Below are 72,089 nucleotides of genomic sequence, written 5' to 3'. Positions count from 1 at the left end.
ATGCAGTACATAGACGCACGTACGCAATAACGTTGTTACTGATGCTCCTCGACCAAAGGACAAGTAGCACAGAAGAGCGTTGATCAGGTAAAATGCTTCATTTTTTAGGTGTTGGGTTGAGGCCCCCCAAGCCCCCTTTTTTAAACCCATTTTTTTGGGGGGGTTTGGGAGGGTAGACCCCTCACCCCCCTTTTTTTTACCTTTAAGTCACATTCCTATACTACGTATCTCGTAGTAAAGGAATTCGTGGTAAAGGTCATACGTGGTAATCTTGCATGCGTTTTAAAGCATGTGTGGTTAGGAGTATGCGTGGAAATGGCTGCATTGTAGTGCCTGTTTCCCGTTTTAAAGCAGGTGGCTCTGTTCTGGATGAAAAGGAAGATGTATTGCAAGTGGGAATGTCGAAGGTAGGAGTTTTATTTAGAATGAGCAGGGCAGTTCTATTAGTGTAACAGTGTCCATTTGTTTTATCCTCAATTCCATAATGGTGGCAAAATGAATTTGTTTTTAAGCGATCTTAGTTAAAGCTGATCTTTTACCAAACAATTTGACATGTGAGCTTTCTGTTGGGCCAGTGAGGACTTGTATTCCGGAATGGTGTATGTCCAATACACCATCACTGTTGTTTTTTTCGGATTACAAAGCCATAAAACATTCAATAAAAACATAAAAAGTAACACTTTTCAAAAAGACAGATAAATATAGGAAATGCACATTCTGTCTGCTAGAGATAAATCAACTGTTGCCGGATGCTCATAATAACAATATAGATGTGATAGATTTTCCAGCATTCTATTTATTATAACAGAACAATAACATTTTTACTACCAAAAACTATTCTAATAGGGGCCTCTGCTACAAAGGGGAAGTCACAATAATGTTCAACTCATTCTCTCATCAATATCTTGATTGGCTGTAGAATTGTAGAACATAGGGAGAGCTATCCCATAAAATGATGGCACAGCCCACCGTCTCAAAGACCTATATCCTAGGCTTCAGGCAGTCGCACAATTAATTGTTCCTTCTAATCGCTTGGCAATTATCCAAGCCACCTATAGAAATTTTGCCATACCAACTACAATCACGTCTCTTATATCCAACTTGAGAACCCTAAGAATTATATCTAGGGTCGTAATACCAATAAGGTGGCACAATGGAAGAACCTGTTACTTGTGTGGTACTTGATAGGCAGTGCAAAAGAATACAAAATAAGAACTAGACTCAGAGGGATTGTTGCAGACAGGACACACTTTGGAAGTCCTGTCGGACGTCTCCCATTTAGAGGTTAATTGCGTTAATGGAAGCGTCCCATATCTGAACTTCAAATACAATTGTCTAGGCAAGGAACCTTGTATAATATCAAGCGCTGCTTCATACGATGGCATAATCTTGAAGTCAAGGAATTGGTGTGTTTATTTATTTTTGTTTATTTGGAGCATTTATTGAGTGCGCAGCTACCTCTATTGGAGGTTTCCCGGGGCTAAGGCTGCAGAAAGCGCATTGTTAGCCTACCTGATTATTTTTGGGGTGATAAGTTTTGATATTATCATCCCAAAAATAATCTCTACACTTATCTTTAATAAATTGTCATGGGTAGCAGAGGGCTTCTTCTCGGTTGTCCCAAAGATTTGCAAAAGATGGAGTGCAGAGCTTTTTTCTTTACATAAGACAGCCAAGGAATTCTTAAATGGCATGCTCTTTTTAAGAGCTCCTTCATTGCCTATGGCTCTAGTTCAGGGGTTGACCAGTGCCTATGCCAAAAGACTAACGGTCTTGACTTTATAGTAGAGGAAATCGAGTACAAACCCATATCCTGAAGCAAGGGGAGCGTGGACGTGCTCCGTGGGAGAATAGAAAGGTGTCTAAGAAATCAGTTCTCTACCATACACAACTCTACAATTTCTGCATGGCCCCAAAGCTCTGTGCCATAGAGAGCCGCGCTTTTTGCCTTCACTTTATATATTTCTAGAGGTGACATTAGATGGTTAGATTTTAATTTCTTTGTCATTTTGAATAACGCTCCTGTCTTCTGCTGCAGCTTGAGGGCACTGTTATTAATCTTGGCCTTCCAACTAAAGTTATGATTAAGCATAATTCCAAGATATATAACATCTTTGACAAATTCAAGCATTGTGGCAGAAACTTGCAGCTTAACTTTCAAGGACCTATAATGATTAAAAACCGTACACTTGGTTTTGCTGACATTCAGTTTTAACCCATGATCTGCACAGAACAATAAAAGCAATCTAAAAAACCCTGTAATCCCCAGGTGTTTTCGTAATAAGGAGGGTATCAACTGCAAAGAGTAATGTGGGTATTTTTTGGGGGCCAACTTTGTGGCATCATTGTTATTAAAATTTAGTACCTGTGCCAGATCAGAATTAAAAATAGAGAGGAGAGGGTCGGGGATAAAACACAGCCCAGCTGCACTCCCCTCTTTATCCAAAATAGATCTGTGTGCTCCCTATTTTTCCCATATCTGGCACTGGCATAGTTATCCTAATGGAGCCTTATGAGGGTGTCTAAAATATTTTCTGGAACTCCCATACTTCTCAAGACTTACAACCGCTTTCTCCGTGGTACCATGTTGAATGCAGATTTGAGATTTACGAAAGCAAAGCAGAGATGACCTTTCCCCGGAATTACTGTCTTCCAGTATGCTATATGTCCAATAAATAAGGATTTGATCTGCGCCCATTATCTTATGGGATGGCTACATAAAGAGATGAGTGAGCAAGAAATGCGATCTCAGTATTGTGTCCTCAATATTAATGCTGCTGCCTGCCATGTTCTGGAGATAGGTAGAAAACATTCCCACTTTGCTATTGGGTCTTGATTAATCTAGGTGTGATTATGCAAAGAAAGTAATTGATTTGACTCTTTTAGAAACTAGTAGTCATACAATCCCTAAAAACACAAGCACCCATAGCCTCCATTATTAGTTGCACAGTACTGGTGGGCTGCAAACTCTGTTCCCTTAATTACCAGTATCATGCAGAAACATCCCACCACAATCAGGGAATTATGAATTAAATTCTATAGAATGGAAAATAACTATGCAGAACTAGTTTTACCAAAAGTAAAACTGAACATAATTTCCATTTGTATGGGGTGGGGTTTAATGCAGGTGTTGTGTGTGCCTGATGGTGAAGGGAGGTAGGCTGGGACAATACTGGAGGGAAGGGGAAGAAGTTTTTAACGACATGGGAAGCATTGTATGCTCCTTTCACCTCACTTGCCAAAGAAAGAGGCCAAAGGGGCAAGGTGACGGGGCCTGGCTGCTATTGCAGCCAAAGCTTGAAGTGAATTACTGGTCGTTTTTTTAGCCATTTTAATCAATCTTTTACCCTGCACCTGGGAAATCCAGGTGAAAACAATTCTGGCCGTTCGAAATCAGGTGGAGCAAAAACCTTTGCAGGAGTTCTGATCAACGTGACTAATAATAAGAGGCTACATGGTAAACCAGTCTTTGCATTAGGAGTGTTTTTAGACATTGTTAATTCTGTACCACTAAGCAGAACCGGATAATGGCTCATTTTCAGGCATTAGCCCAGAGACTGTGGTCGTAGATGTTGAGCACTGTCCTGATTGCTTGTCCTTACAATAAGATTTCATCTTATTAGAGTTTCATTGTCAAATGTTCTCACACATCATGCACCAAATCTGGGCTGTACATCCTGCATAAAACGGATGTATGACGTTACAACGCAGGCTATTACAACGCCTGCCTTTACAACGCGGTTTTTACATCGCATACCTTTACAACGCATAGCTCTTAGAGGTGCTGGATAGTGAAAAGTTTAATTTTCTATTCCAACTCCAGTCCCCATGGACACTAGGGAAGGTGTTGGATAGAAAATTAAACTTATTCCCTATCCTAGAGGGCCCCCCAGCGCAATGCGTTGTAATGGTTTGCGTTGTAATGACCGCGTTGTAATGGTAGTGCGTTGTAAATGTTTTGTTGTAAAGGCTGTTTACCGCATAAAACACATTGGTTACATTTGCATTGGTAGCTTATTTCACATTAAATAAAATCCATATATCAAGGTCTATACTTAAATGTGATATTTTGCAAGATCTGTTGCTGTTTGTTAAAGGCTTCAGATGAACCTAAAATAAAAAGGTTAAGGAGAAAATGCTCTATAGAATCCCAATTACCATTTTCTTATGTAACAACTGTAAGGGGAGACCGTGTCAATATGATCAGACGTACATGGTCCAATGAATCTGGGAGCTCAGCTATAAATGCAAATTAGTTTGATTTTGGGTGCAGAATATAGTGGTTGATGTGTCAAATAAGGCGCTATGTCCAGAAATGAGAGAGCCCTTAACAACTACAGTTTCCTCCATGAATCTCAGCTGGTCAGTTGGCAAAATATTTTTCATTTGTGTACAACACAGTTGCACAATCAACGTACAGGGGATCTATTAATTTTAGTATGTGCTTTGGGACCTACAGTGACCCATGACTATGCGTAGAAACTACTTGAATTAGAATTGATTTCTGTCTTGAGGGTAGCTGGCTCTGCCGCTAAGACGATTTGGAAACTTATCAGATTAGTTAATACGAGGAAGATTATAGGACTTTGTTATGTATGTGTGTCCTTATGTTTATCTCTCCTTTATAGGCTGAAGAAAGAGAAGGTACAGATGATTAAGTTAACTAGACATGGGCGGTAAACCGCGCTTTGTTCACAGAGTTTTCTGCACTCTGCAGAGCATGTAGAATTCCAAAAAAGCTCTGTTCCGCAGAGCGGAGTTTTCTCCTTGCTCGCACTCGCCAACGTTAAGTTGGCAAGCATGACCAAGGAAATCCAACACTAGACCACCTGCCAGTGAGATTTCCCAATGCAGGTGATCGCGGATGGTTGCGACATCACGCATTAGGAAAACATCTATTCGCATTGAGGAAGCTGTCACTTGAGTAGAAAATCTACTTGTTGGCAGAAAGAAGCGGATGTATGACGGTACAACGCGTACCGTCACAACGCATCCCTTTACACCGCGTCCCTTACAACGCAAGTCGTTACCACGACTTGCGTTGGGGGCGCGGATTTCGAATAGTATAATTTACTATTCTAACACCAGTCCCCGTGGAGCCTAGGGAAGGTGTTGGGATAGTAAATTTACTATTTTTAATCCTTTAGCGCCCTCCAGCGCAAGTCGTGGTAACGACTTGCGTTGTAATGGACACGTTGTAAAGGCCACGCGTAGTAAAATCCGCGTGGTAAAGGATGTTTACCGAAAGGGGCAGGCCCTCTTGCTCTGCACATTGTACCATGCGGAACTCTGCAAACTCCGCCCAGTCCTACAGTTAACCTTTGATGCACCTGAAAAGGGCTAGATAATGACCGTGGCTTGGTAGAAGTGAGAAGTTGTGTGTGGGGCAAATAGTAGAATCATATTTTATATTTAACAGAATCTAGGACAGATTTGATTTTTTTTGTTGCTCTGAACGTTTTTTTAACCAATAGTGTAAAATGTTAAGTAAAAATGCAAAGGTTCCTCTTGTCGACTTGGAATTATTCCTATTAGCTCTGAGTTGGTTATTACTTTGCCTTTTCAATTAACATTTGGAATTTCTGTACGTTTTAACCTGGATGCAGGTTCCTACATTATCTTCAGATTAAAAAACAAGCATTTACAATGCAATAGGTCTCGCAGCATTAAAGTTTGAGTTTTTGGCATTGTATATAATAATTTCTTGCATAAATTTGTATTTTAAATGTCATATCCTACAAACGTAATTTCAAAGTAATATAGAAACTGCATTTACACTAAATAAGGTATTTTATTTTAGACAACAAAGCTTTCTTAATTTGCATATTATTTCAAACACACACATTTAATTGTAAACATCCATAAAAAAATACTATTTACTGTACAAGCTCTGTGCACGCAGTTGGCAACATGAAAAGCACTTGCATTATATTAACATCTGTGTAAACGTAGAACTGTTTTAAGTGAAATACATGAGATACATTGTCCTTTTGCAGAATTGAACAATGTATATAGTGTGCTGTAAGTGTAATTTAAATGATACATTACCCTCCATGCCTTTAAAAGGTAAGAGAGTTGCAACGCTGTTTTAGCAAGGGCTGTCATAGAGGAGTAAATGGTATGCTAACTGCTTCAAACTTGCTAGGCCAGTGACTAACAGTTGCATTAGCCTTTCTGCCTGCTATTACCCTCCATGCTTTTAAAAGGTAAGAGAGTTGCAACTCTGTTTTAGCAATGGCTGTCATAGTGGAGTAAAGGGAGCTTAATTTGTGCCGGTGCTTTCCGGTTCCAAGCACCGGCACTTATTTTTCAGGGCCGGGTCTACACTGGAAGACTGCTGTTGAGAGACTGGCCAAAGAATAGGAAACAAAAGAAAAACCCATGCGCTGTCTCAGGCTGTATGTAACCTGAAACTAAGCAGGAGAGATCGCGCTGTATAAAACTGAAAAAAAAAAAATGAAACGAAGCACTGAATAATTGATGAAGCAAGAGAGAGGCGACTTTTTTTTGTTGCAGATTTATATAGCGTGAAATCGACCCGAAGGTATTGAAGCGCTTTACACAAGCACCAGTTACAGTACACACACACGGACACATTCATTTTCCCCGGGGCCGTGCCTACCAATAAAGATGAATGATTTGGCCAGTTACAGGATGCTGAGCCGACGCCGAGGTGTGAACATGTTTTCCCAGCTCCAACGTCGGCAACTCTTGCCCTTAGGCCACATCCTCGCCCTGAGGGTGCGCCTCAACATTGGTAACCGAGACAAAGGAGCATGGCATAAATTGTATTTTTTCTGATTCTACCAGTAAAGCTGGAATTGCCCCCAGCCCCCTTGTAAATATGGCCAGGGGCGGATTGGCAAGGCGGGCATTCGGGAATGGGCCGAAGGGCCGGTGCCTCAGTGCCCTCTGTGGGCCGTTTTTTTTCTCCCCGCTCCCAGTCCACAGAGAGTGGACTAGGAAAGGGGAGAAAAAAACGGCCCACAGAGTGCACGGAGACAGAGACACAGAAAATGAAAGCAGCCTCGCAGTGCGGCCAGACAGCGATTGTCAGCTGTGGCCTCTCCTTCACCCCTGCCCTGCCAAGCAATCAAGCTGAGGCTGGGCAGGGGTGATTGTTTGCAATAATCGGCCTCCCTGGGGGCCAGGTGTTTCTCAGGCCTTTGAGCCATTTGCACCTCGGCCCCCTGGCGCCCATGCAGCCCAGAAACGGTGTTAGTTTTAACACCTCGCCCACAGCCCTTCACATTCAGGGCATAGTGGGCGAGGAAGAATGGGTCTTGCTGTGGGGGCCTGGTGATGTTTGGAATTTTTTTGTTTTATTTATTTATTTATGCGATTTTATATAGAGCGGACTTTACCCGAAGGTGTCAGAGCGCTTCACACTAGGAACAGCAATAATACATGAGGAGAAAATTATAAGTGGACAAATTACAAAAGCAAACGTTAAGTTACATGAATCAAAAGTGACAATAGTGAGCAACCAAAATACAAGAGGAGCAAACGATACATTACAGGAGGAAAAAGTGATATGTGTTCAGGTTACAAAAGCGTACAAAATACAAGTAGAGGTATAATACTGCAATTAATGGCAGACACTCCAGCACAAGAACAAACGTTACGTAGGCAATGGTGGCACTTGTGCAAGTATCTAAAGCAAACAAAAATGAGAGGTAGCATACAGTGTGTTACAAGAGAAAAGTGACGTGTGCAAGTTACAAAAGGGTACCATACACAGGTACAAGGTACTACTACAGTAAATGGTGAATATTCAAACTGCCAGAACACACTGGGAAGGCACTTCCCATGCACCAGCTTCACCTCAGCCTCCCCCCGGGCTACCTGGCTACCTTGGATGACCCAGAAAGCTGTGTTTTGTGCTCCCCTGCCAGGACATTTCCCCAAGGCCTGGAGGGTTGATTAATTTACTAATTGCAGGGGCCTTACCTCTGTTCACCTGCTCCTGAGCTGAAGGTCTGGGGAGGGCTAAGTAGGTTAGTAATAGCAGGGGCTTGCTGCTTTTCAGGTGCTCCTGTGCTGGAGGGCTGGAATAATTTTGTGACAAAAAGGGGCCTTGCTATTTTTTTTAGTTGCTCAGCATGTAGGCCATTGGCACCTTGGCCCTGTGTCCTGTGCAAGAACAGTATCCTCCCACTTTCATTCCTTGTCTGTGCAAATGGTGTTTCATGAAAGGGCACGCCCCTAGAATGTGGGCCACGCCCCTTAAATATGGGCCACGCCTCTTGAATGTGGGCCACTTTTTAGGTCTCGCCCTGGAATTCGCATCCGAAGGATGCGTCCAGGGTCGGAGACTTATAGCGAGCTGACACGGGGGAATGACGGACAAAAAACTGTCACGCGCTTCTCCCCGGCTGGATTCAGCTGCTTGCACGCGCACCAACATTCACGCATGCGCACAACTGCTACACGCATACACAGCACTCACGCATGCGCACATACACATCCATACACGGGCACACATACCCCCGTCGCCGCCGCACCTACACACAGAGACCCCCCATCTATGGCCCAGGAAGCGGCGAAGCGCCAGCGTGGCTCTCCCCGGAGCAGCGGGAGAGCCGCTCATTTAATATGCGGCGCAGCCCATAATGCCTTGCAGGCACAGGCATACACACAGACACACACACAGACAGACGCGCAGACAGACGCACGCACACACACACACAGTCACAAAGACACACACCGCGCCCCCCACTATGGCCCACTTACCGCATCAGCGGCCTCAGCTGCCACCGGTCCTCTGGCCATCCACTCCGTGGGCGCGGGCTTCTCGTAAAGACGGAAGTCCCGCCCCACGACAGCCGTGAGCGTGCACATCCCAAAACAGGAAGTTCGGGAGTGTGCACGCTCACGGCTTCTTGTTTCTTTTACTAGTGAGTCAGAGATACTACACCACGATAAACAGTATGAACCGTTTTACTCTTCATTCGTTGCCCTGTCCACGCATTACATCACTACAGTATGCGGCCAGAGTAAGTCCTGTTCTCTTAGCTTTGGGTTTATGTTCTTCAGTGGTGGGCTGGGGCACATCATGATTACCGTTTTGCGCTGCCATTTTAGATGTTTGCTTGTTGTAATTGCGTGCGCACGTCTCAGTGCCGCCGAGCGCGAGGAGTATGTTTTTCGAGCTGAAGGGAGCAGGCAATTTTGTGGGCACTCCAGGCGTAGCAGGCATATAATATTGGCCGGAGGGAGCTTTAATATAATCATGGCGCCATCAGCCGCGGGCTTTTTCCGACCCGGTCTGCCACGTGCTTCTTAGCTGTTATTGAGGAGAAAATTCAATATTTTTCTGCGGCCGACGGAAGGGAGTCGGTGACACAGGAGCCGCCAGGACAGACAGTCTGTTAGTGGGCGGCCCCGCCCGGAACTCTCTGGCCAGGCCAAAGCCCTTCGTGCCAGGATCGTCTCTCTGTCCCCGAGGAAACCCGCTCAGGCAAAACAGCAGTGCAGTAGGGGTCAATCCAACCCTCAATGCACTATTAGCAACAGGACGCTCAGCCTGTGTCTCGGCCCGCGCCCATGACTGTTCCCACCTTCAGCAGGGCCGACGCGTTCTCCGGGCCGTTCCTCCATCGCAGTCTGATCTGCACTGGTGATGCATTAGTGCAGTTTGGGCCTGTTCTCCTTCCCACCTCTCAGTGTCAACGGTGCCGTCCTCAGCTGCCGCCGTCTGTCCCCTCACCACTGCGAGGTCCTAGCCTGCCAGTCTGATCCTCCCCCTTTCAAGCAAGGTCTCAGAAAGGGGCTCTCCGGCTCACGAACTCTAGAAGTTGGTCCTCTCCTATTCCGTGCTCCCACCTCATCTCAGCCAGCTCTTCGGATCAGTGGCAGGTCTATCTTTCCCCCGAGTCTTCATCGCCTGCGGTTGCAGCCATCTAAATATGCGGCTGCACGCCTCCCTTGGAGTTGTAATATAAGCCTGTGGCCTCTGTTTTGAAAAAGTGTGGGCATCGTCTAAGTCCCTCACACAGTGGGGCTGCTTGCGAGTTAATCAGGGCCCCCAGAACTGTCTCATTTCTGCAGCATGGCACTGGGTGGGGATCGGCAAGAGTCAGTAACAGGACAGTGCCCAGGCCTGGGCGACCATCACTGGAGGAAGGCCGTGGGGGCAAACTCTAATTCCCACGGCCCCCGCCTGCCTGCAATTTGTGGAGCACCATAAAGTTCAAGGGCAGATTTGGTAAACAGTGTTATGAGAGCCCGACAACCAATCTGCTACCTCAAACTCTGAAGTTGTCCAGGGGGTCGTCTTCATGCACAGTGGGAGGACAGTGCCAAGGCCTGCGCGACTATCACTGGAGGAGGGCCGGGGGTCAAACTCTAATTGCTACGGCCTCCCGCGGTGGCTGGCGGCCCGAGCATGCCTGCAGTTTATGGAGCGCCAAAAAGTGCAAGGACAGATTTAGTTAACAATGTTATGAGAGCCCGACAACCAATCTGCTACCTCTGAAGTTGTCCAGGGGATCGTCATAATGCACTTGACGTATGCCTCACCTAGATGATGGTAAGACAATTTTTTAATAAGCAGTTGATATTGTGACGTGGATACTGTGATGATATTAATATGTTCCCCTCGTCTTCATTGCTTGATTTTGCTGATGAGAAAATGTCACTCATAGATGTTGAAATGTCACTCATAATTACACTGAAATTATGAAAATGTCACACATAGCAATCTCAAACTTTGGCAGCTATGGCTACTGTACACCTACCTGTTCACAAGCCACCATATTGCAGTGCTGATGTGTTTTAAAATGAAGTTAAAGTGCAATCTGGATTTGTAATGGAAGCATCTGATAACTTGCTTTGGGGGAATTAGTGGGAATTACTACGGTCAATGTTTCTGATTTTACTGCATAGGCTGCATACAGTACATGTATGTTCCCCCATCATTTTGCTTGCAGTAACATTTAAATTGCTCAATATTCGAAAGGAAAATGATGCCTTATTCTCACAGCAAACTGGATATTGTTGGATGTTTGTGTCCCTGGTGCGGATTTAAAAAGTGTAAATGTGTCAGATGCCAGAATCCTACCAACTCTGTTTTGAATCCAATGAGTGCACTTTACCTGTGGCCCTTCGTTTAAGTCTTTCCCCCATATGATGCTAGCACATAGTGGAAAAATCAGGCGGGCGTCTTCATGGGTCTTTTTAAAATAGTTTGCTTGGCAAAGTTCAAGGAAGAGGTTGTGAAAATGAATTTTGCATTTTTTTCCTTAAAATTTCCCTACTCATGTCATGCCAACCAGGACAGTTTGCCCATTACCAGACTTCCTCATGTCATGCCAACCAGGACAGTTTGCCCATTACCAGACTTATTGTGATATGCAGAGACAGTAGCGTAGGAAGGTGCAGGCTGCCCCCGGGGTCATCACTGTGTGTGAATAATTACAGATGTGAGGTTGTGCATGAGGTGCATCATCAGAGCTGTGTGAATAATAACAGCTGTGAGCCCCGTGCTGAGGTGCATCATCAGAGCTGTGTGAATAATAACTGTGTCAGCCTTGTGCGTGAGGTGCATCATCAGAGCTGTGTGAATAATAACAGCTTTAAGCCCATGCCAAGCATGCATCATCAGAGCTGTGTGAATAATAACAGCTGTGAGCCCGTGCCAGAGGTGCATCATCAGAGCTGTGTGAATAATAACAGCTGTGAGCCCGTGCCAGAGGTGCATCATCAGAGCTGTGTGAATAATAACAGCTGTGAGTCCGTGCCTGAGGCGCGTCGTTAGAGCTGTGTGAATAATAACTGTCAGCCCCGTGCGTGAGGTGCATCATCAGAGCTGTGTGAATAATAACAGCTTTGAACCCGTGCGTGAGGTGCATCATCAGAGCTGTGTGAATAATAACTGTCAGCCCCGTGCCTGAGGTGCATCATCAGAGCTGTTTTTATCACTGCCATTTCCACTTGGAAGTACAGAGGACTATCTATCTCTGTGCCATTTCAACTTGATGAGAAAATGACAACTGGATGAATGAAAATGCTTGAATTAACTGAATTACTGAAAACGACATTTTGGCACACTCAATACCATCCTTTTTAGGTCTCGCCTGGAAATTCGCATCCGAAGGATGCGTCCAGGCTGGAGACTTATAGCGAGCTGACACGGGGGAATGACGGACAAAAAACTGTCACGCGCTTCTCCCCGGCTGGATTCAGCTGCTTGCACGCGCACCAACATTCACGCATGCGCACATCACAGCCATACGCATACACAGCACTCACGCATGCGCACATACACACGCATACACAGGCACACCCCCCGTCGCCGCCGCCGCACCTACACGCTGGTCGCTGGTGGCTTTTAATCAGGATTACCTAGAAATAAAACTCACAACATAGGACGAGTTGCCATGCTACGCTTCTGTACTTCAAATGCTTCTCTTTCAGCCCGTGCCACCCTATTCCACCCTCCTCACCTCCTCTCCACCAGAATCGGACTCGGGCTCCTCGGGCACATCTTCCTCCTCTCCAATGGTTCCGATCAGATCCAGATCTGCGAGCCGCGGCATCCTGCAACCACAGTTTCCGCTCTCTTCACCTCTTGCCACTTCTCTAACCCTGGCTCTGTGCGACACGTGAGAATCTCAACAACGGAACTGGGTGTTACGTTGAAAGTGCTCCGACCGGAAGTAGTCGCCCTTGCGAGATAGGAAGTTTAATCCCTTTACACAACAGCCATGTTGGGTATGGCCTTGCGCATGCGCAACAGCATCTCGGCAGATTCAAGCCCCCACCGGCGTAAAATGTACTCGAGTTGTGTTATATGTGAAATGCTAACATTACTAAATACGTTAGCTTGCCTAGTAGTGAAGTACCTCTGGCCCTTTCCGTCCTTTATGCTAACTATTGTAATTTTATTTATATAGCTTTTACTACTCCTTATAACGATAGGCGCTAGTATGCAAAGATAACAGTGAATCGAGAACCCAAGTGTGTTTGTTTTCTCTGTTTGCAACCTGTCTCCCCTGCTCTCGCTAGCTGGCAGAGTTGTTGCTACTATTCTCAAATAAAAAATACCGGCCCTCTGTTCATATTTTAAAGAGTCTACAAAGACATTACGATTAAATTGAATTTATAGCAGAAAAAGTCTGTATTGATTTTTAACTTGACCTTTCTGTCTTTGTTTACTTGAATTATCAGTAAGGTATAACTTTGGGAATCACTGGGTGTTGAGCGTGGTTGCCAGACTTGAACCTCCTTCAGTTTTCAGACCCCCCCCCCACCCCATCCGTTTGCAAATAGAATGTACATATAAAAATTATTTAGGCACATCATTAAAATGTTTAACTTTTCTACAAGAAATATTGTATATGTACTTTTTTATGCAAAGAAAATGTAAATACTGCATAAATGACTTTTCTACAACACATATTTTATATGTACTTTTTTATGCAAAGAAAATTAAAATAGCGCATAAATAAAAATAAAAACATTGCCATTTACAGTACTATTGCTCAAACTTAAATAATGCGAGACCTATTGCATTGCAAATGCTTGTTTCATCAGTGCCCGGGCCGAATTGTGATCCCAATCCGACCCTGAATATGGCGTTGTGTGGGCCCAGATAGGTAAGGTTTCCTTTTCTCACCATCTCGCCTTCCTGTTTTAAGAGTATGCCTTCTGTAAAAAAAAAACACAGAAGGGAAACGATCTTTAGTAGCCTCGGCCTCAGTCCGGAGGAGACGAGAGGCAGGGTTGGTTTGCAGTAAACATGTTAATCCCTCCCCCACCCCATGCTGGCCTGGGATGCTTCAAAGAGCAGGGGCTGGAGGAGGGGCCCACAGTGTATTAGGCTGGCAGTTGGCGCCTTGCACGTGAGTGAAGTAACGGGCTGGAGGAGGGGCAGTCCAGATTATTTTGTTTGAATATCGGCATGGTGTGCATTGCTCTATCAATACTGTTGCCTCAAGTTACAGGATAGATTACACTACTGCTAGTGCTGCCAAATGCCCACTCCTTTGGAACTGAGGTGCGTCTTTGTTGATTAGAGCCAGGCTGCAGCCCCAGACAGCACGTCGACATTGACTGAATTGACTGTCTCATGGGAGACGGGTCATCTGCATTAGGTATGTGAAAATAGGTAGCAGCTAACACTTTACAGCATTAATGCTGTAAAGTGTAAAAAAACGTGTTGCCATTGTTAAGTTTGGTATGGAGATGTTTCCCAATTGCGTTTCCAGGTTTTGGACATGTAATATCTGCAACCCTTGGTTAGTGCATCTCATCAGCCGCCACGAGAGAGTGCAATCACATTCCTATTTACTAGCGCCTCACAGTAAGTAAAGAGCAATTAGTTTTGAGGTCTGCGCGCTGGTGCAGCTGGAGCGGTAGGCAACAAGAATGAGCTCAACATGTAGTAGAGTAAGGGTGGTAACTTCCAATGATGCAGCAGGTGTATTGGCACCAGGACCCAGGAGTATGAGGCACCTATGATCACAATTAAATAGCTGCTTTTACTACTTAACAGGGAGCTGTGGCAGGGGCAGGAAAGCGTTCTTGTTAGGCTACTGCATAGAGTACACAAAGGCAGATGCAACGCTTAGCAGTCACTTGTAACTGGGACCTTTTGGACACTTTTAAGATACTCTGTCCACTGGTGACCTTACTGTGCTCAATCTAAGGGATAAAACACTAGCCAACGATAGTTATCGTCACTTACTTCACTGAGGTATAAAAACTGTAAATCATGTGCGTTACCACGGCCGATGGTGCAAGGGCAGTATTTAATTTGAGCCAGTGGCTCCGTGTGGGGATTACCAGCCCTTTATTAGTGGGTAGCTGCTCTTATTTTTTTCCTATCAGGTTATTTACCGACCACAAGAGGGGAAAAAACACAGCTTTGAAAGACTAAGGAAGAGAAAGATGACGGAGGAAGAGAAAGACAGGAAAACATTCACAAACAGAGAAAGCAGGGGCCTTTAAGAATGAGATAAAGGGGCAGGGAGTGGCTGATAGTGAATTAAAAAGACATGAGGTGTATTAAAGACCACCAGCCTTGGAGTTTGGCGTGCCGACATTTAATTGCACCAGCCTCTGGAATCTGAACTGAGGTTTGAGCACCGGCACCTTTTTTTTTTAACAAATTAAGCACTGGGTATGCTCACTGCTTAAAACTTGCTAGGCCAGTGCCTAACAGTTGCATTAGCTTTTCTGCATGCTATTACCCTACATGCTTTTAAAAGGTAAGAGAGTTGCAACGATGTTTTAGCAAGGGCTGTCATACAGGGGGACAGAGTATGTGTATTGCTTCAAACTTGCTAGGCCAGTGCCTAACAGTTGCATTAGCCTTGCTGCCTGCTATTATGCTTAATGCTTTTAAAAGGTAAGAGAAATATGTGCATTTGCGTTTTAAATGTCCAATCCTATAGCAACACACTTTCAAAGCCAATAAAGTAACTGTATTCAAAGCCCCATTCTCCTTATTCTTTTTTGCAATCTTTTAGTTTGCTCTTCTGAAATGTTAACATGTATGCATTATAGGCTGTGCATGCTTTTAACACTAATTAAGGGCTAATACTGAAATATTAACTAAAATATTTTTATACTAGACATTGTATTAAATCACGACGAGAAATACTCCATGGGCCCCAAAGTGACGCTGAGTGAAATCTTGTAGATTTCACTTAGCCACTTTTAGGAGGCGTTCCTGCGCTGGAACGCCTCCTTCTGGCGCAGGGCTTTACAACGTGGCGCATCTCCCAGATGCGTCATGTTGTAAACACCCTGCAGCATGGCGCATCTTTTGCGTCGCCACTGCATCACGAAAGTGATGCAACGGTGGCATAAAAGAGGCGCAAGGGGCTTGTAAATCTGCCCCTAAGGATTTTGGGGCCAGCTGTACGACCATTTCATTTAGCGCCTTGCAATTGGCGACACATATCGAGTGGCAAGTTGCGAGTCGCTAAATGAAATGTACAACAGTGTGTTTAACACTGTTTCGGATTCCCAATGGGGTCGCAAATTGCCAGGTTTATTAATATTAATGAGCCTCTCGCAATTTGCGAGCCCATTGGGAATGCCAGCCCTCCTAGGTATGGTGCCTGCTGGGCTCTGCAGGCCACCATGTCTGGGACTGCTTTTAAATAAAGCAGTTTAAAAAAAATGCAGCCCATTTACCATGCATTTAAAAAAAAAAAAAAATGAAAGGTTTTCGTTTCATTTTCTAAGGGCAGGCAGAGGTCCCTGGGACCACTGCCTGCCCTTAAAAAATTAATTTGCATGCATTTGCAAAGGGGGAGGGGTCCCTTGTGGACCCCTTCCCGTTTGCAAATGCATTACCATCTACTTGAAGTAAGTGGTAATTGCGAGTGTTTTGGGACCGCAAAACATTTGTACATGGTTTTAAGACTCGCTATTTGGAAGGGAATGCCCCTTCCAAATAGCAAGTTGCAAAACCTATTTAGCGAGTCGCACACAAATTGCGACACGCGAAATAGGCAATGTACATGGCCCAATACATTTTTGCATGTGAAAGGGGGTTCACGAACCCGTTCACGCATATAAAAACGGATCGTACATCTGGCCCTTAATATTTTATATTGAAGTAATAGCCCCTCTGTCACATGTATTTCATTTGTTATATAGCATCTCTCATACCATTGTAGGATGTCAGAGCACTTTACATCACACACATAGAAACATTGAATCGTACATGTAAATCAGTGTGTATATAAAATGTTTAAAGAGTGCTTGGTCTGGAAAAGCACAAACTCAGCTGGCTAGCACTGACTTTAACATTAAAAATGTATTTCCACCCAAATAAATCTTTTTAGCAGCATCAGGATAATGAATAACTGGGAAAAAACAAAAGTTACTAACTGGTACCATGCAGTTTGCAAGCAGCTCTTTGATGACAGTTTATAGGTCCCTCTGCTACATTACGATTGTAACTTATGAAGTGCACAGTAACAAAAGAATCTGTGACAAAAGCAGTAACCACAAACCTATGCACATAAAATGATGCTTTTTAAAATGCATGTTACACGTTATTTGCAGTGGCACATTAACCCTCTGTACTACATTAGTTAAGTCAAAGCTGCCACTAAACAAAACTCTCCTCGTGCTCCAGCAGGTACATTGATCACTGGCTTTATCTTGACACTTTTATTGCTGCTGGAAAGCTGCTAACTATACAAGAAATTTTTCTGTGCTTTTAAAACGGTTGCCTGCGGACCCCCTGAGAAAGTGTCACGGACCCCTGGGGGTCCGCGGACCACAGTTTGGGTGGGAAACACTGCTCTAGACTAATGTGCGCTGTAGACTAGTGTGCACTGTAAATTAGTATGCGCTGTACACTGGTGCCCGCCACAGAGTGGTATGTGCTGTAAAGTGGTGTGCATTGCAGAGCAGTGGTATGCGTTGTATAATGTTTTGCGTCCCAGAGTAATGTGCATTGTACAGTGGTTTGTGCTGTAGAGTGATAGTATGTGTTGTAAAATGCTATACGCTATAGAGTAGAGGGTGCTGTAGAGTAGTCTGTGCTGTAGAGTGTTATAGAGTGGTGTGGGTTGTATAGTGGTGTACATTGGTAAGTGGTGGGCGTTGTAGATTGGTAGATGCTGTATAATAATGTTCGTTGTACACTGTTATGTGCTTAAAAATGTTGCATGCTGTAAATTGGTGTGCAAAGTAAAATAATATGTGCTGTACACTATTGTACCATGAGCTGTGGTGCATTGTACAGTAATATGTACTGTAAAGTACTGTATGTTATAGAGTGATGTGTATTATAGAGTGATGTATGCTGTACAGTAGAATGTGCTGTGGAGCGGTGTACGTTGTAGAGTAGTGCTTTGTAGATTGATATGTGCGTAAAATGTTGCACACTGTAGAATGTTTTGCACTGTAGTGTTGCATACTGTAGAGCAGTATGTGCTATTGAATTGTATGTACTGCATAGTAGTATGCACTGCAAAACAATGTGTGCTGTAGAAGGGCATGTTTTGTAAACGGGCATGTGCTGTAATTAGGCATGCGCTGTCAAGGGGCATGCACTGCAAAGAAGCATGCGTTGTAGAGGAGCGTGCGCTGTAAAACGACATGTTCTGTAGTACAACATGCATTGTACAATGGTATGCGCTGTAAAAGGCTATATGCTGTAGAAGTTTATGCACTATACAGGGATGTGCTCTGTACAGCATTGTGCGCTGTAAAGGGCTATGTGTTGTAGAGGACTGCATGTTGCAGAGCGATATGCGCTGTAAATTAATATGTGCTTTAGATTGGTATGCATTGTAAAGTGATATGTGCTGTAGATTAATGTGCGTGCTAGAGTGGTGTGCATTGTAAATAGGTGTGTGTTGTAGAGTAGTGTATGTTGTAGAGTAGTGCTCACTGTACAATTAGGTGCGTCGTAGAACAATGTGCGCTTTAAAGTGTGCATTGTAGAGTGCTGTGCGTTGTAGAGTGCTATGCATTCTACAGGTGCGCATTTTGTAGAGTGGTGCGCGTTCTAGAGTGGTGTCCATTGTAGAATGCTGTGCACTGTAGAAAATGTGCGATGTACAATACTATGCGTTGTAGAGTGGTGTGCACTGTACAATGGCGTGTGCTTTAGAGCAATGTACACTGTAAAGAGGCGCGCGCAGTATAGAGGCGCATGCAGTATAAAGATGCATGCAGTACCCAAGTGCACCCTGTAGAAGGGTGCATGCTGCAAAGAAATGCGCCCTGTAGAGACGTCTGTGCTATAGAGGGGTGCCCGCTGAAGTGTGCCATGCTGTACAGGAGTGTGCATTTTACAGTGGTGGTAGAGGCGTCTGTGCTGTAAAGGGCTGCGCGCTGTACAGTGATGCACGCTATAGTGTTACACGCTGTACAGGAATGTGCATTGTACCGGGATGTGCGCTGTAATGGGATGTATGGTGTAGAGAGATGCGCAATGTAGTAAGGTGCCTGCTGTAGAGGAGTAGGTGTTGCAGGCATTGTGCACTGTACAGTAGTACACGCTGTAAAACACCATGCGCTTCAAAAGGCATGCAGTGTAGAAGGGCATGCGCTGTAGAGTAGTGCATGCTGTAGAAGCGCCTAAGCTGTAGAGGTGCACACTGCAAAGGGGTACGTGCTATAATGTTGCGCACTGTACAAGGCTGTGCACTGTAACAGGATGTACGCTGTAGAGGAATAAGTCTTGTAGTAAGGTGCGCATTGTAGAGGGGTGGGCATTGTAGGAAATTTGCACTATAAAGTGGTGCACACTCTCTAGAGGTGCACGCTGCGAGGGCGCATGCTGTAGTAAGATGCGCGCACACTGTAAAGGAATGTGCAATGTAGATTAGTTATAGAACAGTGTATATGTAATAAGTTTTAATAACGTGTAAATGAATTGTACTTTTCTAACAATATGGCATATTAATTTGAGCATTAGTTGGTTTGTAAGACTGTTTGTGATTTAAAAACTGCGTGGTCATAGACTGCAATACAGAATAATAATGAGAATGTGAAGGTTTTTTTGTTTAAGTGAGATTGCAAAAGCACTTAATGAATAGGATGGAATTGCTAATATACCTTTCAGTTGTTTGAGCTTTTATTTTGTGTTTCTTTATGTATTTTGCAGCCGTGAAAGCGTAAACTGCAACACATAAAGAGAATGATAACTTAACATTTTTTGTTCAGAAGAATTGTAGTTATTTTTAAAGGCTATTTAAAACACACCTAATGTTCTAAGTCCTTTTAAAGAAAAATTAATAATGTCTGAGATACATGTACACAGTTTAAAAACGCTTTGTTTGTGCTAAAATGCCTTTTATGTTATAAGAAAGTTTCTACGAATATATAGCATCTAAATGGGCAAATGTTTGAAACAGTTTCGTGTGTCCAAATTGAAGCCAGCTGTCCATGCATGACTGAAAATGAAACTGAATGTGTAAGCACGGCTAAGAACGAAACTAAATGTCTAAGCAAAAACATAATTTGCAACAACAGGGAAGTGCCATCTCGATGTAAATAGCTGTATGCCTTACAATTGTTTAAGCATTTGCCCTTCATTGAAGCTATATGTGCCTTACTTAACAAACGTATTGTTGTTTTAGAAAGCTTTTTTATTGTCTCAAGAATTAGCTTGTAGTATGGTGTATGCTGTATTAGAATGGTATGTGTTGTAGTGGATGTCTGTTGTTGAGTTGTATGTAATAGAGCGATATGTATTGTTAAGGGCAAAGTACATAGTAGTGTAAACTGTAGACTGGTATTGAATGCAAAATGCACATTGTTGTTAAGTGCAGAGAGCAGTTTGCTGCTAAGTGCAGGGCACAGATTGTTTCTGAGTGCAAAGTGCAAATTGTTAATGAGTGCAGGGTGCAGATCGCTATTAAGTGTACAATGTTAAATGCACAGTGCATATTGTTGTTAAGCGCAGACAGCAGATTGTTACTGAATGCAAGGTGCAAATTGCCACTGAACACAAAGTGCAGATTGTTGCTGAGTGCAGAGTGCTACAGCGCAACGCTCCAATCTACAGCGCAGCGCTCCACTCTACAGCGCAGCACTACACAACGCAGCATTCTGCTCTACAGCGCAGCGCTCCACTCTACAGCGCAGCATTCACTCTACAGTGCAGCATTCACTCTACAGTGCAGCGCTCCACTCTACAGCGCTCCACTCTACAGCACAGCGCTCCACTCTACAGCACAGTGCTCCACTCTACAGCGCTCCACTTCACAGTGCAGCGCTCCACTCTACAACGCAGCAGTCCACTCTACAGCGCAGAACTTCCCAGTATAGCACTCCACTCTACAGCACAATGCTCCACTCTACAGAGCAGCGCACCACTCTACAGCGCATCGCTCCACTCTAAAACGCAACACTACACAACGCAGCATTCTGCTGTACAGCGCAGCGCTCCACTCTACAGCGCAGCATTCACTCTACAGTGCAGCATTCACTCTACAGCGCAGCATTCACTCTACAGCGCAATGCTCCACTCTACAGCGCAGCATTACGAAACGCAGCACCCCAGTCTACAGTGTAGCAATTCATAGCCCAGCACTCCACTCTACAGCGCAGCACTATACAATGCAGCACTCCACTCTACAGTACAGTGCTCCACTCTACAGCGAACTGCTCCACTCTACATTGCAGTGCTCCACTCTACATTGCAGTGCTCCATTCTACAGCGCAGTGCTCCATTCTACAGCGCAGTGCTCCATTCTACAGCGCAGTGCTCCATTCTACAGCGCAGTGCTCCACTCTACAGCGCAGCACTACACAACACTCCACTTTACAGCGCAGACATTCCCAATTTAGCACACCACTGTACAGCGCAGCATTCCAGTCCGCTGCACAGCGCGCCACTCTACAGCGCAGCGCACCACAGCGCAGTGCTCCACTCTACAGCGCAGCACTACACAACACAACACTCCACTCTACAGCGCAACACTCCACTCTACAGCGCAACACTCCACTCTACAGCGCAACACTCCACTCTACAGCGCAACACTCCACTCTACAGCGCAACACTCCACTCTACAGCGCAACACTCCACTCTACAGCGCAACACTCCACTCTACAGCGCAACACTCCACTCTACAGCGCAACACTCCACTCTACAGCGCAACACTCCACTCTACAGCGCAACACTCCACTCTACAGCGCAACACTCCACTCTACAGCACAGAACTTCCCAGTATAGCACTCCACTCTACAGCGCAGCTCTCCACTCTACAGCGCAGCGCTCCACTCTACAGCGCAGCGCTCCACTCTACAGCGCAGCGCGCCACTCTACAGCGCAACACTCCCCTCTACAGCGCAGCGCGCCACTCTACAGTGCAACACTCCCCTCTATAGCGCAACACTCCCCTCTACAGCGCAGCGCTCCACTCTACAGCGCAACACTACACAACGCAGCATTCTACTCTACAGCGCAGCGCTCCACTCTACTCTACAGCGCAGCGCTCCACTCTACTCTACAGCGCAGCGCTCCACTCTACTCTACAGCGCAGCGCTCCACTCTACTCTACAGCGCAGCGCTCCACTCTACAGCGCAGCGCTCCACTCTACAGCGCAGCGCTCCACTCTACAGCGCAGCGCTCCACTCTACAGCGCAGCGCTCCACTCTACAGCGCAGCGCTCCACTCTACAATGCACTACTCCACAAAGCACACTAGTCCACTCTACAACACACCACCCCACTATACAGCGCTGCACTCTACAACGCAGCACTCCACTGTACAGCACAAACACTTCCTAACATGCTCATTGTATTGAAAACACACACATTATTATTGTAGTTAAACACAAACACTTTTTTACGGACTAATTATCGAAAACACCCACTTTTCAACACTTGTATTAAAACACGCACATTATATTTAAAAAAAAACCATTAAAAAAAAATGTATGCAGAAGCTGTTTGCACACAGTTGGCAAGGGAAAACTGAAACTGACATGTTCTTCACAAACCAGCCTTTAAAACTGCAACAAAGTAACAAATGTAGAACTGCTCGTGTAAACTGAAACTGACATGCTCTTCACAGTTGATGCGCGCGACCTAATCCAAGTCCAAGATCTGCGTGTTCACATCTCTTGTCTCTTGTCTGTTCCCCTTGAGTCCTTGAAAACTGAAATGATCACAATAAGTCTCGCAGCGACGGATCGCTTTCGCGATCCGGTTCGCAGTGCGAGACCTAATGAATGATTATACTGATTATTGTATTTATTATTGGTGTCGTTTTTGTATTCTTACTGACAGAACGTCTTAAGAAACTACCACATAAAATGCAAGTTTCATCTTAAAGCATTAAAATTGCTTGCCGATTTAAAATGGTTACTTTTTTGACCAGCATTAAGGATATCACTTTTTATTCACTCGTTTAAGAGGGGACAAGAAGGGCTGGTCTGATTGGTACTGGAATCCTTTAGGTAATTGGTTGCTCACTGTGGTTTCATGTTGTGAATTCACGCATCCACAGCCACTTTACGCACTGGTTATGAATGTGGTAAAACATTCTGCTGATTATTGAAAAATACAAACACAAGGAGCCTTTCACATACCGTGAACACTGTCCAACTGATAGGCCAGACGGTGCATTTACATATTGAGCAACGTTATGTGTTGGCACATCTGAAAGATCCTTAAACTTGAAAAGTCCAACTACAGGTATTTTTTTTAATGTCTCGATTAAGAAAATATATAAATGTATAATGTTATGCATGTTTTTGAAGCACTTAAACACTTTACTAATGTCAATAAACCACGTGGAAGGAGTTTAGCACTTATTTATTTGATGCGATTCACGTCGGCTTACTAGAAGTGTTATGAGTGGTCTTCATTCAGGCACAGGTGCGGTCTGTTTTATGTTGTGACATGATTACTGACTATGAATCCTTGTGTGCATTGACATACACATAAACTTTAATCTCTTTTATCAATGGCTATTCATATTGAGCGAAAGAAGGGGCATATTAGCAAGAAACTCGTTAAAATTATCACCGTTTTAGCGACAGGAAACTGCCACTAAAACGTCGATCATTTTAACGAGGTTCTTGCTAATATGCCCCAACGTTATTTGAATTGAAACCGGAACGTATATGCAAATCCATTTACTTTATTGATATTGGAATACTGTGTGTTGTGTTCCCGGTAAAATATACGTGTTTACAGCGACGGGAAAAAAAACAATAAATTTAGCCACGTGGTTTAAACTCCAGTTGTTATGTCAACTCCCATCAGCAGTAGGCGAAGCCTGTGCACTTTAAAAAGAGGGGCACTTCGTCGGATTGCTGTTAGACACCGATGGCTCTCATATTTACATCACTTAAATTAATTAGCTGGATTATATCACGAGGACTGAATTGCGTGTAACACTTTTCTGTGGTTTGCAAAGAAGTTTGTGGCCCTTAACTTCTTTTTTTAACTGTCCTCGTTGACACAATAGACTGTAACAATGTTAAAAAAACTATTACAGCACATAATAATGCCCCAAAACGTCCCAAAATCATACGTTTCATCACAATAACGAACACGCACGCGTTTTTTTAACTTGTCTTTCAAAAGTTGAAATATAGTCATTCGTTTTACATAATACTTGCGTCGGGATTTATCCATGATGTTGAAATCTGCTAGGCAGTTAGTAGCTTTGTCGTAATTCGGGCAATTGTCAATCTCATTCTGAAAGAATTAAAACCGAGTACATCTGTCATTCTTTGTTTATTCGGCAAAGGTAGTCTGTAGACTCCAAAAAGATAAATGTAAAACGTTTACACTACTATTGGAATATTGCATTCTGATAAATGACACCAGGTATCGCTGTTGACCAAGCTAATGAGAAGTTGAAGCCCGTTTTCCAGCACACCACGCCTTATTTGTACAATGAAAAAAAAACACGGAAGAAGTGCTTGCCATTTTAGCAAATTTTTTATCTTGCTCGCTTGGAGCAGCTTCACAGATATCTTTGACATGCAAACTGAAATTTTGGATTTTGAAATGGAGACTGACGGCATATCGAGACGCGTATATTTCAAAGCACGAGTGCTGTTTTGCTTTTTAATGGGGTGGGCTGCAGTTGCTGGACAAATCCGCTATACCATTCCCGAGGAAATGGAAAAGGGGTCGTTCGTTGGAAACCTCGCAAGGGATCTCGGACTCCAAACTGTAAAACTGTCGGAGCGCAGCGTACGGATTGTGTCCAGAGGTAAGACGCAGCACTTCAGCTTCAGTTTGACAAACGGCTATCTCTCCATCAGAGAAAAGATAGACAGAGAGAAGATATGTGCGCGCGCAAGCCAATGCCTGTTAATTTTGGAGCTAATTGCGCAGAATCCTCTCGCACTTTACCAGTTTGAAGTCGAAATTCAGGATATAAATGACAATGCGCCCAGCTTCCAGGAAGAGGCGCTGTTGCTGGAAGTCAGTGAGATCAGCGCCCCAGGAACACATTTTTCACTGCCTAAGGCCAGCGACCAAGACGTGGCTGTGAATTCTATTCAAGACTATCACCTGATGGAGAATGCATATTTTAAAACGGTTGTCCGCAGAACGAGTGATCAAATGGAGGCAAAACTAGTTTTAGAAAGTGCCCTAGACCGTGAAAATGTGTCTGTGCATCACCTGATACTGGTAGCCACAGATGGGGGAGACCCCATCAAGTCAGGAACATTGCAAATCCGAGTGTTTGTTTTAGATGTTAATGACAACCCTCCGGTCTTCAGCGACTCTGTGTACAAAGTGACTGTCGAGGAAGATGTGGCAGAAGGCACCCTGCTGACTACAGATGCAGATCAAGGCATTAATGCCGAGGTCATCTATTTTGTTGGTCTTCTTCCGTTGGGGCTCCCTCAAAAAGTACGAATTGACTCTCAGTCGGGGGATGTTTACCTGACAGGTACACTGGACTTTGAAGACACTGCATTCTATGAAATTAAAATTCACGCAAAAGATAACGGAGGTCTAGTAGGTGAAAGTAAACTTGTGATAGAGGTTATTGATAGAAATGATAACTCTCCCACAATTACCATCACATCTCTCTCCACACCCATTTCAGAAGATTCGGAGCCTGGCACGGTGATCGCTATCTTGAATGTGCATGACAGGGATTCCCAGGAAAATGGCAGAGTGACTTGTTTTATCTTGGGACATTTCCCATTTCAATTGGAATATTCTTTTAGTAATTACTACAGTTTAGTGACAGTACAGCCATTAGACAGAGAAGAGGCCTTTGAGTACAACATATCGATTGTGGCTGAAGACCATGGAACACCTGCCCTGACAACAAGTGAAACGATCAGGCTACTTATTTCAGACATAAATGACAATGCACCTGTCTTTGATAGCCCGTCCTTTACAGCCTATGTCAAGGAAAACAACCCAAAAGCAGCCTCAATTTTCTCAGTGAAGGCCAGAGACAGTGATTGGGACCAGAATGCTAGAATCACATACTCTTTATCGAACAGTTTTAAAGAGGATGCTCCTCTTTCATCATACCTTTCTGTCAACTCGGGCACTGGAGTCATCTATGCCCTCCGGTCATTTGATTATGAACAATTCAAAGAGTTGAACGTCCAGGTGAAAGCACATGATGAAGGCTCCCCACCACTCAGCAGTAATGCCACTCTGACTATTGTTGTTGTGGATGAAAACGACAACTGTCCTCAAATCTTATTTCCTTCACCTTCAATGGATGAGTCCACTGGGGTGGAGTTTGCACCTCGTTCCTCTGACTCAGGTTACCTTGTAACTAAAGTAGTGGCTTTTGATGCTGACTCTGGCTCTAATTCGTGGCTCTCCTATCAGATACTAAGGAGCACAGACCCCGGCATCTTCACTGTTGGGCTTCACAACGGGGAAATAAGAACAGCTCGTGCCTTCCTTGAGAAAGATGCCCTGAGGCAGATTTTGGTAGTTTCAGTAAAAGACAATGGTCAGCCTTCTATGTCTTCCAGTGTAACTCTCACTATCTTATTATCTGACAGCATCCCTGAAATCTTGTCAGATCTAAGCAGCCATCCGAACTCTGTGGAGCCTGAATCAAGCCCCACTTTGTATTTGGTGATTGCCATTGTGTTTATTTCTTGCTTATTTCTTATATTTTTGATAGTCTTGATGGCTATCCAAATACTCAAATGGAAAAAATCAAGGCATTTTACTTCAAAAAACATAAATGGTTGTGCCCTTCCTGCAACCCAGTTTGTGGGTACTGATGGTGCCAGAGCTTTCCTGAGAACCTACTCACACGAAGTGAGTTTAACAAATGGTTATGCAACGAAGCACCACCTTAATAGCAACACAGGCACTCTTATTAACAGCCTTACCCCACAGGATTGGGATCTTATTGTCTTGCAAGATGGACAAGTCGCTGATGAAGCAGTTAGCAGTGTGGTGAGTTATTTTTATTATTATTGGAAATCTTTGATTCTATCTTCATGTCTATGCATAGTTTCACACAGATCAACATAATTAGTTATATGTTTAGTTATTTTGTTTTATGCACAATTGCATCAAAAGCTATTTGGTTCACATTTCCTTAAATGTTGCTTTTAGTATCTTTAGTATGTAGGGTTATTACGAAAGCACCAAACTATGTATGTTTAGGATTACTGCACATTTGGTTTTTCCTTTTTGACCTCTGATGTTTTGTGGAGTTCATTATTACATTTACATTCATTTTCGTAATAATTGTATAATGGATCATCCATTTTGGAGCCAACATTCCACTAAAGTTTCATCTCAGGATGCTTAAGTCTATTATGAAACATGTAACTTAAACGTAGTTGGTGTTCTCTATAAAAGTTATTAGATCAGGTTGTTTAGTTGTGACTTTGCTTCATTGTTTGATGCTGTTTGACGGGGGATAACCATGCACTAGCTTCAACGTTCTCATTCTGGAGAGTTGAATATATGGTTTCAATTTTGTTAAAGCTTTTCTGTCAAATTGTGTAATGCAATGAAGTTGAAAATAATGTCAGAGATAACATTGAAATTATGGTGGTTAGAAAGATACAAATCATAAATCAGGCAACATATTGAAATTCACAACGTTTGGGTTGTCTCCTAAGACTAGAACAGATGTACACATGCCTACATGCTCACACAGATTTCAAGGACTACACATGTAAATCATATATTTCAATTCACACATTTAATTCTATATAGAAAAATATCCACTGTCAGTAATTTGACAATGTATGGTTATATTTAAAGCGCACATACATGTTTAATGTAATTGTTTGATCCTAATCCTTTTTGACCACATTTCCTTACAAACATAATATCAAAACTAAGATACAAAATCCTGATTCTAAAGACTCCTTGGCCCTTCTGGACTCACTATCTGCATGTGATCTCGTGCAACTGGTCAAACATCCTACTCATCAGGCGGGTCACATACTGGACGCGTTTTTTTCTAATGACGATAGGCTCAAAATAGACGATCCCATCCTACTGGCTTGGTCCGACCACTTTGCCGTTCCTTTGGAGCTTCGGGTCGCCTCGATGCCAGCAAAGACTGGTGTCCCTAGTCAAACCAAATCTAGGAGGAACCTTAGGAAAATCACGAGCGCCTCGTTGGCCCCACTGATGCAAAATCACAAAGCGGATCTTTTTGAGGATGTCAATCTACCTGCTTCTGAATTTGCTTAATTTGTAAAATATGAAGTGCAGGTGCTCAAATGTTTGTCAGAGGCCACACCTACTTTTTACTGGCTCCACCCACTCCCTCCACTGGCTCCACCCACTTACTATTTCAGCTCCACCCACATCGTCAACTGCCACTGCTAAAAGTCAGATGCAATATATACCTGATCTGAATTACTGCAAGGGAGCCTTCTCATAGTAAAGTTTTGATAGGAGGTTACTGTGAACATTTTTATAAAGATTAAATCAAAAGTGCATTTAAAGCACAATTTTGGAATAAATTATCTAAAATCACTAATGCATTGAAAACAATTTAGATTATGTAGAAGCACATCTGACTTTATTCATTGCATTGTAAATTGGTGAGCACTTGCATTAACCCAACCACACACACTGTGTGAAATGAAAGTTACAAAACTACTTTCGGTATATTTGCCCTTTTCTGAAATTATGAGATGGGCATCCCATTAACGTGTCAAAGTACAGAGAAAATACCGCAGCTTGCAAACCCATATGGGAAAAAAAACCCTGATTGAGCTACACCTACAGTAGGTTGAAAGTGAATTTGGCTAGGCCTAGGAATTTGGAGGAATCCCAATCAATCAGTCAACCAATATTGCTTTGAAGTTCGAATTAAATTCATAGAGGACACTGAGAGGGTCATGGCTGACCTACTCCTGTCAGTTTTTTTCACATCATCTCTTTAATACATATTACATTATGCTACTACTACCATGCGGTGATGTGACCTGCTGCGACCGGCCTCACGCCACCACCACACTGCACATTATGCAATATTCCTGCCCTTTGCAAAAGATTACTTCGCTCACGGCCGGCTTTACAACTGGTGGCGGCGTGGCGTCCTGTGCGACAATGTTGGCGCCCCCAATGACAACCCCTCACACGCATTCCCTCAGTACAACCCTTTAACACTGCCATTCAAGTCTCTATAACATAATCACTGTCTCTCAGATTAATTTAGTTTTATAGCGCCTTTCATACCAGTGTAAGGTGTCAGAGCACTTTGCATCATACACACATTGCATAGATACAAATCCTACGTGTGTAAATCAGTATATAGGGAATGTTACATTAGACAGAACTACAAGGTATAGGAATCCTATATCATCCATAATTGTCATTGTGCAATATAGTTTAAGAGTTCTAAGTCTGGAAAAGCACAAATTCAGAATTTAAAACATAACAGCATTGTTAGGGGTTCTCTGCAATAAGAATTGATTTCTACCCAAATGAACCCTTTTTTGCAAGATTAGGATAATGAAAGATTGGGCAAAAAAACATATAGCTGTAATATATAACTTGCAGTTTGCATGCAGGTCTTTGATTACTCTCAGACTAGTTAACCCCTTCCCTGCTCATGACGAGCTCAGCTCGTCATGCAGTACACTGGTCGTGTGCTCATGAACCATGGGATTTAACAATTTCCAGCACAGGTCAGGAATCTGCTCAGCAGTCATGTGGTTAATAGCTTGCTGTTCTATGATAGGATTTTAACTTACAAACTGCAAGTAACAAAAGGATCTCTCTGATAGAAGCAGTAACACACTGACCTACTTTACATTTTTATGCACTTTTTGATCTGCATGGTAAACGTTTAATGCAACAGGTATATTAACCATCTGTACTACCTTACAAGCAGTCACAACTTCCCCTATACAAAACTCCTGTCTCTCTCCAGGAAGATGATTAATCACCAGAGTTATCTTGACATTTTAATTTATGCCTAAATATTACTGAGGCCAGGAAGGAACTCGGCAGCACTGCAGCGGGTGCTTTTAAAACCAGAATATACTGGCAAACTGACGCCCCCACAGTGTAACATGAAAGAATGAAACAGAGCCGAGTTACTATGTCAATGCACGCAGTATAATGGTGACTGGACCCTGCAGTGCTCAGCCTGCTGACACCTTCACTGTCCTCTCAGTCTGTGTGTCAGCCATGGAAGAAAGGGTCAAACTTAAAGCCCCTCCTCCTTAAAAAAACAGCAAGAGTGTCAAACCTGTCCTCCCTCCCAGGCAAGGCTAACTGAAAAGGACTTGAAAGGGTCGTACACAGGAGCCCCGTCGTGTCCTTTGAACTGTGAGGCCGCCGCCTACCTGCATTGTCGACCCCAGGGCCACGGCACACACACTGACTCACACACTGCACAATAGTTATTGCTGTGAACTTCTCGTGATGTGTAGAGCTATATATGGTGAACAGGTGAAGGAAGGTTAAATAACACCGCGCATATGCTGATGTGATGACATAAGTGTAGCTGACAGTAACACGGAGTGTGCACCTCTCAGGCCTCCACTGCCATTCGGGCTGGTCATTTTATCTCTTGGCCTGACTGAGGTGCTTTCTTTGCACTTGAGTATAAAGTAAAATGCCGCCCGTGTACATTTCCGGTGGGGGGGAGATATGCTCCGTGTTTTGTACTCTTGATGCTAGAGCAGTGTCTAGAGCGAGAGTCTGAATCCGGGGTGTTCAGCAGCGCCCCTCGGTAGTAAGGGCTGAGGGAGCACGGGTTTTATGAGGACTATCCTCACTTCCATGCCAGGATGAAGGCGCACAGGTGCTGTCGGTATGCTAATGCACAAAGGGGACCCCTCTGCCAGGCTCCAGAGATTCCAGACAAAAGCGGGTGGCAGTGCCTTCATCCTACAGGGGGTTATTTAAACTCCAATACGCAAACCACAGGCAGACGTCTGTTTCAGAACAAAACTTATTTGTATAGCGCGTAGAGGCCACTAGAGCCTCATCGAAGCACTCGCTCCGAGCCTTTCAAGGCATGCAAGTTAATGCTAGTGTGGATGGGACGACAGGAGCTATGCCAGTTCTAGGAATAAACTACTACTGTAAATACCCCTATGTGGGACTGGAGGCAGTACTGGTAAGAGGGCAGGGCGGCCCTGTCAGGATAGGCCATTAGTGTGCATGGAGTGATGGAGGTAATTGTCACAATGTTTTTTTTTTTATTATCAAGGGAGTCCGTGTAGCTGAGGGCTGTCGTGTTAGAATCTGCATGCAGTGCACCCACGCAGGAGGTCACAGTCCCCTGTTGCTTGCCTGGGCCCCATAGACGCAGGTAGCAGCGTGCAGTGCTCTGCCTGAGTGGGCACTGGCAGGCCAGGATCGACGCAGTGTGGCCACGTGACACGTAGACTTTCTGAGGACAGTGAGGAGCCATGATACATAAGATCCTAAAGTGTGCATTCATTCTGTGTTAATTCCCCCACACGCATCCCGCAACATCAAGCTAAGGGCAGGCCACGCCATCATCACATCATTCAACATTTATGAGTCAAATCGAATATCCGAGTCTTAGACCTGACTCGCTGTCTCACTCGGGACACTGCTCTGTCACTGACTGTTAGGCGAAGGCTGCTGCGAGCCTGCGCAGCTGCTTCAATAACTGATTAGGCCGCAGCACCTCAGCGCCTGCCCTGTCAGGCCCTGCCTCACCTCCTGCTGCTGCTGCTTAGGCTGCGCAGTTTTATTTTAACTGATGATGATGATTTACTTTAGGCCTGCCAACCAGGCCATGCCTCACCTGGTGCTGTTGTACTAGTCTGTAACTGTAGTGTCTACTACTCCTCAACGCGGCCAACCCAACATCGTCCAGATTGTGCTGCCTGCCTCTCTAGCTCAGGGATGGACTTTGAATAGTGGCGATCATGATCCACTCCACATCCACGATGACTCAGTGAGGTCAGGTGCGGCCGGGTATTGCTGGGGCATAGCAAAAAGCAGCGGGAATGCGCGCGCATTGCAATGAAAATCTGCGCACGCTGCTTGCTGCCGTGCACAGCCCCAACCCCCACAGAAGACCAAAGCCCTGCCCAGGCCCCAGTTACTAGGCAATTAACTTGGTGTGTCCGACTCCCGCCCACTGGGCCGGGCGGGGCCAGCCCAGAACTAACTTGAACGTGTGACTCGTGACTCTGACTGGTGAGAAAAGGAAACAGAATCGGAGTCAGAAAGAAACACACAGTAAAGTATTTTAAATTAATTTCTTCAACGACTCTCAGTCAGCTATACCACAAGCAACTGCGTACTGCAAGCAACCAGTACACAGTGCGTAACACTCTTAACTAAACAGCAGCACTTACGCTACAGCAGCACTCACTCTATGCCACTAATTACTATTAAATAAATGATGTAAACTAAATGCGTGTAGACCCGGCCCTGATAATTAAGTGCCGGTGCTAAGCACCGGCACAAATTAAGCACTGGTCCAAAGCCATTAGTGCAGCAGTAGACGTGCTGGCTCCTCTTTCTTTTTGCTATTCTGCGAGAAAGAAACCCTCTGCACCCTGGTTTTCGGAGCCTCTTAGGCTCATGAGGCAGGGGTGCAGGAAGCAAGAAAGGCTTTGGCGGATGAGTTGGAACCTTAAGTAGAGGGATAAACACAAGAAACTCCTCAAGGAGTACAAGATGGAGATCATCAGAGTGAAGCAAGAGTACTTTGCTAACCTCACAATGGCTCTCTCCTCTCCCAGGGATCTTTTCAAAATAGTGGAATTGCTCTGCACGTTACAGATGCCGGACCCTGTAGTAAGCACCCAGGAATTCTGTGATAAAATCGCAGGATTCTTCCACTCGAAGATTGCGGACATCTATTCGAATCTTGAATCACAAAGATCCGTTACCCCTCCTCCGCCCGTCCCCTCTTTTCCACTCTCGAAGGAGGTTTTCCCTACCACCTCTATGAGTTTGTCTGAGTTTCCGCCTCTATCTCATCAGGAGCTTGACCTGCTCTTAAATAAGACAAGGTCGGGGTCCCCATTGGACCCATGCCCCCTTAAAGTCCTGAAGGAGTGCAGAGACCCCTTACTGCCCTTATTGCTGGACATCATGAATAGGGCTATGAGAGAGGGCACTTTTCCATCTCAATGGAAGAGTGTGGTGTTCAAGCCCCTCCTAAAGAAGCCTACACTAGATCGCGAGGTGCTTAAGAATTATCGTCCCATTTCTTTGCTCCCAGCTCCGGCAAAGATGCTGGAGACTCACCTCAATCAACATCTGGCGGCATTTCTTGACTCCTCGGGTCTCTTAGATCAATCTCGACACGGCTTCAGGAGGCACCATAGTACCGAGTCAGCCCTTACGGTCGTACTGAACAACATCCGCATGGAGGTAGACCAGAGACATACCACCGTCCTGGTCCTTTTGGACCTGACAGCCACCTTCGATACCCTATCCCCTTCGGTCTTAACATCTCGCCTGAGGGATATAGGGGTGGAAGGGGCGGCTCTGAGTCTGCTGGCCTCCTTTCTGGACCAGAGGGAACAGAGGGTTAAGCTGGGAGAGTTACTATCTCCATCCCTACCTGTGCAATGTTGGTTCCCACAGGGGTCTGCAATAAGTCCGACCCTGTTTAACATTTACGTGACCCCGCTTGCCAGGCTGGTTAGATCTTTTGGGATGGAGGTAGTCTGATGACACTCAGATCTTGCAGTCCCTCTCCCATCTGGGTAACTCAAAAACCGTTTAACTTCAGGAACTGCATGGAAGCAGTGTCCCAGTGGATGATTTACAAATCACTAAAGTTGAACGGTGAGAAGACTGAGATCTTGGTGTTTGGCCCAAACAATAACATCTGGTCACATGAATGGTGGCCGCCTTCGTTGGGGACCTGTCCTACTCCTACGGAGTCGGCACGGAACTTGGCAGTATTGATTGATCCCGCCCTCTCCATGACTCTGCAGGTTAACAGAACTGTTGCTACCTGCTGGGGTATCATTAAAATACTCCGAAAAATAAAACATTACCTGTCTCCACAGGCACGGAAGCAAGTGGTGGTAGCACTTGTCGCTTCGCGACTTGATTATTGTAACGCCTTATACACCGACATGAATAAGAGCCTGATACAGCGTCTTCAGACTGCCCAAAATGCGGCAGCCAAATTTGTTCTGGACGCTCCCAGATTAGCGTCAGCAACGGCAGCCAGGAAGGCCTTACACTGGCTTCCTATTGAATCGAGGATCATCTTTAAAACGCTTTGTCTGACCTACAGTGCACTCTCTGGTAAGGGTGCGGGGGGTGTCAAGAAACTGCTGCTACCCTATGTATCGGGCAGAGAATTACGCTCCTCCTCAAAGAACCTGCTGGTGGTACCTCGCTTCCGTAGGAGTAAATGGGGCGGTAGGGCTTTTTCTTCAATTGCCCCTAAGTTATGGAATACTCTTCCTTGTGAAATTAAATCTCAGTCTTCCGTTTTGCTTTTTCGGAAAGCACTGAAAACATGGTTGTTTGCAAGGGCGTACCCGTAGTTACTGTTCATTTCTTCTTATGGTTTTGCTGTTAGGCGCCTTGATGCCTTCGGGCTTAGTTGCGCGATACTAGATTCTTTTAATTTCATTCATTTCATTTCAGAAGTGTTATGAGTGGTCTTCATTCAGGCACAGGTGCGGTCTGTTTTATGTTGTGACATGATTACTGACAATGAATGCTTGTGTACATTGAAATACACATAAACTTTAATCTCTTTTATCAATGGCTATTCATATTGAGCGAAAGAAGGGGCATATTAGCAAGAAACTCGTTAAAATTATCGCCATTTTAGCGACAGGAAACTGCTGCTAAAACGTCGATCATTTTAACAAGGTTCTTGCTAATATGCCCCAACGTTATTTGAATTGAAACCGGAACGTATATGCAGATCCATTTACTTTATTGATATTGGAATACTGTGTGTTGTGTTCCCGGTAAAATATACGTGCTTACAGCGATGGGGAAAAAAACCCAATACATTTAGCCACGTGGTTTAAACGCCAGTTGTGATGTCAACTCCCATCAGCAATAGGCGAAGCCTGTGCACTTTAAAAAGAGGGGCACTTCGTTGGATTGCTGTTAGACACCTATGGCTCTCATATTTACATCACTTAAATTAATTAGCTGGATTATATCAGGAGGACAGAATTGCGTGGAACACTTTTCTGTGGTTTTCAAAGACGTTTGTGGCGCTTAACTTCTTTTTTTAACTGTCCTCGTTGACACAATAGACTGTAACAAGGTTAAAAAAAACTATTACAGCACATAAGATTGCCCCAAAACGTCCCAAAATCATACGTTTCATCACAATAACGAACACGCACTCGTTTTTTTAACTTGTCTTTCAAAAGTTGAAATATAGTCATTCGTTTTACCTAATACTTGCGTCGGGATTTATCCATGATGTTGAAATCTGCTAAGCAGTTACTAGCTTTGTCGTAATTCGGGCAATTGTCAATCTCATTCTGAAAGAATTAAAACCGAGTACATCTGTCATTCTTTGTTTATTCGTTAAAGGTAGTCTATGGACTCCAAAAAGATGAATGTAAAACGTTTACACTACTATTGGAATATTGCATTCTGATAAATGACACCAGGTGTGGCTGTTGACCAAGCTAATGAGAAGTTGAAGCCCGTTTTCCAGCACACCACGCCTTATTTGTACAATGAAAAATAACCACGGAAGAAGTGCTTGTCATTTTAGCCGATTTTTTATCTTGCTCGCTTGGAGCAGCTTCACAGATATCTTTGACATGCAAACTGAAATTTTGGATTTTGAAATGGAGACTGACGGCATATCGAGACGTGTATATTTCAAAGCACGGGTGCTGCTTTGCTTTTTAATGGCGTGGGCTGCAGTTGCCGGACAAATCCGCTATACCATTCCCGAGGAAATGGAAAAGGGGTCGTTCGTTGGAAACGTCGCAAGGAATCTCTGACTGCAAACTGTAAAGCTGCCGGAGCGCAGCGTACGGATTGTGTCCAGAGGTAAGACGCACATTACAGAGGGGGGTAAAACCCATGCAGTCGCGGGGACCTGGGGGTTGTGTGGTAAATGTATAAGGGGGTCCCCGTGGGAGAAAGTTATGAACAATAACAATTTAAAAATTTCAAAAGACTAAGGTAGTGGTTCAAAAAGGAAGGAATGTTGTCATTTATTCAACAACACATCTTTATAATTGGTGAAACATTGTTGCAATCATTACAAGAGAAATGAGAATTCGAAAAATGAAATGGCCCCAATATGGGAAGAAGGGAAGGGAAAGGGTGTGCTCAAAGGTTGTGAGAAAGGTTAAGAATAGTACACAGACTTGAACATAATGTACATCAATACATAAGTCAACAAGGAATTAGGAGTTATTCCAAAAACCAAACGAGCCTATATCAATTAAGGCCAATCTTGCAAATGTACTTCAACTACGGACATTCTACGGTCACATGTGTGGTTCAATGTGATACAGGGGATGTGCCGGACGTCCAAAAATGAAGAGGCGTCGACGTTTCGACCCCTTTGTATAGGCTAAATTCAGTCCTTTGCCGGGGTCTTCATCAGGACCGTTACAGTGGGGGAAGGAACGGAAGGGGGCCGTCCTGTCTGAAAAATTAAAAACCAATATCAGAAATGGGGTAATAAGTTTAAAAGTTTCACAGTCACTGTCCTGTACACCATAAGGGTGGCTTATTTGAAAACAAACTAATACCATGGAGTCCGGGTCATAAGGACCTCTGGACTGGAGGGACCAAGAGTTGAGTAGGCGATAAATCAAACTCAAACTCAGTAGTGTACATCTGAATTATCAAAATGCACTACTTGATTGAGCGAGGGAAACATTAGCCAACAGAAGAATAATGTCCACTTAGAGTAGGTAGGTCACTAATGCACTCAGTTCAAGAAACACAATGTGTCACCATCTCACGGTGACTCACCAGTACACGAACATGGTGAACAGATACAATGAATTATAAGTGATTACCTTAAGTCAAGTTAACCACACTCCGTCAAGATAAACATCAGCAGAAACAATTGGCAGCGTGCTGGTGTAGTAAAAACAGCTGGGCAAATCTAGATCAAACCAGATAGTTTAGGTTATTGATTATTAAGACACTGGTGTTATAACGTACCAAGTCTCAGAGGGTTAGAAATTACCTAAGTTGCAGTTAAACACCTTGCATTAGGAGGAACATCAGCGAAAGTGATTGCTGTCAACAAGGGTGGGCGCCGCACTCGTTAGTTGGCAAAATGACTGGTAAATCTAAATCAAGCCAAATTTCACAGTCATTTGATGACCGCTGCGTATATCCTGATTCTCTTGGTTCACATAGACATTGCGTGGACTTTTAAAAGGTATGGACCTACGCATATGTGGCTCATTTCTGATACATCACTATGTTGTATATTAGAAAGACGCTTTCCCTCAATTAATGTCTTGACACATTTGGCTTGATTTAGATTTACCAGTCATTTTGCCAACTAACGAGTGCGGCGCCCACCCTTGTTGGACTCAGCTTTCACAAAAAAACTGCCCCTGAAACGTTAACCCCTTCGATGCTCATGACGGAACGGTTCCGTCATGAGCGTCGGTTGGCCTGTGCTCATGACGGAACCGTTCCGTCATGAGTCCATAAGCCCAATGGAATGTTCAGCACAGCACACGAATCTGCGCCGCGCTGATGAGGTTAATACTGACTTTGAGGTGCCTCTGCCTGAAAGCGAAGGGTGTAGTGGTAGTGCAGAAAGTTAAAAAAGAAACCAGCCTTCTTACCAGCCATTAATTGATTGAGTCACTTAAAGTGAGGGCCACTGGAATTATGAGTTTCTGTAGCAGCAGCGTTTTGACATAATTCTCAGTTTACTGCATTTGCTATATAAGCTGCAGATTTCAACAAAAAAACTTGATTCAAACGGAACAAAAGTTACTTAAAGCATGACAAAGTGTTCCGGATCAGTGGAAGGCCCTATGCAAAGGTTGACTGGTAATCCTGTAGTTGCCTGCTCCTGTATTTGGGTGTTAAACTAGTACTAATGAGGTGAAATGTTTTCCCCTGACAGTGTTACCTTGAGTTAAAATGACAAAATAATGAAGTAATGCTAACCACAAAATTTGGTGTATAGTGACACATATTTACTTTTTCATGCTGCATAATTTAGTCAAACCTGCCGCATAATCATTTATTTATTTTACAGATTTGTAAAGCGCATGGCTGCCCGTGATCGTCCCAGCGCTATATAATGTGGTCCTTTTCTGCTGAATAACTCCAGTGGCTCTGCTTAAAGCTTCATGGTGGCAAATATGTATTCTTTTTGAGATGTAATGTAAGGGTGTTATCAGCTGAGATCTGGAATAGTGGAGACACTTACAAAAATGGCTGCATTAGATACAGTTTGATTACTTACTTCTAAAAAGTATATTTTGTAAGAACTTGTATTATCTCAATCACTGCATCATTTTGCAGCAGCCCATCTTAGAGTATGTAAATACTGTTTTAAAATAATGACTTACATATTCACAGTGCTATCTGCCACCGGCTAGGACCTCATAGCACTATAAACAAGGCCACTGGAATTATGCAGCAGAAGAAGGCCAAATTATGCAGCAGGGTTGACTAAATTCTGCAGCAAGCAAAGGCAAATTATGCTACATAATACTGCATATTTTGTGATAGCATTACTGCATTATTTTGTAATTTTTACACTTGTTAATACTGTCCTGGCTTTTATTGCCACTCATAAGTACCACATTAACACCCACATATAGCAATAAGCAACAGAAAGGTGACCAGTCAACCTTTAGAAAGGGCCTTGGACTGCGAGGTAACATGTTGCTGCATTTTTAGTAACTTTGGAACAGTTTGAGCTAGAAACACGTTTTTTTAAAATCTTCAAATTATGCAGCAAATGATGGATTATGTGGCAAATGCGGGAAATCCATAACTATGCGCTGTGAGTGCAGGGTGAGCTTGAAAGTTAAGGGTGAGAATGAGGAGTGAGTTGTCTGAATGCAGTGTGCTTTCCCAGACACTTGAAGTAAATCAGCATGTTATTGACGTCGGCATAGGGTTTCAGATATAAGTTAAACTATTGCTATTATGGCATTAATCAGTGATCGAGGTTGGAGAAAATAAATAATGTGCTGATCCTGCAACAAACTTCCATTCTTATGATTATGGTTGCCAGCTCATTATTTTGATGTCAATGCGGTACAAAAATAAACAGTCACCTAAAGCCGTATTTTCAGTACTTATCTGTGCGTACTTCGAGCAGCAAATATAAATAGAAAGCACTTGTAATTGTGCTCTAGGGTGGCCTGAATGATTCATAACTGATAATTAAGGGGAACAAAGATAGAAAAGCCACTTTACAAATGAATACATACTTTTTTATTTATAAAGCTATTTAGTGTCAAGACAAGGTATTTGCAGGCTCTTTAAACAACACATGGCTGGCATTTTTATTTTGGCATCCCTACTTTATATTACTTTTCATGAAATGCATTATCAAGCTATTAAATGTGAAATGTAAATGTAAGGAATAGTCAGAGTGGAGGCCCATGGGGTACTGGAACCAGAAAAAAACAAAGCCTCAGTAACCAGTTTACAAAGATAAGTAAATAAGCAAATAGTCTTTAACAACCTGTGAAAAACGTGGGCGTGCCTGAGATAAGACTCCAGACACTGCCCAGGTAAGCCCACAGCAGCACATTCACTGACCTCCTGCCCCATGGCACTCTGATCTCACTTCAAGGGCTACAGAGTAATTGAAGACAGCCTGGAAATGCAGCAAATAAACATCTTCATTTACATGTATTGTACTTGCAGAGGTGTTTGCGCCATCCCTGGGGACTCATCCACACCCCCAGGGGGGCACTTCCCACAATTTGAAGACTTCTGCTCTAATCTATGAGTGCTTCTCAACTAATACATTTGACCACACACCCAAGAGTTCCATATGCATTCACCTAACATGATGGAATCCATCTCAAACTTCTGTTCCATACACTCATCCAAATGTCTTTATGTATACCACTTAGCTCCCTACTTATATTAACAAAAGATTAATAAAACAAATACATGACAAAACCAGCATATAATGAGAACTAATGCATGTTGACATTCATGTGGTGAGTAGGTAACTTGTACCATCTCTGCTTCATTGTGCCCGTTAAGCTAATCGAACAGTGGTATCTTTCCAATACTTCTGTACTGCTTATAACTAAGTTCTTTTAAATACACATGTGGGCGAGTAGGCCGGATAAACAGACACAGAGGCTGTTTGTATTTCTAAATGGTGGTAATTTATTTGGTCTATCAAGTTCACAACCCAGTTATATAGGTCTCGATGTATCATGGGTTTTCTCTTCCTTCCAGCTGACTTGTTCCTTCTTTTGATCATCTCCTGGTTGTGTGGTCTTCCGAGGGGCTCGGAAATGAAGAGAAGAAGGAGCAGTCAGTGATATGGGACTAGCAGGAGGGAGGTTCACCCTTCACCTCACCCGATCGGCGCATCAGGGAAAAAAATGTGGGGGATTTCAAACAAAAAAATAGAATGAAAGGAAATACGAGGAATGAGTTCCTCCTGATGTCAGAGTAGTCTGCAGATATTTCTCCCTGCCCATGGTTCACACCAACTGTTGATAACAGCCTAGCATTGGTGACTTCCGGTGTGCCATCAGATGCCAACTTAGTGCCTTTGTATATGGGGATCAGTGGTGAGGTTTTTTTGGATGTATCTAGGTGAGGACGGGAAAAGAAGCAATGACAAGTGCTCTTCTCTTGATGCTCCCCACCTTCTCCCTTTCCGAGCTGCTTTTCCGTCAAGCAGCTACCCACCTGTCCCATCAGCACTTACCCGCTCTGCTGTTGCGGCTGCACTTCCGCATCCTCCGGTGGGCACCACCACTCCTCGCTCCACCTCTCAGATTCTTCCTCCATCTTGTTGTCCTCTCAGGGTCCTTCTCCTCGATTTGGCTGGATGCTGGCTCCTCTCGTGCTACCTCCATCTTATTACAATGGTTCAGAATTCCCCCTCCTTGTCTCCACCTCGTCCATTTTCCCCCTCGCCTTGAAAATCCTTCCGGGGTCAGCTTCGCCTCCTGGTGTAGGGTTCAACCATCCTCTCTCGTCTTGCCTTAACACATGACACAAAGGGGCTAGCTCCCGGAAATGGTCATGATCTCTGTTTTGTTTCTGGGTCGCATCCTGCCTCCGAACCCAAGCCCGGGAGTTCAGGTATGGCTTGGGGACTAGGGTAGACTTCCTCACAACACAATGTCTTAAAAATCACCACCCATAGTACCAGCTCCAGAACCAGTAGAATCATTGTTCACCACAACTCTTTATGATGGTTCTACTGTTGCCATGGAAATCCAAAAGCCACCCATCACTGGACAACTTGTTATTGAAGCATTTTCTAAATGTCGCTAAATAAGGATTTTCTTCCGTTATTCCTCCTTGAATAAGCTATAGCGTTTTTCTCATTGCTACTCCTATATGTTGAAACACTTGACTCTCCAGAGGTAGGAGTGAGTGACAGATAAAGCTTATTCCAGGAGAAATAAGGGAAGAACATCCTTATTTAGAGGTATGTGGAAAATGTTTCAATAAAAGGATTGTTTAGTTCTCCTCCTTGGGCCAGGCAATAGACATGCTTACAAATGTGGGGTGGGTGCCCATTTAGCAAAGGCTGACATACAGTTCTCCTTCAGGCTCCTCCCCACTGACTGTCGATTGGTGTAGATTTAGTTTGACTGTGCCTTTTGACAAATGCATGCCCATGTGGTGTGCTGTCATCTGTGCCTATTTAGAAAAGTTTAGTACATTTTTAGAGTCAATGTCTAGGAAAGAGTCTAAATCTGCCCTTGTTCTGCATTATCTTGGTTACTTTTTGTTCCATGGTCTTCCTGAGTCCGTGCACTGCCGGGAATCTGTGGCAGTTTTCATTGATTTTCTAACCAGATTTGGGGTGCCCTTAGTGAAAGAAAAGAAATGTGGCCCTTCAACACCTCTAATGTTTCTTGGAATTGAAATTTTAGTACAGTGGAGACTGGTTGCAAAAAAGGTGACTCCTTTCACATAGTCTAGTCCAATCTGCCTGGACACATGCATAGTTACTTTACTTCTGCTGCAGGTGCTAGTTGGCTAATTGAATTTTGCTTAATGCATCTTTTCTATTGGCTGCCCTTCACCCAGTTCTTATTGCTCAGGCCATGTCCTTCACCACTGGACTGCGCTGTATACTAAAATTAAGCATGACTTGCCGATTTGTCCCTTATTCCTTTAAGGGTTTAATAGTAGCATGTTGTGGCCAGCCTCTGTGATTTCAAGCCAGGAAATGTGTTATTCACAAATGCAGAATGGAGCATATATTTTTGGAGAAATTCTGGGGACAGAGTGGTGTGCATAGAAGTGTTACATTTAGGGAGGTGGCGCTTGGTGGGCAACCAAGATGGCCACGCCCTGCTAGAGCACCTGCTTGGTGCTGTGGCCCATAGTACAGCCCATTTGGAGGCCTTCTGTCTCCTGACCTGAGGGGTGAAGCCATGATTTACTTGTGCCACACCTGAGGAGCGGAGATGCCTCTGGAGCCACCACAGAGTCCTGTCTGACGGCGAGTGGAGACCACAGCCTAGCAGTGTCACTGCAGTTTGGGTGCTGCCACTCTGGGTGATTGCAGTGGCAGCCTCATTTCATCCGCACTGCAGCGCTTACGTGTGCTTCTAATGTCTGTGGCATGCACAAGACTACTTCACACCCAGCCCCTTCAGGACCCTGCGTTACTGCTTCGCACTGCCCATCGGCTCCACGACTACAATCTACTGACTTGACGGGAGGCCTGCTCAGAGGCGCTGTCAAACTGCCCACAAATCTTCTCATCTGTGCTCTCAGTTGAGGCGCTGTGAGCCCTTTAACCTCGCCAGAGGCTATTTTCACTCTCCCATGGCCATTCCTGGTGTACCTCCAGCCTGAGCCTGAAGGCCTGTGTTGTAATTTACCTTTTCTCCTCTTTTCCTCTCGGTATCTTCCGCTTCCCCCTGCTCTTCCTTCCTGCTTAGAACATTCTGTTCTAGAGCTCATGTTAGAATGTTCACACCTTAGATCACTTGAGGAGACTGGATGATTGGAATAAAGAAGCACATTCTTACCTGCTCCTGCGTCTTCTATTATTACTGAAAATACATCGCTGGCGATGATCTTGCGCAGGGTGCAGCCAATCATCTCCCCTTTCAGTAATTTCTCCACACTGAAGAACCCATCAGCTTCATAAATATCCACCTGCACGTCAGTGCTGGCGTTTTCAATGTTTTATTGTTGGTGGCATGCGATGTTCTCTTTGATTCTGCGTTGCTGCACTCACAGCCTGTGAAGTATCATCAAGAATTTGGAGTTATCCACAGTGATATCTGCTTGCTTAGGTTGCTGTGGTCCGAGATTTTTCAAGATCAATTGCTGGCTGTCATTGTGTGCATCAGACCACCGCAGCCTGTGGAGAATCATCGTGAGTTGTGGACCTATGCTTTTGGACTAGTCTATTCATCCTTGCTGTGGGCTGCGTTTTGGGAGGTGTTGCTGGCCTTTGTCTGCAGCCTGCTTCTGCCCTGCTGCCTCTGTGGTTCTCTTCGGCGTTTGTGGTTCACGAGTCCTCAGTGTGAACCCGGGGACCGTTGCCTGTGGAAAATCATTGTGAGTTTTTGGACCTATGCTTTTGGACTAGTCTGTTCGTCCTTGCTGTGGGCTGCATTTTGAGAGGTGTTGCTGGTCTTCGTCCGTGGTCTCCTTCTTTCTTGCTGCCTCTGTGGTTCTCCTTGGCGTTTGTGTTCAGTAGTCCTCAGTTTGAACCCGCGGACCTTTGGCGCCTTTGTTCTCCGATCGGCGAGTCCTCTGTGTGTGCTCGGAGACCTGTGACGCCTTCATACTTCAATCGCCACACCATTCCTGTCGTCTGGTGTGTTGCCAGCTAACGCCTGTAGATCGCAGCGTGGCCCTTCGACTTTGTTTTGGCTGTGCCACTGCTGTGTCACCGCGGTTGGGCAAGTGAGCCTTTTCTGGTTTTCTTCATCCTTGCCTGCCTTTCCCTGCGTGGGTGAGTCGGCTGGGGTGTCTGTCGGTGGCCTGCCTTCCCGTCTCTTTGGTTCCTTCAAGAGACGTGCCCCGGTGCACCAGCCGCTCTTAGCCAGTTTTCAGCGATCTTCCGCAAGCACCTCATCAGTTTCCTGTAAGCGAGACGTGTCCGGCGCTCCAGCCACCTCACAGCCGGGTTTTAGCGATCTTTCCTGCAAAGATCTCGTCAGTTTCCTGTCAGAGAAGACGGTCCCGGCACACCATACACTTCTTAGCCGGTTGTCAGGTCTGCTGTATCCCCTGGTATAGGCTCCTTCCACGAATCTGCTGCGGCGCACCATTCACTCCACGGCTGTTTGTGTGAGGAGCCCAACCTGCATTTCAGGTAGTCTTTCCAGTAGCGATCCACAAGGAAGACTTTCCAATTTAATTGATTCTGTCTGCTACCTCCTGTTCATCGAGATACTTACGCCATCCTGTTATTCCTTGTGATTGTACACCTCACATTGGTGCATTCCTACGGTGGTACGCACACCTTCTATACAGAGATTCTACTTTAGTGCCTAGTTCTTTATGGTGACACACTCACCTTATGTGTGCCAGGTGCATTTACTCATGGTGATACGTACACCTTCTCTACAGTGATCATACTTCATGACTATTTCAACAAGGTGACACTTACCTTAGGTGTGCCACTTATCAATTTAGTCTACTCTTACTGGCACTACCATTTATAACTCTGCTTCTCTGTCTCTCATCTCTACATTTTATGGGGTTACAAGTATAGCTTGATCCTCACCATCCCCTTGTGTGTCAACGTTGCGGTGACACACACACCTTCCTCTTCAGCTCTGTGAATTACAATTTGTGTTACTTCTCCATGGATACTCCTGGTATAAACCAACCTCCATCATTCCTAAATGATTGCGGTGACCCTGAAATTCATTGGAAAGACTGGATAAAATGATTTGAGTCTTACCTCAATGCCAATGGGGGTGAGAAATTTTCTGCGGTGCACAAACAGCACATACTATTACATAATGTGGGTGTTCATGGGTGTAAAGTGAATGAAACACTTTCTGAACCTGAATTAGAAGATGATGATGACTCTGATGCCTATGATATCACTCATGAAATTGGAGACACATTTTGGGGATAAAGTTAATGTGGTCCTGGAACGCCTTAAGTTTTTTAGCAGAATGCAAGGGAAAAATAGTCAATTAATAACTATTTGGCCTCCCTCAATTATGTGAATCCGGAGATCTAAATGGTTCCCTTATAAGTGATCAACTAGTTAGATGCACAAAGAACACAAGAGTTTAAGAGAAGTTGCTTGCGAAAAAAAACCTTCTTTGAGAAAGGCAGTAGCAATAGCGCAATCTCTAGAACATACTGCCAAATAAATAAAAGAAATGAAAACAAAAGATGAAGTTGTAGCGACTGTTCAAGCAGAAACTTCAAACAGTGATGTCCTTAAAATGAAAAACAAAGAAGTGACGAAAGAAGCATCTTCTTCAAGATCACCTAGAGATGGTCAAAGTCTTAAATGTTATAGATGTGGCAGCAACAATCATTTAGCCAATAGCCCTTTCTGTTCTGCTGGTGGGGTCACATGCAAAAAATGTAATAGGAGAGGTCAGCTGGCTAGGGTGTGTAGAGAAGGAGAAAATAACACTTCTGTAAAAATGGTTAATAAGGAAAATGAACCCCCAGCAAAATTAGTTTTTCAATTAAAAGACAATGATGAGTCCGTCAAACCCAACTAATCCAAGTGCACTGTATATATTGACAAAAAGCCTTTGGAAATGTTTGCAGACTCCTGTTCCCCATTCACCCTGATCAATATCACGGACTTCAAGAATTCAATGAGTGGTGTGAAATTAGAACTAAATCCTCCTGATATTTCACCGGAAGGGTACACCAAGCACCCCATCCCTCTCGTCGACATTGTGACAGCCCTCATTGTTTTCAAAAGGAGATCTACAGTAGGAAAAGTGTATCTAGTCGAGAGTGGGGCTAATCTTCTAGGATGGCAACAGCAGAAATAACTTGGGATCATTTTGGACCCCAACAACAAGGACCAAGTCATTCTGGTGGATAATTCTAATAGCAATAATTCCTTATGCCAGGTTTTTTCAGCACTATTTACAGACAAATTAGGAAAATTTGAAGGACTTTCAACATAAGATTAAAGTTAGACAAGGAGCTAAATTTATTGTTCACAAAACTTGTCCAGTACCCATCTTGTTAGGAGAGAGAACCTCAAAGCTGAATTCAACAAATTGTGTGAGTTAGGAGTCAGTCAACCTATCGATTAATCAGAGTGGTTGGAGCCCTTAGTCTTAGTGTCCAGAGCCAATGGGCAACGCATTCGCATCTGTGTGGACCTGCGCAGCCTTAGTGAAAATATATGGGTGGAGAGGTTCCCTTTACCCAATATAAATGAAATGCTAAGTACTATGGGCAGAGCTAAATTCTTTTCAGTTATTGATCTCTCAATGGCCTACCATCAGGTAGAATTGCACCCGGAGTCCAGGCCTTTGACGGCAATAACTTCGGCTTTCGGAGCATACATGTTCATTAGAATGCCGTTTGGTCGGGCCTCCGCTGTAACAATTTTTCAAAAAATGATGCAACAAATCCTCAGAGGCACCAAGAATACCTTATGCTTCCAGGACAACATATTAATGTATGGGTCTACCATGGAAGAACATGATAATGTCCTTTACTCAGTATGCCAAAAACTCACGGATGCGGGCTTAACTGTAAAATTTGACAAGTGTAAGATCAGGGTGAACTCAGTTGACTACTTGGGGCGCACCATCTCCCAAGAAGGCTACAGACCAAAGTACAGTCTAATTCAAGCAATTAAGGATGCCCTATATCCCACCAACAAAGATGAATTAAAATCCTTTTTAGGTCTAGACGAATACATGGCAAAGTTTGTCAAAAATGTTGCTGACTTATGGGATCTCCTAAAAAAAAGTAAGGAATTTACATGGGAGAAGAAAAATAATGAAATGATTGATACAGTAAAGAGACATATCCTGACGTCACCAGCATTAGGAGCCTTTGATCACACAAAAAAAAGATCTTTTAACCACTGATGCGTCCAACAAAGGGTTAGGGGCGACACTTTCACAAATAAATGAGAATGGTGAAACTATAATAGCTTTGGCTTCTCGGTCCCTTAGTCCCTCAGAACGCAACTATTTCGTCATTGAGAGGGAGGCGTTGGCGTGCTTCTGGTTGGTTAATCATTTTAAATTCTTCTTCTCGGGTACCAAATTCGTCATATGCACAGACCACAAGCCATTAACTTTCATGTTCTCATCAAAAAATTATAATAAATCTCCTCGCACCATGAAATGGGTTCTGGGGTTGGAGAATTACTGTTCAGAGTATAGTATTTACCTGGACCCGAGAATGTTGTTGCTGACTATTTGTCCAGGTCTCCCCTCTACGTCAGTCATGGTGAAGACCAACTAGATGTTCCGATATTGTCCACTCATCTTCAATGCCTCACTAAGGAGGAATGGGAAGAGAGTATGAAGAATGACAAAGACTTACACATTCTAAAAGACTTGATCATCAATGGCTAGCTGGAGAATAAATCCCAAGTTTCTGACACTATTAAAGACTTTTGGGAAGTAAGATATGAACTATCACTCATGGATAACAGAATTTACCACAATGGAAAAATTGTTCCTCCCAAGAACATGAAGAATAAAAGAATGTACCTTTCTCACGAAGGGCACTTAGGCAGGAGCCATACAAAAATCAAACTCAAAAGTTGTAATTGTTTCCCAAAGTTGGACTCTTTAGTAGAAATGAAAGTGAAAGAATGCACCAGTTGTGCAAAAAGTGATAAGAGCAAAGTCTTAAGGAAAGTGCCCCTATCTCCTGTGGAAGTCCCAGAGATACCGTGGACCAAGCTGGCCTTGAATATAATTGGTCCTATGAAGATATTGGGAACCCAATAAAGGTTTATGTTTGTCTTTATTGATTAAACCTCTCATTGGATCAACCTTAAATTTACTCCCACCACAAACACGACCAAGCTCATTTCTTTCTTGGAAAATATATTTTTCTTTGCAGGCATACCAGCTACACTTATCACGAAAAATGAGGTGCAGTTCACCTCTGAAATGATGAAAGATCTTCTTGTCAAATTGAATATAAAACAGGAGACAACTGCACTCTATTGTCCTAAAGCCTATGGGATGGTGGAAAGAGCTAACCGTATGATCAAGGATCATATCCAATTAGCTATCACAACCTCAAAATTGAAGAATCTTTGAAAGAATGTATTTGAGCTTACCACACAACACCCAACCTCATCACAGGCATCGCTCCTTTTATAATGCTAAGAGGGAGAGAACCCAGCACGAAGATGAATTCCAGGTGGTTGGAAGGAGGTAAGAAAGTTGGCCTCAACCAAGAAAAAACTCAATTGAAAACTCAACAACATCAAAAGAAATTCAAAAGTTGGTATGACCAGAAACATGAAGTTAAAGAGCATGACCTCCATCCCAAGACACCTGTGGTGATAAAGAAACCTACTCATGTTCATCCAGGTTTGAGTAAGTACCAGCCACCCCAGAGAGTGATCAGATCTAGCAAAAATGTAGTTCACCTTGACAACGGACAGACTTGGAGTGGCGATAGACAATTGTAGATGTTGTGTTCACCTTTGTTCCTTGCCATGTTGCTTCTCCATTTTCCGAGGAAGGGAGATGTGTTGTAATTTACCTTTTCTCCTCTTTTCCTCTTGGTATCTTCCACTTCCCCCTGCTCTTCCTTCCTGCTTAGAACGTTCCTTTGTGGAGCTCATGTTAGACTGGATGATTGGAATAAAGAAGCACGTTCTTACCTGCTCTTGTGTCTTCTAATATTTCTGAAAATACATCAGCCTGTTGCATTATTCATCACCCCCTTGGTTTTCCTTGACCCATCCACTGCTCATGGCTCCAGTTTCCATCCTCCCGAGCCGCCTGTAAATCTTCTTTGCTCAGTGACTGGGAGACCTCATCAGACACAGTGACATCGGTGGGCACTCACTGTGCCCTTAGTGGAGACCTGGCTGGTGGCCCCTGCTCCTGATGCCAAGGGATGTGAGTGCTCTAACCCCACACCGATGTACATGCCAGCCATACCATGATACCTGCATACCCCGCATCGAGAATGGCTTCTTGTGGCCTATAGTCACTTCCTCTGGTGTGACACCTTCTTTCACTGAACAGCTTTAGAGGCCCCGTGGACTTCAGATTGCCTGGTGCCAGGCCCCCTACTAGAGTGCCCTGCACAATAGGGACAATTACGGTTGAACCTAATCCATGAGGGGTTGCTCTGCATTGTATTGTGCAGGGGGCCCATGACATTGACACTGAGTGCTTGCCTGCCCCAATGGAAGCTTTCCGGGATGACTTCAAAGTCTCCTTCATGTACACAACAAGATACCATGACATAGCTCTAGTCTTTGTGGCACAGGGAGTCAGACCGCCATAACCTCAACCAGGTGGTTGAGGCCCACAACAGGAGACAGGAGTGAGACAAGTCCCATTCAAGTGGATGACAACACATTTTTCAAAGGGATCACCCACCAATGTCTGACTTTGCTCTATCTGGTCCTGTGTTCTGGCCCATTTTATTTTGCCTTTTCTGATGAATTTCCTCTGTGTCTTGCTGGTTGGTGGACTCCCCCCACCACTGCCCAAATCACTCACTGATACACCTCTACCCAATGTGGTGGCTTGGTATTGCTGCATCTTTTCTAAGTGCTGATCCTGGGACCACCATACTGCAGGGCGAGGATGCTGGCCATCTTTTTGCCCCCAGGTTTCTAACAGTTTCCCTTGCCTCCTGCAAGATCTCCCCTTACAGCAGGACTCCCCGGAGATGATACCATGCCTCTGCTTCTTTATCCCTGTGCAAGCTTGCTGTTACCTGCTCTCTAGTCCCCTACTCCCCAGACGCATTCAGCAGCTCCTAGTGTAAGGTGCCTCCGACCCCCGACTCCTAGTGAATTTACCCTGGGGAAGCGTGGCCCTACCAGATGCAGGTTTAGGTCCAGACACTAAAGAGAGTTTTTTTCTTCCTTATTTCCCCATTTCAAACACCCACACCCCACCCTACTCTGACTCCTAGCCTGCCCCCAAATCTTCATTGCCACAGAGTCTAGGCACCCATGTCCCTACCATGCCCTTCGTGGAGAGCCGACTTCTCTACTCCTCCAACCCAGTTGTACACTAGTGAGCGAATGCTGGTGTTCCTTACTGTCACTTCCCTGAATGTCAGGGGCCTCTCACACTTCATTAAACTAAATAAAGATCTCCCTTATCGCCATATGAAGTGAGTGGACATCATTGTCCTTTAGGAAACTCATCTGAACCCCATTGAATCCTGAAGATCAAACTTGACTGGGTTGGCTCAGTCATTAGTACTAGTAGTACCAAAGTGACGGGTGTCTCCCCTTTCCACCATGCCAGTTCTAAGGCAAGTGGAGTAGCTATCCTGATTCAATGGGATCTCCATTGTAAGGTGCTCTAGCTTTGGACCGATGATGAGGGATGGTGGATTTTTGCTAAATTGCGCTTTCCTGATTGGACACCCGATTCTGGTCTCCATCGATACTCCCAATGACACTACGATCTGCTTTATAGGGGATCTCTCTCGTAGACTCATAGCCTTTGGATGCATCCCTTTGTTACTGGGTGGCGACTGGAATCTAGCCATCGACCCACTTGTAGATCAGATGGGACAACCTGATGTCTGTGTACAGGAGCTTATAGAGCAGTCCTGCACAACCTAATGTTGGACCATGACCTCATGGATATGTGGCATCTACTACATGCCTGGTATAGGTCATATGCTTTTCTCTCTTGGCGGCATGGTACACAATCCTGCATCAACAATTTCCTACTCCTAAGCCAGTTTCTCATTTTTTTTACTAATTGCACTATTCTTTAAAAAAAAATATATTTTTATTATTTTTAAATAAAACAACAAAACAACTCAGCAGGTGCATTTCAGTCAGAGTCCATCGATTATAACCAACACGATTTACAAGAAGCAATGGTAGAAAGCAAACGGTAGTATGATTATCCTTCTTATCCCCCTTGGTGTCGTCTACCCCCCATAGTGCATAGCTCCTAAACCCCTCAGCTAAGTTTGTGTCTACAGTGACGTACCCCGCATCCCCATACCAATTCATATGGCTTGCAATACTGCATTGTCTTGCTCTTCCATCTCTAAATGGTAGTAACTCAGCCATGGCTGCCAGATTTTTCTAACCTTTCATGGGCATCCCCATGCTTTGTATACCGTTTTTTCGGCTCCCATGTACATATCCATGCCAGTGTGCCACTCTTTCAGGATGGGAATTTCTGGTCTCCCCCAATATTAATGTCACGTTTTGCTACTACAAGGCCTAGGTTACAGATCAGGAGTTGATACCTTGTATTATCAAAAACCCTGTGTCTACTTAACAGAATATATTTAGGGTCAATTGGGATGTGTGCAAGGAGTATATTATTCAGTTTTTGCAGGATCCGTGTCCACTAGCCATGGATTTGCTGGCAGTCACATAAAGTGTGGATGAAAGAACCGTTCTCCGTTTTGCAGCGCAGACACTCCGGCGTCTCCGCCCTGCCCATTGCGTGCAATTTTGCCCTGTCATAGTATACCCTATGAAGAATTTTATACTGGACCAATCGTAGCCTAAGCTTAATTGCCACCTTAATTGCATTAGTGCAATCTCACAATCATTGTCTTCTAATGCACCTACGAGGTCCTCCCACTTATCCCGAAGTGTTAGTAGGTTATCGGGCGCATTGTTTATTAACGTTTTATATGTCCAGGTGACTGCTTTCTCTGGTATCTCTTCGTGGAGCAGTCACCCTTCTAACAGGGCAGATTCCGGGAGATCAGTGTTGTCATGTCTGCGCGCCTGCCAGGCATGTCAGAGTTGAATATATTTTTAATGCTGCGTGTCTGTCAGACTATATTCCCTTTGCAAATCAGCAAACGTTATCAGGGCACCCTGTCTCGTTATGTCCCCATAAGTGGTAATCTCAATGGCATCCCATCCTTTAAAAACCTTTAGCTTTGCAAGTTCAGCTAGCCATGTGCCTTCCCATAGGGGTGTGGCCTTGGTCAATCTTAGCCCCCATTTCATTACGCGTTCAGCTTCCTTCCAAGCCTCACTCGCCCGCTGAGTTGCTGGCAACAGACTTCAGACCCCGTGGCCCCCCTATATGTAGTGAAGGTGCAAGCTTCTGGAAAATGTGAGCCTCTCTAAGGCGTAGGTGGGGTGGTCTTTGGAAGCATGTCCCAACTTGTTGATAACTACAAGGTGTGTCGCTCTATAATATGTTCGGACATCTGGAAGTGAGATACCCCAATTATACTGGCTTCGTAATTGCACTATTCTTGAGACAGTGGTCCGGCTGGATCTGGACCTGGGCCCTATCTTGCCTCTGCCGGTCCAGTGGCAAATGAGGGCCTTTGCCCTTGTACTTCCTAAGTGCAAGTAATCCCTTCAGGCCCACACTCACACTTACCTTCATGAGAATGAGGGCTCTATGACCGCTGACCGCATTCTCTCGGCCACACGAAAGACCACACTGAGGGGTGTTATGATGAGGTTCTCTATATAGGCCAAACTCTGAGTGTGGGATGCATTAAGGGATGCAAAGGATAAAGTGGCTGGCCTTCATATTCATTACACGAACTCCCCCACAGATAACCACTATAGAGAACTTGAGTCGCCAAACTCCACCTAAAAACGCTCCTCATGACTGCTGCAGAAAAGAGCAAGGGTAAAAAATTGCAGTGGAGAAAATAGGATCCAGGTAAGATGGCTGCTCATTTACTGGTGAGACAACTGCACCAACTAGAGTCACAGCTCATTGTCCCTGCTAATCTAAATGACTCTGGAATTCTCTTGACGCACCCTCTGGACATAGTAGAGAGGTTTGCCACCTTTTATCTGTGACTCCACTGCTTTGAACTGCCCCCTCATTAAAGTAGATTGACCTATTCCTACAGCTCCTATGCCTGCCCTTCCTCACAGATATGGGGCACACCATCCTAGGAGGGACATCACTGAGGAGAAAGTGTTGGAAGCCATCTTCTCACTTTCCTCCTTCTAATCACCCGTGGAAGACGGGTTACCAGGAAGTTGTATAAGATCTGCAAAGTGGTCCTACCACACCTCCTGACTCGAGCCTATATGAAAGCCACAGATACAAAATCCCTTGAAAAGTTTTCCAGCACAGCCTCCATCACGGTCCTGCCTAAAGAGGGTAAAGACCCAGTAGAGTTCCCCATTTCTCTGATCATTTTTTTTTAAAACAAATTTGTATTAGTTTTTTGCATGTAAAATACAATTCTGTGTCAATCAACATCCACATACCTCAACCTTTCTCATATTCTTGCTTAGCCCAATATTCAAGGTTTATCCAGTAACTTATTCAGTTAGTCCAGCAGTACTCAAGCTGTTCATATCCAACCATAATATATAATCCTGTATTGTGAACCATGAATTTTCCTGCAAAATTGTTTCAAATCCCTAACTACCCCCCCTCTCCTCCCACCAGTGTGTGTTACTACAGGCAATCTGCTATATTCAATGCATGATGTGGCTGCCATTCAAAGTGATCCATATTATCCTTGTGAGGTGATTACTCCCTGCTCAATTCCTTCTGCCTGCTGTCCCTCTTCATAGTGGTCAGCTAAGGATTGTACTAATGCCTCCCATGCATGTGCAGCTTTTAGTGCTTTTTAATTGGCCAAACGTCGCGCTTGTTGATGTCTAATAGCGCTCTCACTACTTGCCCATTTCAGGAACTCAGCTCTCCATCTCCTGTTACTAGGGCCAGCCTTAGATTTCCAGTGCCTCGTGATTTCCCTCTTGGCTAATATTAATCCCATATCAATGAATTTGCTAGTCACCTTGGTCTTGGATGTGTGCGGGAACCAGTGCAGTATGCAGGTTTCCATGTCAAAATTTATTCGGCGGTCCGTGACCCCTCTTAACACTTGTCCTACGTCTTCGTAGTATTCCTCCAGCCTATAGCATGTGTTCTAACTCTGCCCCCTCGCTTGCACATTGAGGGCAAGCTGCATCTTCTGCCTGGAAATATCTCCTGATCTTACCCGGGGTTAAGTATGCCCTATGTAGTATAAAGAAATGCACTAACTGGAACCTTGCATTCCTCTTGCTTTTCCACACCCTACGTATGATTTGTCCCCATGCTGCCTCGGGTATAGATTTCCCAATGCCCGCTTCCCATTTCAACTTCAGTGTGTCCAGTGGTACCAGCCCTTCATTCAGCATTCTAGAGTACAGGCTGGTTACCACCTTAAATGTACCGGCCGCCATCACAACGTATTGGCATGCCATCGTCGTTGTGGGTTCAGTGAGGCCTTCCCTCCAGTGTGCCCGTAGCGCCAAAACCAGCGCAGCATGCATTAAGAACCCTCCTCTAGGTAGGTCGTATCTCTCCTGCAATGCTTGATAGGGCAGCAATTCCCCGTTGTCATATAGGGCCATATGTATGTAGGAAAAGGTTTGCGATTCTGAATTAGCGATTTTTACCGAATCGCTGATTTGGAATCGCAAATCGGGATGTATCAAGAAAATCACAAATATTTAGCGATTCGGTAACAATCGCTAAATATCTGCGAGAACGTGAAAAGCGATTCCTTAAACCGGAAAAAATCGCAAAATTGCGATTCCTTAACGGGAAAAATCGCAAATTTGCGATTTTTGCTATACAGCCAATCGGAAAACACTGGTGCAGTCTGATGACATCACCACCAGGAAGTAACAGAGTACCCATGCTGCAACACTGTTTGTAGAGGGAGACTCACAAAGAGGGAGTGAGTGAGACTGAAGACTGCTCCAGGCACACCATGGCTAATAGTGGCAGCAAGGAAATGGATGCAACACAGCAGCAGGAAGGAGAACAAGCCAGAAAGCGCAAAATGACGTTTTCAGAGGCTGAAATAGGGACCCTCATCCAGGAAATGGTGCACAACCACGACTTGCTAGTTGGTAAAAATTCCCTGAAAGTCCCAGAGGCAAGGAAAAGGAGGATTTGGGGAGAAATACAGGCAAAAGTTAATGCCCTGGGAGTCACTCACAGGACTGTAGAGGTGCTTCGCAAGTGCTGGTATGATCTGCGCCAGCGCTCCCAGGAAATGCTAGCTGCCAGGATGGAGCAGTCACACCTCACCGGTGGTGGAACATCTACAGTGCCTGATCCTACACCACTGGAGGAACTTGTGGAGGGTACACTTGCAACTGAGACCGTGAAGGGCGTGGCTGACCTAGACAGCTCGGAGCAACCACCATCCACTGCAGGTAAGAATCATGCCATCACGACCCTACCCCCTCACCCCCACCCCCTGCATCATCCTAGAGGGTAGGGGAAGCACATTCAGAGCCAAAGCAGTCCCAAAGGCAGTCAGAGCAATGCATTATGGGAGATGTAGTGAAATGTAAATATGAGTTGTGTTACGCAGCCCCGCTAAGCCACATTTCCTTGTGCTAGTCAGGAAAGGGAACTCAATCAGTGATGTAGACCCAATAGTCTTAGAAATTTATTTAAAAAGAACAAAATAAACTAATAATGATGTGTGCTGTTCTGTCCACAGCACCAGCAATTACCCAGCCCACACGCAGTGGAACATTGAGGGACCATCCAGAGTCCGGAGAAGCAGGGCAGGAGCCAGAGTCAGATGGGGAGGACAGCCCTGTCAATCCTCCCAAGAGACGTAGGCGACACGTAGTGAGGCCACTGCCACCAATGGAGGATGAGGCAGAGGACAGTAATGCAAATCAGCAGTCCCAAGGAGCACAGCCACAGCATGAGTCCAGGCCTCAGGACAGGCAACGTCAACAGGGTCTAGGAAGACGCACACAGCGCAGAGCCGGCAGCGTGGCTGAACTGGAGGATGAGACTGTCTTTGCAGGCTTGGAATTAAATATGCTCCAGGTGCAGCGCCTGCAAGCGAAAAACATGAAGTCAATGCAACGTGAAATGAGGGCAGGGCTCAGGGGCATACAAGTAGAGGTGAGGGATGCCATGCGCGAGCTATGTGGGGAGCTGCGAGCGGAACGTGCTGCACGGCGCAGGGAGCAGGACCGCTTGGAACATTATACACGGGCCATTAATAGATTGTCCTCTGCCATCAACGTGTCTTCCAGGCGCAGCATACTCATGCAGCGTGAGTTTGCACATGGCATGCAAGACATCGCCACAGCTGTCGTGCAGGCAACATCTGCTGTGGATGAGCTGAGGGCACTCCGTACAGCTGGGCCAGGAGTACTCACTCCCAGTGAGAAGGACGCACAGTCTGTGCGGAGCAACAATACCCTACCACCCAGCCAGGAGAGGCGCCGTAGTGGCCGGAGCGGTCGCCCCACTACGCACAAATAGGAAGACTTTAAATTCACAACAGTTATATTTTTGCACTGTGACTTGAACATGTGCTCTACATTTTGAGTGTGACTACTTGCCACAGAGGATATGTGGCATTGTTTACTGAGTAAAATTAAAGCATTAACAAAATTAGAAGTTGTTGTCGTCTTATTCCTTACCTAGAAGTAGTTGCGCATAATCTCATCACGCCTCTGTCGTCCAGCTGCAGCACCAGCTACGCCAGCTGCACCAGCTGGCATGCGTCCTGGTCCAGGCCCCTCTACGTCAGAGGAATCGGATTCTGTCAACTCCACTGCCGTGCCTTTCCTTGTGGCGATGTTGTGCAGCATGGCACATGCTACAACGATTTTGCAGCAGGTTTCTGGGCTGTATTGTAGCGCTCCTCCGCTTTTATGGATGTAGCGAAATCTGCTCTTCAGTATGCCGAATGTTCTTTCAATGGTGCCTCTTGTGCTAATGTGTGCCCGATTGTATCTCCGCTCACCAGCAGTTGTGGGATTGAGGTAGGGTGTCAAGATGAAGTCCCGGACTGCATAGGCACTGTCACCTGTGGTTGTAAAGGTAAATGGTTAGTGGCTGTAATGGACATGTAAGTCAGTGGTATTGTACCCTATGTGGACAAGCATTTACCTAGTAAGTATCCCTCGCCAAATTCTCCTCTGGACAGTCTACGGTATAGGCCACTGTGTCTGAACATAAATGAGTCATGTGTGCTGCCAGGATACTTCGCAACTATATCAGTTATGATATTTTTAGCATCACACACCACCTGTATGTTTAGTGAATGGTAGCATTTCCTGTTCCTATATATATACTCATTGTGTGAGGGGGGTGAAATGGTGATATGTGTCCCGTCAATACATCCTATGACGTGGGGGAATTGGGCTATGCTGTAGAAGTCCAGCTTGGTCTGGGCAAGTTCCTGTGGGGTGCTGGGGAAGTGTATGTGGTGTGGCATTCTGTGTACCATGGCATCCAGGAATGCATGGAAAAAGTGCGACAGTGCACTTTGTGATACCCTTCCCACTGAGGCTATGACCCCCTGAAAACTACCTGAGGCCAGCAGGTGTAGTGAACACAGGACCTGAACTTGTGTGGGGATGGCTTGTGTCCTACGTGTGGGGTGTTCTAGATAGGGTCTGAGCTCATCAATTAAATCCATAATACTGTCTTCCTCCAGTCTGTAATGGCTGTAGCTGTCCTCCTCTGTGCGCTGGTAGATGGTGATGCGGTCACGGAATGTCCTCTCCTGGCGCCTCCTCCTTTGCGCAGCAGCTCTCAGCCTTCGCCTCCTTGCAATGACGTACAGCCCAGCCATTGTGGAAAAGAGTCTGTTGCATTGTGGGATTCCTTATATACTTTGCACCTGGTTACCACCTGCTCCCACTTGGTGGTAATTGCGATGTGCTATTTTGCGAATTTGCTCATTTCGCTATTTGCGATTTTTTGATACATATCATTGCGATTCCTTATTTGCGATTGCTTCATTTGCGATGTTCGCTAACTGCATGGTCGCAAATTGAGGAATCGCAATGATAATCGCAATTTTTTGCATCACGCAATTTAGGGAATCGCTATTATTGCGATTCCCAACATTGCGATGCATTTTTCCTTCATACATTGGGAAATGCTGGTTTTTGGTCGCAAACGCTATTTTTTTGCGAATCGCAGTGTTTGCGACCAAAAATTGCCTTAATACATATGGCCCATAGATCCCCAAGTACCTGGATCCCTGCCTGTTCCCAATCTAATAGAGGTGTCCAGTCCCCCCATGCGGCAACGCTGTGACCATTCCTAGCGGGATATCAGGCGCATAGGGGTGTAACATTCCTGCTGTATGCTGAGAGCGGTTCCAGCACAACCGCAAAGTCTTTTCCTTGGTGGATAAATCCCTAAGTTCTAGCCTTTGTTGCATAACAATGAAGGACAGCACGTGCGATTCCCCAACCTCTTAAATTTTCAGGACCCCTAAATTCTTTTGCCACTGCCTGTGTCAATACTTGTAATTGAGCTGCCAGGTAGTAAAGCTCAAAATCGGGGACCGCTAATCCACCTTCCGATTTTGGTCGTATCAGTGTCGCTTGGGCTACCCTCCGCCTACCAGAGCCCCAAAGAAATCCCACAATCAAAGATTTTAATGCATGGTAGATCGAGCATGGTATCCAAATTGAGAGCGTCCTGAAGTAGTGTAGCAATCTAAACAGTGCCACCATTTTCAATAGCGCTATCCTACCCATCACAGACGACGGGAGACTAGCCCAAAAGTTCATACTACACTTTAGCGCTCTCACACATCTTCCTATGTTCCCCTCTAACATATCACTAGCTCCATGATAGACGTCTTCCTCCAAATATTGCAAGCAAGTCGGTTCCCAGCATACATCTCTAGATATATTAAGTGGCGCATTTCCCCAGCCTTCATTGGAAACAGACAGGTTTTAGTCCAATTTACTCTTAACCTTGAAAGGCCTCCAAACACTGATAGCAAATTCACCGCTCCTTCCAGGACATCACCTGCGTCTTCTAGGAACATTAACAGATCATCTGCATACAATGATATGTACTGCTGGTACCCCCTATAATCCAGGCCTCTATAGCTCGTTCCCAATCTGGCTTTTGCCGCCAACAGTTCTATTGCTAGAGCAAACAACAATAGGGAAAGTGAGCATCCCTGCCTCGTTCCACGAGCCACTTGATATTGGGGTGATATCATAGCTCCCACCTTCACTCTGGCCACTGCGGAGATGTAACGCACTCTTGTCCAGTTTACAAACTCCTCTCCTACTCCGAAGTGACCCAGGGTCCTATAGAGATATAGCCATCCCACCTGATAATACCGTAGGTTGCATCGCATCAGGCTGAGCCTCTTCCAACATCCTCAGCAATATACGCACATTAGTTGCTGTGTTCCGTGTCGGGTAAACCTGGCCTGATCTTCATGAATCAGATCAGTCATATGTTGCAACAGGCGAGTTGCCAGAATTCTACTCAAAATTTTGTAATCAGTGGTCAACTTTGATAGCAGTCGATAGGAAGCTGGGTCTTTCCCTTCCTGCCCTGGTTTTAATAATGGTATCACTAGTGCCTCTCTCATTGATCCCGGGAGTTTGCCTAGTTCTTTCGCCTCCTGATATATCTCTAATAACCTCGGGGCTAGTAGGTCCACATATTGCCAATAGAACTCCATGGGCAATCCATCTACTCCTGGCGTTTTGCCTCGGGCCATATGCTTAATGGCACTCCTAACTTCTTACAGCGTTATATCCCGACCCAAGCATTGCGCCTGTTCGTCTTCCAGTTGTGGGAGGAGCAACCCATCCAAGAAGGAATCAATGTCAGATTCCTCTGCCTCTAATGAGCTACTGTATAATGCCTCATAATACAATGAAAACCGGGTCAGGATCTCACGCTGGGTGAATACCTCGCTACCATCCCTGTCTTCTATCGTTAATATCGACGATCCCCTCGTCACTGGGTTGGCCAGCCAGGCTAGTAGTGTCCCTGCCTTGTCTCCCTCAGTGTGCACTTTCGTGAGGAAGGCTTTATAATCAAAACAACATAATCTTTCAATTTCTACTACTACCTCCTCCTTGGCTTCAACTAACTCTGCCTGTCTTTCAGGATGCCCAGGTCTTGCAAGTTCGGCCGCTCTTAGTTTACTTTCGGCTCTGTACACGCACTGCAGTAAGACCTTCCTCACTCCTACATGTTTGCTGATGCAAACCCCTCTAATCACCACCTTAAAAGCATCTCACTCCATTGCTCTAGTGGATGCCGTGCCAGCATTGTCAGCAAAATTATGCGCTATCTCCTCCTCTACTTCTCTCTGGAAGAGCGGGTCATTCAATGTCTCGAGGTGTAGTCGCCAGGTGGGGATAGCCGACTCTGTCGCCATCCAGTGCACCTTGAACATCAGGGGGTTATGATCAGACAGTGTCCTGGTAAGGTATTCAGAGTGCACTATCGAAGGTGCTAATTGTGTTGAGCATAGCACCGCATCTAATCAGACATGCAAGTCATGCATCCCGGAGAAGTAAGAGGAGTCCCGGTCATGCGGGTATTGCTTGCACCACATGTCCACCAGGTCCCATCTATTTTGCCATTCTCGCCTATGCCCAGCTAATCTAAGCACCGGGAAACCCATCAGAGGGGGATTGTGACCTGTCCAGTGATGTATCTACGATGGAATTACCCACCCAACACCGCCGGGCCTGTGAGATAATGGGCCAGCATACCAGACAAACCTTCGAGGAAGCGCGCTTGCTCAACATTTGGAGCATATATACTTCAGAGCGCTATGTCCCTACCTCGTAATCTTCCCTCCACCGGTACAAATCTACTGTCAGGGTCAACAGTCTGTTTTGTCACCTGAAATGGTACCCCAGCTCTTATCCAAATTAGTGTCCCCCGTGCAAACGCAGAGTATGTCGTGCTAAATACCTGCCCCTTCCACGTCCGTTGCAGAGCTAAGCCCTCCACCTTGGTGAGGTGGGTCTCCTGAAGCAGTGCTATATGTATCCCTCTTCTAATTAAGTACACATGGATCTTGTGTCGCCTCGTCATTGTGTGGAGTCCCCTCACATTCCAGGTAATACAACGTAAATCAGGTAACACCACCATCACTATACCGTAATGTCCTCATTGTAGTTCACACTTTTGTAAACATACTGGTTACCTCCCTAACCCAACTGATTCCCAAACTTCCCCGGCTTCCCACCCCCCTAAGAACAGGACCTAGAACCAACTCCCTAGTCCCCATCCAAACCATATCAACAGTCATCACACAACTAAGTCCGTCAGCAGGTACTTATAGGCAATGAGGGGTGCTCAGTGCCAACGGGTTACTGCGTAAACTGTGAATTTACTCCCGCCCCGGAACACAAAGTAACTCGATCTGCTTCCCCTCCCCAGCCCACCTGTTTTGGATCAATGGTCCCCAGTTAAGTGTCCTGGTTCATCGTGTTCTTAAGCTGAACTGAGGAGATACCCCTCCCCCCATCTCCAACAATCAACACCATGTCTCCTTCATAGCAACCGTATTTTCCTCATCTTCCATCGTTCACAACTTCCTTATGCTACTCTTCCGACGCCCAGGTCCTCCTCATTCATCTAGCATCCCATCTGCGGTCACCGGTGTGACCGATGGCAACCTCGTACTGTCCCCATCTGAAACTTCAACTTCCGTACTATCCTTGCCCTTTTCTGCGTCCGAGTGTTCCTGGGAGTGCATCATCCTTTCTCCTGATAAGGCAGATACTGCTTCTAGTGCTTCCCGTCTTTCTAATTCGGTTTGTGAAGATGACGGTCCCCGCAAGCCTCGTCTCCTGTGCCGGACCCGCTGCGATTTACGTGTTGGAAAGCCTTCTGAGTCTCCCTGAGGGCTTCGCTCCTCGCCGTCTTTTCTGGCTCTGTAGGATTCTAGCCACGACCATGCTTCCTCTGGTGTTTCATGAAAGCAGGTCTTGCCATCCAGGATGATTCTAAGTTTAGCTGGAAATAGCAAGGAGTACTGAATTCCCTCCGCTCTCAGTTCTTTCTTGACCGACAAAAAGAATGAGTGGCGCCATTGGGTCTCAAAGGTGTAGTCCGGGAACAGATTCACCTTGCTGTTTCCTACATGTGCATGCCTTTTGAAGAAGTAAGTCTCTGTCTCGGAAGTGTAGCAGGCGCGTGACTACCGGTCGAGGGGGGCACCCCTGCTGTGGTGGTTTCCCGATACCCTATGCGCCCGTTCCAGTGTATAAAATGAGGACAGTCCTTCTGGAGCTACCACCGATTTCAACCAGTTCTCCAGGTAGCGTACCATGTGCGGCCCTTCTGCTTTTTCTGGTAGTCCCACCACGCAGATGTTGTTCCGCCCGTTTCTACCTTCGACATCCTCAGCGCGCCTTTCCAGTTCTGTTATCCAGTCCAGAGCATGTGTCATCGTTGCTCGTAGTGCTGTTTGCGCTGGTTCTACTTCTCTGAGTACTCCTTCCACTTGTTTCACTCGGTCCACCAGTTTAGTGTGGTCTACTCTTAGGAGGCCAAGGCCCATTGCGACTTGCGCAATATCCTGCTGAAGGCCACACGGGAGTCCGCAATCGCCACAAGTATCTTGTCTAATTGCTGCTGCAGTCCAGGGTCTCGAGTAGTCTCTTGTGCACCCTGTTCACCTTGGCTTAGGGGTTCTGTGTCTGAAAGTTGCGCTCCGTCCTTCTTCCCGTTAGGTTTCCCCATTGCGAAGATCTCCAGTGTCTTTTTTTGTATACTAGCAGTCTCAGTTGATCGCCACCATTCAGCCCCGGGTCGTCCCTTCCCATAGTTCACCCTGTGCTAGAAATTGGTCACGTTGTCTCAACACTATTCTGTCACCTAATTAGCTGAGGGCAGGAGCCCAGGGAATCCTTGTAGTTCACCCAGATCCGCCCTGGTTTCTCGATCTGACGTTCAGGTGTTCCTCCCTGCCCTATCTACCTGCTGTTGCTGGATATCTTGATTGCATCCAGCGATTTCTTCAGGTATTCCCCAGCTTGTTCTATTGCAGGTTCCTAAGTGGGTTAATGCCCAATCCTGTCCCTATAGACAACCTGATTTAGGACCTTGTCTGTTTGTGTGTTCCTGCTGGTTGTGTTGGCTCCCGTATATAAATGCGCAGTTTATATTATGGGTCCAGCTCAGCCCTCAGCGTTCGGGTCCGCAGTAGTCCAGGAGGGGGGCCCACCAGCCCCTTTCCGCTTCCTAGTACATCGCCGTTGCAATGTCCCCAATGTTTGTCCTTTTCAGTTCCCGGTTACTCCTGCCCGTGGATTAGTTATTGCAGGCTCCGGTCCTGCCATTGCCCACGCAACAGGAGCCAACCCTCGACCGCCTGCAAGCTCCCTCTGCCCTGCCCCAGCTCGCAGGCCGCAGCGCCCCCGGAGCCTCCGCAGCCCCAGCGCACGCCACATCCCACTCACCAGTGCAGGGCCAGGTGTCGCCGCTCTGGTTTCCCTCCAGGTGTTGCAACCGCTTCTCGATGGCGCGGCTCGGCTCCGGACGGTACCAGGTCTTCCGTTCTCCCTGGTTCTGCCGCCGCCCATCCTCTCCGCCAGTCCCAGGCTCAAGCGATCTCCTCAACCCCGATCAGGCCCTTCCGCGCTCCTCTTTTCTTCTGCTCCGGGGTTAGCTCGCAAGGGGGTCTCTCGCCGTCCCTGAACTCCCGGGCAGGCAAGGCGGTCCCCTCCACAGCTAATAGGCGTCAGTGCCACCCTCGGCGATCTCTGGCCTTTTGTTCTTCATGGCTGCTGCCATTTTGTGGGCGCTAGCCTCGATCTCCTCGGACGAGAAACTGCCCGTATCTCCGCGATTCCCGATTCGGCCAGTACCGGATCCGCTTCAGTGCAGGACCCCTCCTTTTCCACGTCTTGCTGCGTAGGAAGAGGGTCCGAGAAGGCACTTAAACAGGATATTTGTGGGTTCTTGTGGCGGAGCTGAGACCTCACATCGCTGTCCGCATCGGCTTCCAAGCCACGCCCCCCCATTTCTCTGATCATTGTGGATCTCAAGAAACTCGCTCAAATATTAGCCAATCGGCTGCAGAAAGTTATCGTGCAACTGATCCACCCTTCTCAAATGGGATTTGTCTCGGGACACACATCACGCGATCACCTCTGATCCCTCGCTCATGTCCTGTGGCATGTCAAGGATAATCTGGAAGAGAGTAGTAAACTTTCTTGACTTCAAAAGGCATTTGACTGGGTGGATGCTCATATTGCTATCAAATACTGGCACAGGTGGGCCTTAGAGATTACTCTTTCTGATTGGTGTTTCACACTGTATTTTCTCTGCATTTTTTATTAAATGTTGCAAAACAATATGTGCTACATTTAATGGTTTGAGTCTGGTTTGTTGTGTGGTGCGACATTTCTTTAGTTCCCCATTTTGGTAGGCTGCGTATCATGACTGGATTACTTCGATGTCTGTCTGTGGTGTTTGATCTGACAATATGGCAGTAGTGACGTTAATCTACCAGCAGCATGAAACATGCAGAATGGCCCAGCATGTTTGTGGTACGTTTAATATTGCTGCCAATGCTCCGTGTTGTAGTATGGAAGAATTCATAAGCTTCCATCTGGAGGCAGAAAAAGAACCCACCACATGCCCCATGCATATCTGAAAACATAGTGAATTATCCCCTCTGAGAGAGACATATTGTGATCTTGACCTCTTTTAAAAGAGTGGCTGGGGCCTGGGAGCTATCTGGTTCATTCCATATTAAGAGGGACCTCAGAGAATGGGAGACACTTGAGGAATAAAGCAGGATGCCAAGAAGTTATTCTCTGTAAGGTGGACCTTTGCCTTGACTTTTATGGGACATTCAGGGTCAGTGAGCTAGTAAAAGTGTAACATCAAGGGTAGTTTGCTTTTGGAGAACATCGCCTAGCCTGAGGAGTCACTGTCTATTTCCTTCTCCTTTTCTAAATCTGACCAAGTGGGAAGGGGGAACCGAATAGTCCTTAGTTGGGCAAACGGGCACCACTGTTGACTGGAGATAGCCCTAAGATGTGCCCTGCTGGTAATGCTAAGGCACTCCTTGTTTATGCTAAAATGTATCCCTGTCAAGATTTCGAGTTAGTGGGGTCCTCACAAAAGCACTTTGGAGTGCTGGGATTGGGCTCTCTGTCAGCTCTCACTTTGTTTTGATTGGGGCAGCCGCATCTGCTGCAAGGTGGTCCTACGAAATGGTACATCGGGTGTGTGTTTTTCAAGTACTATGTGTGCCTGAACATGCTTTAGCCTTGCACTAGTAGTGCTGTTGTCATTTTTTGCTTTGCTACCTGAACCACTGTTCATCCATTGATATTTCTCAATTATTATTCTGCATTAGGTGGAGTGGTTTTCCCCGGAACACACACATTGAGCATTGCTATATATGGACAGGCAAAGAGACTTGCCTGGCCGATAATTTTGAGAAACAGGCCATGGAGGTGGGTTTCACGATGAGAAGGGTCAGTGGCTAAGGCGTTTGTGTCTTAAAGATGACATAGGTAGTTGAACAATCTCTGTGGAGTGAGTTTATGTTATCTGCCCTGGCTGTCACCTTGGCATCTTGCATCAAAGACCATAAAATGTGCTACTTGTCTGGATACTGACTGGGTGTTTGGTCTTTAAGTCTTGACAAGTGGCTGGGGTTGGCACTTACATGGCTGTTTTTGGCCATCTAAGTTGCTGAATGCTCCATCTTGTGGCTCTTTCCAGTAATAAGAGCTGCAATCTGAGCCAGGGGCCAAGGAATTGCCTGCTGGCACAAATTCATCTCTCCTAACCTTTTCGGTGCTCATGACGAGCTGAGCTCGTCATGAGCAACGGTGCTCCGGTGCTCATGATGAGCTCAGCTCGTCATGGGCCGTGGAACGCTCAGGTGCGGGGACAATTCCCCTGCTGTGCTGAGCGTTCCACGGGAGCCAATGCACCTGTGACGAGCTGAGCTCATCATGAGCACAGGAGCGCCGTAGCTCATGATGAGCTCAGCTCGTCATGAGCATGCGGGCTATGTGAGCGCCCCCCAGCACAGCGGGGGAATAACCCTCACAGTGAAGAGGTTAAGGGCTTCAAGGAGTCTCTTAGAGCATTCTCCTTACATAGCTCATGTGTGGGTTTGGGAAAATATGGTCTAATCCTTCCTTGATAAGTCCAGCCGCAGTTTACAAAATGACTGGGAAAGACTGAAAATATATATGCTAAAAAGTGTAAAAGGGGTTGCAGACAGCCTTTGATGGTGAAGTATACAGCTGTCAAGACAACATAAGGGTATGAATCACATCCAGACGAAATCTCCCTGGAGGCATGCCATACATAAAATATACCAAAGGCTTGGGGGTGCCAAACCTATGAAAGTATCACCGGGTTCAGCATTGTGTAATGGGAGGGGGACGACTGTGTGTGTCACTGCCGCTGCCTCCATATCAAGGTTGAGTGCTGCGATTGGGCCCTGCTGGTGTGTGACCCCAGAAGCGATTTGATTAATTCTAGGGTTGTGCCTCAAGCTTCATTGGCTCCATCCATAAAATTGCCTGTGAAGTGGCGAGCCGATCTTGAATTTCCCGCTTGCCGCTCCACCATCCACCAATGATGAAGCCGCCTTACCCTGATGAAAGGACCCTGCCTATGTTTGATTCTTCTGCTTTTTGTTTCCCTGCAGGTTTTTGCATTGGCAGCACACCCGCTGCACAGTATGTATTCGATGGCACACTTTGTTTTCCTTGTTGGCTGCATGGCCCATCTCCTGGGGGGATGAACAGGCTGGAGATTTTCTCATCTGACCCGGTGTGCAGTAGCACTCAGTGATGGCTCTGTCTGGGGGGGGAGGGGAGGTGAGGAGGGCATTTAATGTGTTACTATTACCCAGCAGCGGTGCGTCCATTGGGGCGTAGGGGCGTAGCCCCACTAGCCACCATGGACGCATCGCGGCTGCCGGCCGTATCTAAATAAAACACAAGCAGAACAATCAGCCGCCGAGAATTGCCAGGGGGGAGTGGCCTGCTGCAGCTTGAGTGACAGTCCACACACTCAGGCTGCAGCAGACGTAGTGCGCACGCAGTCTGGAGAACTTACAGTGCTCATGCTTGGGAAAGTTGGCAACTTTCTCAAGCATGCGCACTGTAAGTTCCCCAGCGGGACCCAGGGGTGCTTGTTCGCCTGCCACAGTTCCCCAAGCCCGGGTCTCCAAAGGGCGACAGGGCGAGGGCAAATTTGACCCCCTAGCCAATCCTGGCGCTGCATACAGCTCCAGGATTGGCTGGTCCACCCTGCGCAGCATCCCATTGGATGCCGCGCGTGGGGGTGGCCCGGCGTTCGTTGCTGAGTCATAGAGGCGGGAAGTCCAAAGAAGGAGGAAGCCAGAGGTGTTCGGGGTCGAGAAAGGAAGGCAGTCCTCAGACAGCGCAGACACCGGCAGCGGTAAGTGCAGAAGTGAATGAAGCACATAGAAACATTCGGAGAGGACGCGCGGAGCGTTTCAGGTAGAATTGCAGAAAATGCTGTTTATTTTGTAGCCGTGAACGATCGTTTAATTCATAGTATGGAGACTTGGTTTTCAAGCCGGTTCAGCTCAATAAAGTTGAGCCGCTAGCGCAGAAAGTAACCTTACCTCCAGTTCTGCTAAAATCTGTATTAAAATCCCCACTTATCAGTATTGTTGCCGAATTATATTGCTGCTGCAATGATTTTAATGTTTTAATCAATTTTGTCATATGATCCTCTTTCTTCGCTTTGTTCGGATGTAAATAAACATTTATGAACAACAGAACCTTACAAGGCTTATTTGTTCTTCTGGTGGCTGTGCTGGCCAGGTGCTGCCGGTCTCAGAACAGCTTGCGCTATAGTGTAGTGGCGCTCTGACACCAGCGGAGAAACGGAGAGCACCGGTAGGTGCGGGTCATTCTTGCCTGCAGGGGAGAGGATGCGGGAAACCGCTGTGAGTTGGCTGATTGTGTTGCGGCTACCCCCCTTACACGGCCGGGTCGAGTGTGGTGAAAGAGAGAATTTGACCCTGGCTGTACAACCGGAGTGCTAGAGAAACTAGTGAAGACACAGCACGTAGGATTCCAAGACCGGAGAGCAAGGTCAGTGTGCATGGTGCCTGATGAGTCCCCGGGCTGCCTGGGACTGAACTCTAAGGCGGATTGGCTAAACGGGCAGCTGGGGGTGCATTTCCCTTGTGGCAGAGGTTGTGTGAGTGGCAAGCAGCTCCGGACCTCACGCTGTGCGAGCTCTTTTTTTGTTTACTGGTGCATATACTTTACAGCTGGTTAGGATCAGGAGCATTATCAGAATCACCTCTAAGCGCTTGGTCGACAGTTGGGAATAGATATGCTTGGTCCGCAGCGCACCGTCAGTTTTTTTTTTTACTGTTTGTTTCCCTCATATATTTTCCAAACCTTGCCCGGAGTTTAAATTGAGTTTCTATCTTGTAAATCAGCGGAGTTGGGGGCAGCAACTTTCTTCTCCCTTGAGTCTTCGGCCAGGCCCCGAAGGATAGATCACACCACAAGTCAGTGTGCTATTAAATGCATCCCCATGTGAATCTATGAAGCCTATGTGCAGAAGGTGCACAAATAGCAAGTTCATGTGTGCAGATCTGTGAAGCAGCCGTGCACACGGCAGGACATTCTGGTGAGGTGAGTCACCAAACATTTGAAATAAATAGGGTTCTGATTATAGGGATACAGATTTTATTTTATTTATTTGCACTTTGTTACTTTATTTTTAATTTGACTGTGCTTTGTTATTTTCTGCCTAATGACATGGGTTCAGTGCATAAAAGATTACTGTACTCACTAAAGCACTATAAAGCGAAAATTTTAAGAAATGTTTCCTAATTGAAATGGTGCTGGGGATGATATTGGGGACTTGACAAGGATAACATAGGGTGATGATTTTAGAAGTCAGATTAGTGAAAGAGTTTGTGGGCTGGTGCACCAAATATTAATGTTGATTATATATAACAAAGATTACTTGCAGCAAGCCAAGATGCACGTAGTCTTCTATACATTGCAAAAAAAGTATACAGTGCGTCTGGACAAGTTCAAAATTGCTCTGACTTGCTAATGTAGGCTCATTTTAATTGTCTGCTTTGCCAATTAGGGATTTAGAAAAGGGGGTGGTGATGAACAGAGTGTCTGAGTTAAACAGACCACTCTTACCCAGTCCAAAGATCAGGGCTTAATCCATCACCGTTATTTATCTCACTGCCCCATCCCAGCTCAGAACCTGGCTATATGCAAATCAGTCTGTCCCTGGCCCAGTGCATCATGGGAACAGGGCAGACTAAACTACCAAGCCAATTCTTCACCAGAAAGGAGACAAGCTACCGGGGACCGGTTTCTGGCATTTCAGCCTTCTTCGGCCCGGCTTGCTTGAATCCTGATGGAGCAGTGAGAAAGGGACTCATGTCTGAGTATACCCTGCCACACCTATAGTGGCCAAAAATGATTTAGAAAAGGGGGTGGTGATGAACAGAGTGTCTGAGTTAAACAGACCACTCTTACCCAGTCCAAAGATCAGGGCTTGATCCATCACCGTTATTTATCTCACTGCCCCATCCCAGCTCAGAACCTGGCTATATGCAAATCAGTCTGTCCCTGGCCCAGTGCATCATGGGAACAGGGCAGACTAAACTACCAAGCCAATTCTTCACCAGAAAGGAGACAAGCTACCGGGGACCGGTTTCTGGCATTTCAGCCTTCTTCGGCCCGGCTTGCTTGAATCCTGATGGAGCAGTGAGAAAGGGACTCATGTCTGAGTATACCCTGCCACACCTATAGTGGCCAAAAATGATTTAGAAAAGGGGGTGGTGATGAACAGAGTGTCTGAGTTAAACAGACCACTCTTACCCAGTCCAAAGATCAGGGCTTGATCCATCACCGTTATTTATCTCACTGCCCCATCCCAGCTCAGAACCTGGCTATATGCAAATCAGTCTGTCCCTGGCCCAGTGCATCATGGGAACAGGGCAGACTAAACTACCAAGCCAATTCTTCACCAGAAAGGAGACAAGCTACCGGGGACCGGTTTCTGGCATTTCAGCCTTCTTCGGCCCGGCTTGCTTGAATCCTGATGGAGCAGTGAGAAAGGGACTCATGTCTGAGTATACCCTGCCACACCTATAGTGGCCAAAAATGATTTAGAAAAGGGGGTGGTGATGAACAGAGTGTCTGAGTTAAACAGACCACTCTTACCCAGTCCAAAGATCAGGGCTTGATCCATCACCGTTATTTATCTCACTGCCCCATCCCAGCTCAGAACCTGGCTATATGCAAATCAGTCTGTCCCTGGCCCAGTGCATCATGGGAACAGGGCAGACTAAACTACCAAGCCAATTCTTCACCAGAAAGGAGACAAGCTACCGGGGACCGGTTTCTGGCATTTCAGCCTTCTTCGGCCCGGCTTGCTTGAATCCTGATGGAGCAGTGAGAAAGGGACTCATGTCTGAGTATACCCTGCCACACCTATAGTGGCCAAAAATGATTTAGAAAAGGGGGTGGTGATGAACAGAGTGTCTGAGTTAAACAGACCACTCTTACCCAGTCCAAAGATCAGGGCTTGATCCATCACCGTTATTTATCTCACTGCCCCATCCCAGCTCAGAACCTGGCTATATGCAAATCAGTCTGTCCCTGGCCCAGTGCATCATGGGAACAGGGCAGACTAAACTACCAAGCCAATTCTTCACCAGAAAGGAGACAAGCTACCGGGGACCGGTTTCTGGCATTTCAGCCTTCTTCGGCCCGGCTTGCTTGAATCCTGATGGAGCAGTGAGAAAGGGACTCATGTCTGAGTATACCCTGCCACACCTATAGTGGCCAAAAATGATTTAGAAAAGGGGGTGGTGATGAACAGAGTGTCTGAGTTAAACAGACCACTCTTACCCAGTCCAAAGATCAGGGCTTGATCCATCACCGTTATTTATCTCACTGCCCCATCCCAGCTCAGAACCTGGCTATATGCAAATCAGTCTGTCCCTGGCCCAGTGCATCATGGGAACAGGGCAGACTAAACTACCAAGCCAATTCTTCACCAGAAAGGAGACAAGCTACCGGGGACCGGTTTCTGGCATTTCAGCCTTCTTCGGCCCGGCTTGCTTGAATCCTGATGGAGCAGTGAGAAAGGGACTCATGTCTGAGTATACCCTGCCACACCTATAGTGGCCAAAAATGATTTAGAAAAGGGGGTGGTGATGAACAGAGTGTCTGAGTTAAACAGACCACTCTTACCCAGTCCAAAGATCAGGGCTTGATCCATCACTGTTATTTATCTCACTGCCCCATCCCAGCTCAGAACCTGGCTATATGCAAATCAGTCTGTCCCTGGCCCAGTGCATCATGGGAACAGGGCAGACTAAACTACCAAGCCAATTCTTCACCAGAAAGGAGACAAGCTACCGGGGACCGGTTTCTGGCATTTCAGCCTTCTTCGGCCCGGCTTGCTTGAATCCTGATGGAGCAGTGAGAAAGGGACTCATGTCTGAGTATACCCTGCCACACCTATAGTGGCCAAAAATGATTTAGAAAAGGGGGTGGTGATGAACAGAGTGTCTGAGTTAAACAGACCACTCTTACCCAGTCCAAAGATCAGGGCTTGATCCATCACCGTTATTTATCTCACTGCCCCATCCCAGCTCAGAACCTGGCTATATGCAAATCAGTCTGTCCCTGGCCCAGTGCATCATGGGAACAGGGCAGACTAAACTACCAAGCCAATTCTTCACCAGAAAGGAGACAAGCTACCGGGGACCGGTTTCTGGCATTTCAGCCTTCTTCGGCCCGGCTTGCTTGAATCCTGATGGAGCAGTGAGAAAGGGACTCATGTCTGAGTATACCCTGCCACACCTATAGTGGCCAAAAATGATTTAGAAAAGGGGGTGGTGATGAACAGAGTGTCTGAGTTAAACAGACCACTCTTACCCAGTCCAAAGATCAGGGCTTGATCCATCACCGTTATTTATCTCACTGCCCCATCCCAGCTCAGAACCTGGCTATATGCAAATCAGTCTGTCCCTGGCCCAGTGCATCATGGGAACAGGGCAGACTAAACTACCAAGCCAATTCTTCACCAGAAAGGAGACAAGCTACCGGGGACCGGTTTCTGGCATTTCAGCCTTCTTCGGCCCGGCTTGCTTGAATCCTGATGGAGCAGTGAGAAAGGGACTCATGTCTGAGTATACCCTGCCACACCTATAGTGGCCAAAA

The 72,089-nt window shown here is 45.6% G+C and overlaps 1 protein-coding gene and 1 pseudogene across 1 annotated transcript; both read left to right on the top strand.

The window, feature by feature from the left end:
• Positions 1-12,695: 12,695 nt before the first annotated feature.
• LOC147702770 (protocadherin gamma-A3 pseudogene) lies at positions 12,696-47,913 on the top strand (annotated as a pseudogene).
• Positions 47,914-54,847: 6,934 nt separating this feature from the next.
• On the top strand, positions 54,848-55,363 carry LOC147702769 (nuclear apoptosis-inducing factor 1-like). Its single transcript, XM_086929448.1, has one exon. The coding sequence runs from the start codon at positions 54,848-54,850 to the stop codon at positions 55,361-55,363; it is 516 nt and encodes a 171-aa protein (XP_086785574.1).
• The last annotated feature ends 16,726 nt before the right edge of the window (positions 55,364-72,089 follow it).

Source organism: Lissotriton vulgaris, chromosome 7 (genome assembly GCF_964263255.1).
Source record: "Lissotriton vulgaris chromosome 7, aLisVul1.2, whole genome shotgun sequence".
Lineage (NCBI taxonomy): Eukaryota > Metazoa > Chordata > Amphibia > Caudata > Salamandridae > Lissotriton > Lissotriton vulgaris.
The sequence above is the reverse complement of the archived record's forward strand: the minus strand, read 5'-3'. Positions and strand labels throughout refer to the sequence as shown.

Coding starts and splice junctions, on each gene's coding strand:
- LOC147702769 (XM_086929448.1), top strand. CDS start 54,848: ATGGCTAATAGTGGCAGCAAGGAAATGGATGCAACACAGCAGCAGGAA.